We start from the raw sequence: 72,089 nt of genomic DNA on the forward strand, positions 1-72,089 counted from the left end.
TGTCAGGACCAAGGGGTTTTGTGAAAATATTTGTTGGTTGCTCTGAGGTAGGAACATAGAGTAATTGAATAGATCCATCTTCTATTAATTGTCAGATATAATGGCAATGAAGCTCGATTTGCTTGGTTCGTTCATGAAACACTAGGTTCTTGGCAAGTTTGAGTACTCCTTGATTGTCTGAAAACAAAGAAGTTGGACCTGCTTGAAGAATATGCATATCTACAAGCATCTGACAAAGCCAAACTGCTTCACAAGCTGCCTTGACAACTCCTCTATATTCTGCTTCTGTAGAAGAGAGTGCATATGTCTGTTGCTTATTACTAGTCCAAGTAATTGCTGCAGATCTGATACTAAACACATAGCCAGAAGTAGATTTCCTGTCATCAACTGAGCCGGCCCAATCGGAATCGGTTAATCCACTGAGCTGAGGAGTAGTACTCCTTGTGTAAAGAAGACCATAATCTGAAGCACCATGTACATAGCGTAACACACATTTCGCTACAATCCAATGATCAGTCTTGGGGTTCGTCATGAACTGTGAGATGTAGCTGACTGCAAAACTAAGATCAGGTCTTGTAGTAGTAAGGTAGATGAGACTACCTACTAGCTTCTTGAAGAGTGTTTCATCTATAGGAGGAGAATCAGATTGTGCAAACAATTTCAAACTTGTCTTCATAGGAGTGGAGGCAAGTTTGCAATTCTGCATTCGAAACCTGTCAAGCAAATTTCTGGCATACTTGGACTAAGACAAAAAAATGTTGTTGTTAGTCTGCCAAACCTCAATACCTAAACAATAATGAAGCAATCCAAGATCAGTCGTATCAAAAGTTCTGAATAGATCCTGTTTGATTGCTGAAATCAAATGTTTTGAACTCCTAGTAATGATCAAATCATCCACATACACAACAAGAAAAAAAATATCATTACCAGAGTGTTTAATATATAGATTACTGTCTGACGGGCTGCGCTGAAATCCCTGAGCAACCAAGTACTGATCAATCTTTATATACCAAGCCCGAGGGGCATGCTTAAGACCATAGATGGCCTTCTGGAGTCTACATACTTTTAGTTCTGAACCGGCAACCTTGAAACCTGGGGGCTACGTCATGTAAACTTCTTCGTGTAATTCACCATTGAGAAAAGCATTCTTTACATCCATCTGATGAACTTTCCAACCATACTGAGCTGCAATGGCAAGAAGAATGTGAATAGTGCTCATCTTGGCTATCGGGGCAAAGGTCTCCTCATAGTCAATGCCTTCGCACTGGGTGAATCCTCGAGCAACAAGTTTGGCTTTGTATTTGTCCAAGGTACCATCTACATGGTACTTGACCTTATAGACCCATTTACAACTAATGGGTTTCTTCCTAGGAAGGAGATTTGAAAGAACCCAGGTGTGATTCTTTTGAAGACTCTGAAGCTCAGTTGTCATTACCTGGTCTGATTCTGGAATTCCTTTGGCCTCTACATATGTCTGGGGCTCAGGGATATTGTGGATGTTGGCCATAAGAGCAACATTAACTATGTTGTGCTGAATGCTCTTATTTCTAGAGGTTCTACCCTCAATGAGTTCATCAGGACGAAGATCACTAATTGTTTGAGCCCACCATTTTGGCCAAAGAGTCGAGGAGCCAATATCAGATGTAGTTGAAATAGTTGGATGAGCAGGAGTACGAGCAGGAGCTGTATTATCTGGAAGTGGCTGAGGTGGTGTATCAGTAGCATCGAATGACTCATATAAAATAGAAGAACCCAAGTCAGAGATTGCTAAAGACTGAATCTCGAAATGCAGCAGAGAGGCAGAGAGCGAAAATGGTCTAATTTCCTCATCAAACACAACATCACGACTGAAGATTAAACGATCAATATTTACATCAATTAGTCTGTAGGCCTTATGTGTGTAATTGTATCCTGTAAACATGAGTTTTTGGCTTTTGGAATCCAACTTAGTGCGTTTGGCATCAGGTATCCATACATATGCTAGAGAGCCAAAAACTTTCAAATGGGTGATCCTAGGTTTGCGACAAGACCAGGCTTCCTCAAGAGTCTTATGGTTAACTACAAGGGTGGGTGACCGGTTAAGAAGGTAGACAGCCGTGGATACTGCTTCTGCCCAATATTTTTTGAGAATATTTCTATGTTCTAGCATAGCCCTAGCCATTTCTGTGATGGTACGGTTTCAACGCTCTACAACACCGTTTTGTTGAGGGGTCTGAGGTGTGGTGAACTGACGTCTAATGTCATGAGTAGTACATAAGGCAAAGAAAGCAGAAGAACAGAATTCCCCCCCCATTATTAGTCCTAAGAGTATAGATGGAGGAACTAGACTCTTTTTCTACTAGAGCTTTAAACTATTGAAATACAGGAAAAATATATGATTTTTGCTTAAGAAAATATACCCACATTTTGCGACTAAAATCATCCACAAAGAATAAGAAGTACCTGTTCCCAGTAACAAAAGGAGTATTCATAGGACCACATACATCAGCATGGACTAGCTGGAGTACTTTAGATGCCTGCCATGATTCACCATCCTTAAATGGTGTCTTATGTTGCTTCCCTACTTGGCAAGGTCCGCAAACGCAATGGTTCTGGGTCTGGATATTAAGTAGTCGATGGACTAAATTATCCCAAGCAAGTTGTGCTAAATATTGAATATTCAGGTGACCATATCGCTGATGCTAGAGGCTGCTAAGAGCAGATGATTTGGTGATGAAGGCACCCTCAAGGGAATCACCTGAATCTACAAGCCTATAAATACCATGATCCTCAAGACCAACAGCAAGTATAGTGCGAGAAGCACAATCAATAATCGAACACTTATTTCCACTAAAAATGACATCCAACTGAGGGGAGTTCTTTATAATTTGACTAACAGACAAAAGATTATGTTTCATGCCAGGAACATGAGTCTTTTTCCTTCGGACTGAATCTGAACATTGCCCTTGCCAACAATATTGTATTCTTTGCCACCTCCAAAGATTACTGAGTCAGAATAGGGAGTGAATTCAACAAACCAATCATGCCTATGAGTGAAATGTTGGGAGGCACCGAAACCTATGTACCAAGTAGAAGATTCCACATGATCTGTAGGTATACTGGCCATAAAGGCATGGTAGATAGATTATTTCTACTCTGAGTGTTGGGTAGCATTGACTTGTCTGTTAATTGATTCTGACTTCTGATGCTACTGATACAGATGGTCATAATATGTGAATATCTCAAATGGCACAAACTTCGAGGTGAGAAAATGAAAGACCCAAAAAAATCAAAAAAGTACATGGACGAGAGCTCAAAAAACCCAAAAATAATATGCTGTTGAAACCCAGATCCGCTGGCTCAAAAATTGAGGCACAAAAAACGAGGCACCCATAAAAATCTGATGAAGACCCATTTAAGATCTTGAAAAACCCACAAGGAATATGCAATTGGAAAAAAAATCGATCCCAAAAATTAGGGTTTCAAGCAAAAAATCAGCAGGCGGCCATGGAAGTCGAATCTGCAACAAAAATGGCGATTTTGCAGTGGCAGGTGGTCGATTTTTCTACTGAGAAGGTTATTCTTTCACTGACGTTGCTAGAGCTTGAAGATTCGTCACCAAAGAATGGAGATTTGAGACCCAAAAATGACGATTTAGTAGGCGCACGATAGCAAAAAATCGTCTGTGAAAAACGGCTTCAAAAAATGATGGCGTCAAAATCTAGGTCGTTTACTTCGAAGATGCTGCACACTGGTGGATCCTTCTTACAATCGCAATTTCAGTCAGATTTTTCACCAAAAAAAAAAAAAAAAACACATTTTTCTATAGTCGGATTTTTGCAAAAAAACGTGATTTCATGCATTCGGATTTCTCAAAACAAAAACCCTAAATGGGTTGTAGAGAAATGGATTTGTCAAAAAACGTAAATTGCTCTAATACCATGTTACAGACATAAATGGCAGAATACTTGATTAATTAAACAGAGATCATAACGATCTATATATACAAAAAGGAGAGTCGAATAGAATAGAAACATTCTATTCTAGACTACAAGAGCATTAAAAAGAAACATAAAGATTATTCTAATAGATTGTTAGAGACCCAATCTTTTGAATTGTCGACTATAATTTTGTGTTGTTTCGATTGCCGCGACCATAGATGGGAGTCTTTTAGACTCTCTACGATCTATTTTCTTGGATCATGGAGGGTTACATATTATATATTTATGTTTTTATTTGTGTTTACATTTTCAATTGTTTATGTCTATGTCTACGCGGAAGGAAGCTCAAGATAACGGTGAATATCTACATGTATTCACCGATGTGTTGAAATCACATAGATGATAAGTGACAGTGGTAAAGGTTGGTTCGAATCAGGGATTTGCAGATTTTGTTGGTGACAAAGAATTTTATGATCGAAGGTCTCTCTGTTATCGAGTCCTAAAACCATGCATGTAGGAAGGTGTTATATGTTAGGAAACGAATTAATATTATTTGATGGTCATTTTGTGATCGGTGTGGGTCCCCAATTTTAAATTCGAAGATGACTAAAACTATCTATGTATCTCAATTGCATTGAAGAAGAGTCCAGTCGATTTCCATAAGTTGGTGCAACAAAGCTATTGTTGCTACAGGAGGTTAAATGGGCTCCTGTGGCATGTCTACATATTAGTTGGTATTAAGAGGATCAAATAGTTTTCAATCTAGGTTAAGTAGAATTATCGATCCTGAAGGTGCACAAACCCTTTGATGTAGACTTAGTTGAGTGATATATTTCTTCCTAAGTTTTCCAAGGTGAGGCCCTGCATCAAGTTGCAGGTGCAAACAAAGTTCCAAAACGAGTTGTGAATGCTTCATATTCACCTTTATGGTCATTTTCCGGCTAGCTTCCACAGGGCTTTTGGAAGTATCACGCAACTATCCACTTTGGATGCGAAAACCAACCTAGTCTAATATGAATCAATATCCTAGAAGAAATCCTTAACGCATGGCTAAGGCTCAAAATCACCAAAGACAAGGGATTACCAATGGTTAGCTACCCAACAATGTAGATCCGGAAGAGGGTCAAAGACCTATAAATCTACCCACCAGCCCACATTATAGGTAGCAGTCAATATTCCCAACCACTTCAGCACCACAAACCACCACAAGTGATGTCTTTTGGCACAGGAAATGGGATGAAGTTTTGCTCTTGGAGGGTCAATAGAAACAGACTTAGAAGCATGAGCATAGCTCTTCTTACCAATGGCAATAGAGTTTGGGAGGAAAGGCAATAGAAACAGACTTAGAAGCATGAGCATAGCTCTTCTTACCAATGGCAGTAGAGTTTGGGAGGAAAGGCTCTCCTTTCACAACTTTAGGCCCAAGGCCACCAACACCAATCATCAAAGTACCCATCAAACGAATAGCAAGATCTCCTGTAGCAAGGGCCAAAGGGGTCGTCAAAAATTCAAATGGACCGGAGCAAGGTAAGGGCAGAGAGGTGGCTGAGCCCACCTTGCCTCCAAAAACTAGCACTGTGGACACCTCCGAAAGGCCAAGGCACCCATCTTCAGCTGAGACTAGGGCGTCGGCATTGCATAAACCCTAAATGACGCGGCAGCAAAAACACCCATCGTGTATTCTTGTGGATGTTATCAAAAACTTTCATTTATTCATTTAATTTTATTTAATGTTATATCTTCTTTGAATCTACTATACTAACTGATTAGCTTTGAAATTAAAAATTAGATAAGGAAATCTTTGAGTGTTAATACTTTGATGAATTTTTTTATTTTGAGACATCGTTTTAAAAAACTAAAGTACTTAGAGATGTACAATAAGGCCCAATATTTGTTCCGTGTAGACATGCTTATCTTAGATGTCTGTCCCATATGGACAGATGCATACCTTCATGGATACTGAACTTTGGGTAACACCTGAGGGTTGCTACAAGGAGATGAGGAAAATTTGCACATAGCCACACAACTAGCATCAGCAAGAAATTGGCATTACATGCACACTCCATATGCCTTGATAGTTGAGATCTCAGCATAGGTGCATTCTACAATATAAGGTGTTATATTTTGCTGGCTTCCACCTCTCAAGGAACTCATGTTTGTATATGATTAAAGCCCTGATTCATAAGCTAACTTCAGATGGTTAAATATCTCATTCTGAAAACTTTCACTCACATAAGTGCACATTCCTTTCTTCCATAGAGGTAATCATCTTCCCACCTTCAAGTAATGTCAATCAGTTTCAATTGGTGGCCACTGTAATGGCTCAGCAACGGAAAGCAGTCACAAATCGAGGTATGCCTGCATAGTCAGCCATAATCTGGACATCCCTAAAACAATTGTCTGATGCACTACATAAGATGTCTGCAATAACCTCAGCTTGTCTTCCACCATTTGTCTGCATAGAACAAGAAGCTATCAGAGTGTAGTTTGGCAGCACAATAAAATTATAAAAATGTAATAAGATAAACCACTTGAAAAGAAAATATACCTCAAACCCAACAAAACCACCTGGGCGTAATGCAGAGATGGCTCCTTTGCATAAAAGTACAAGATCGCTGACACCCTCTTTTCCTCCGTCAAGTGCTAACCTTGGTTCATGTTTGCCAACCTCTGACTGTAACCCTGAAATTTGATCGGATGGAATATATGGTGGATTACTCAGCAACCCTGCAAGTTGTCCACAAACATCTTGAATTGGGCAGAACCATGCACCCTGTCTCACATCCACTTGTGCCTGAAGTTCCAGCATATACAGAAAGATGTTCTTTAGGTAAGAAAATACATTAATATATGTTCACAAGCATCCCACCCAAGGTACAGAAATGCAAGCACAATAAGCACTATTTGTGTCCCGTGACAAAGTCTTTACTACATGACAATTTTTAAAGGTGATTCGAAAAAGCATGTGTTTCTGATAATCTTGGAAGCATGTGCAATGAACAGCAATCTACAATTGTTTACTTCAAATAGAGATGGACTTCACAATGAACTTCAATACACACACAAGCTACACGTTCAATGTATCAGCAACTTTCAGCAGTATAAAACTTGAGCTTTTCAAGCCAAGCATTATATTGAAGGGGCCTTTGATTTGAAAGTAATCATGCATTAAGAAGAATTTTAAAATGAAATTCAACTACAACTTCTATTCTTTTCTAGAACTCTTTTCACAACTTATTTCATTCTCAACTAATTTAAATAGGCACAAATACAAAATCCTAGAGAGATGTAGAGGTATTTGCTTAGAAAGTAATCAAAAAGGCAAAAACTCAATGTCCGCAGGGAGGTACTCCTATTGATCACAACTAGTATTGTGGAATGCAACTGTAAATCTAAAAGATCGAGAAGGCAATTTCAGAGATATATTTGTACTGAAAAGCAAACAATATTTCCTTGATTGACACTCAGATTAATGAGTATAAAGAGTGGGGAAAACCCCTTATTAAAAAAACAAAAAAAAAACTAATGATCTAGGACAACTTACATTAAATAAAATATAAGGAAATTGTTCATTTATGTTTTTTTGTATCAAATCGGGCATAAACCTGACCAAATATGCCATAGAATTATCAAAACAAGATTACAAACACCTAGGAACAAGTATGTTATCAGAATATGTTATACCAGAGATCATCACATCATAAATTATAATGCATAAATTAAGGAAACTTAACATAATGATCTAGGACAACTTACATTAAATAAAATATACGGAAATTGTTCATTTACGTTGGTATGGATCAAATCAGGCATAAACCTGACCAAATATGCCATAAAATTATCAAAGCAAGATTACAAACACCTCGGAAGACACATTATAAGAATATGTTATACCAGATGTCATCACAACATCATAAATTATAATGCATAAATAACATAACACAGTACATCAAAGTTAACTATGGTACAACGAAATCAAGTCATTCTCTAGATTTCAGGGAGCGGGGTTCAGGAAGGACAGAGATGTGGAGAACAATGCAGGAACAAGAAAGCAATTATGGATTTTGAAAAAGTATATGGGCCAGCTATTAGAATTATATATAAACATTTAATATATGAACTATATATCAAAGTTCCCAGACTTGGACCCGGCTCTGACTCGGCAAGGGCAATTCGACTCGTGACCCGCCTCAGACTCAGTCGTGACTTGGCAGGGACTCGGCAAGCTAGGGTATATATAGAAATACCTTATAAAATTATAAGATATTTGATGACTTGGAAGGTCGGGGTCACGGGTCATTTTGACCCGGCAGGACTGGCCCAACTTGCCGAACCGGGTGACTCGCAGGACTCACAGCAGGTCACGTTACTATGCTATATACATAAAGACGAGCCCAAACATAGCATTTTACTCTTGACAACTTCCCTACATTAGAAAGGGAAAGACCAGGTGAGTGTGTGAGCCAGTGGCAGTCTGAAATAAATTTAATACAATGTTTAAGCCAAAAATAAAATGAGCTTGACCAGTTCAATGTATTCCCTCCAGAATGGAGTATGTATATATCCTTGTGGGCTGTCTCCATCTAGGACAAGGCTCTTGACTGGCAATTGAATATTCCTTCAACAGATACCAATAAGATGATAACACAGTTTTCTTTCAATTCAGCAGGTTCCCATCTTTCGTTTGTGGCCACATGTTTTATCCTTACTTCTAACAAGAAATGACCTGTCTACGTTCTTGCAGTTTTATAACAAAATGGATGGCAAGGAGTTGATATTATCATTTTGTTTGTGTCGGCATGTTCAGTCAAGAGGAATATGTCTGAGGAATGAGTCTTCCCAGTTTTCCACATCAATGAACCAGAATCAATTACAACAACTACTCAAGGTTGACCAGATGAATGTAAAAACAACTTTCATTCATGGTGATTTGGGAACAAGCAATTTATGTCATGACGAAAGCACTCCATTGAAAGGGGAAAGAGTATTTGGTTTGTAAGTAGAAGAAATCTTTGTACATTTTAAACAACCTCATAGGATATGGTACCATAATTTTGATTCTTATGTGTTGAGGTTGTGCTTTCTAGGAACCAATTCAAATCTATGCATCTACTATAAGATGGAAAAAGACCACTTCCTCATAAATGCATTACTTGGTGATGATATGTTATTTTTTTGAAATAGGAAAAGTTTAATTAGTGAATTGAAATCTCAATTTTAGCACAGTTTGAAATGGACTCGAGAGAAAATAAAATCATCTTGTGGCTGGAAATCAACAAAGAGCTAACAAAAAGCTTTGGCTGAGCTAAAGCATGTGAACTTCGCATTGGAGAGATTCAACATGTCTACTTGTGAACAGCTTGTTAGAAAGTAAAGTCCAACAAGATAATTGAGAGGGAGGGAGGTGAATTAGTTATGTATTTAAAACAATTCTCAATATCTTTATTAATTCTGAAACATGTAATCAATAGATGCAACAACCATAGAGAGATAACCATGCACAATTACACCAGCTATGTTGACTAGGGAAACCCTTGATCAGAGGGAAAACCTTGATGGGAATAATGCCCACAAGATGATGTACTAATACAAAAGTTTCTTGTGAATGGATGGACTCTGTTAGGAGCCAATGAAATACATTTAGTAAATATGAGTCCCTGTTATGAGACTTTGAATAATTGTTAAAAGATTCCAACCCTATTAGGAGTTGTGCCAACCTTGTTCAGAGTTGATAGGAGGACAATTGAATCCACTGTTCAAATAGCCTTAGACTGTCTTCACCAAACAATCTTTAGGATTTTTGAATTGACTAAACAACTTTTTTGCCAATGCAGTTCCCTTGAAGCTCACAATACATTTTCAACATCAATCTCTGCTTTGCTCATACTCAAATTCGCATCCAAGTTCACATAACCAAAAATCACAATACATATGACTGCATGTGATGATTTACCACAAAGAAATGATATTTCCTTTATACCAAGTCCTAAAACAAGTATTAAGTCGGCCTTGAGGCTTTCTCAATTTACAGTGAATAATATAGGACATCATTAAGATATTACAATACACGTTACATTACAATTTACACTTCTCATAATGATTTTAGCAATAGTCGGCTCATAGGAAATGACATGCTAAACAGACTTCATAAGTCAGCTCAAACTCCATATTTGATTTCACTATCTAGAATGTAGCATCCTGAACATGTCTCTGACATTCCTCTAAAGCTCGCTTAACCAAATTCCATCTCAGCTAAAAGATATAGCTGATTTACTAGTACTCGCTTTCAACAAACTCTCTCTACCTCCAAAAAACATCGCATAACTCTATCAAATCTTCATATTTCCTTCTGCACAATTAACTATAGCACCTATACACATATCTGAATATATGTTCATGAGCGAACAACCCAATTCGTTGACTACTGACCACGCCAAACAATTCTTCCTTTGCAACTTTGGTAAACTTCACAAAATAGTGTATATGTTGACATCAATGAAAAATTCTGTCATGAATGCAACACATAACTACTCAATCATATCCATAGGAACACCATCAGCATTCATGCTAACTTTCTCCCCCTTTAGCACTAATGGCAACATAGATTTAAAACATCTAAGTACCATGAATACCAAATATATTTCTTCCTCATCTACCTTTACTCCCTCATTCATGCTGCCCATGAATGTAAACATATATCTTGGTCTCAGACGGTACATCCTTTACAACCTGTCTTACTCATCACTATGCATGAAAAAAATGTTTATCTCCCCCATACAAAACATCAATACTTTCTCCCCCATTGATAATATCAATCAATTGTTTGTCTCTCCTTCATAAATAATGTTTATCATGTATACTTCTCTCCCCCATTGACATTAATGACAAAAGTATCATTATGTCAATCTTCTAAGTTCAATCATTTCCAAAACAATCTATAAAAGCTCACAACAAAGTGTCCAAAAACACTATTAAATACCACTACCAAAAGTCCTTAATGACTTAGCTCAAATAGAGATAGTCCCTAATAGGAGAAGTATCAAGCATCTAGTCTAGACAAAGAAAATAGTACTTTGTTACATTCTAGATTGATGCAATCTATGCATCAACTACTCTGAAGTAGGTTGGGGCATGACCCCAAGCATACGTCTCAAATATTCAAATGTGTCCTTAGCCAAAGGTTTTGTAAATATGTCTATTATCTACTCCTTTGTGCTAACATATTCTAATCTGATCTCTTTTTCTGCTACCTTCTCTCTCAAAAAGTGATACTTAATTGGTATATGCTTTGTCTTTGAATGTAAAACTGGATTCTTTGACATACTCACTGTACTTGTGATATCACAATTATGATAATAGGCTCAGTAAACTCGATTCCAATGTCCTTCAACATCTGCTTCATCCAAATAATCTGATTACAATTATTTGTTGCTTCTACATATTCTGCTTCTGCTATACTTTGTGAAATGCAATCATGTTTCTTGCTCAACCAAGAAACCAATCTTCCTACTAAGAAGAATATTCCATCACTGGAACTTTTTCTGTCATCCACACTTCCTACCCAATGAGCATCAGTGTATGCACATAATGTGAATTAATGTTATCTGTCATACCATAAACCATAATCAGGAGTTCCTTTCAAGTATCTAAAAAAAATTTTTACTGCTGCAAGGTGTGTTTCTTTAGGATCTTATTTAAATTATCTCACCACAATTCCAAATGCATTAGCTACATCAAGTCTTGCATGTGTCAAATATTGTAATCCATCAATCATAGATCTATACTTTGTTTGTTCTGCACTAGGGAATTCATCTTTGCTAGATAACTTACATCCATTACCATAGGTGTTCCAAAAGGTTTACAATTCTCCAAACCAAATCTTTTCAACAAGTCTCTAAGATACTTAGCTTGTGATATGAAAATGCAAGCTTTGTTTTGTACAATCTACAATCCCAAGAAGTATTTCATCTCTTCAATCATACTAATCTCAAATTATTTCTTCATTTCTCCTGAAAATGTCTTACTAGCTTAATCATTACCTCCAAAAATAATGTCATCCACAAATACTAGAACAATCAATAAACCATCATCATTCTTTCTCAGGTACAAATTACTATCAGCATTACCTATCACAAATCCCAACTTTGTCAAGTGCTTGTCCAATCTTGCATACCATTATCTAGGTGTTTGTTTCAGTCCATACAATGCCTTCTTCAATCTGCAAACCATGTCCTTTTCATTTGTCAAGGGAAAACCATCAGGTTGTTCAATGTATACCTCTTCTTCAAGTTCTCCATTCAAGCTGGCTGACTTAACATCAATTTGATAAACTTTAAAGTTCTTGTTAGTTGCATATGCCAAAAGCATTCTCATTGCCTCTAATCTAGCAACATGTGCAAAGTTTTTCTCAAAATCAATTCCATCATGCTGTGAATATCCTTTACAAACTAGTTTTACTTTGTTTCTCACAATTCACTTTGTTCATTCATCTTGTTTCTAAATACCCATTTAGTTACAACAACATTCATATCTTTAGGTCTAGTAACCAATTCTCAAGTCTTGTTCTTTTCCTTATGCTCTAATTCCTCTTTCATAGCTTTTATCCAGAAGTCATCTTTACAAGCTTCATCAGCATTCTTAGGTTCAACTTGAGATATTAAACACAATGCTTCCATAAACTTTTTTCTTGTCATAACTCCTTTGTTCATACCTCCAATGATTTGTTCAATAGGGTGATTCTTTGTCACATTTTTGTTAGGTGTCACTCACTCAATTCTAATTTCTGATCTAGGTTTTGATCTCAGTTATTCTCTCTGTTCTTCTCTTTATAATTCATTTTGCAAGTCAGTGTCACTTTTGTTGGTTCCCAAAACCGCAGATTGGAAATACACGAGCCTGCCACTTTTCCAATAGGATTCTGTAATTAGTTCTGGCCAATGAACGAGAATCACATTGATTCCCCTGCACTGTAGGCTCCGCTACACCCAGGTGGGTAGACCTTCACTTCAAATGCTGACTGCCTAGTTCAAGGCTTTTCTATAGCAAATTTAAGTTTTGGAGTTCTTCGACTGGCAAGGTCTTTGAACTCGAGTAATATGGAGTTATGTGATAGTATGAAATGAATGTTTTTGATAAGGTTTTAACAATGGATTTGAGGTTTGTAAGAAGGTTATAGATTGCTTGACTTCAAATATAAATCCAATCCCTCAATGATAAAAAGACCAATGCTCTAGCTTATTCGGGCAATAGAGTCAACTACAATGAAGATTATAATGCACAACTCTATAATGTTCTATGCACATAAACTATAAACAGTTTCATAATCAAGACACAATGGATCAAATATATATACACAATTATAAACTAGCCCAGACTGCACTTTAACTCCTAAAGTCGGGGAGACAGACTGGACATAGATTCAAAAACAATTAAATATTTCACAATATCTGAGATGATCGAGTTTAAAATGCCATAAATGACCTCGTCCACTTATCTGAAATAAATTGTTTACAAATTTTATTTTTTAAATAATTATAAAGAACGAATCAACTGCAATTTAATTCTCCACACCATTTAAATAATAAAAAGCAATAGGCTTTTATAAATCATTGAAATATAATAAGTAACTTATATTACAAAATCATGTTATGCTCCTTATTCCTCCGTACAATGAATATTCCTCCAACAAATGTTTTTTTTCCGAATATATCTTGTTATATTTTTCTAATGTCCATAAATTCTTCTATTTATATTCTTATTTCCTAGTAGAACGTGACTATTCAAATAAGAGTTATGTATTTAAAAGGAGACTCCTTGATTTAAAATAATTTCTTTCATAAAATCTTAATCGCACCTCAATGTATCCATTAATAAAACCATGAATCTCCTTATTGGCATCTTGGAACTTCATTATTTGTTTTCGGATGACACTTTATATTTCTTAAAATTAACCTTGGACTAGGGTAGACCATGGTCCGATGAATATATTTTTTATTTTGCTGCGCTACAGTGCCCGACTCTAATAATTGTTTAATCCCAGATTTCCATCGAGTCTCAGACAAAGGTAAGCAATCGTTTGTTTCTATTGGAGCGGTGATTCCAAATTCCCTATAAAATGGCAAGATTATTATGAAGCCTAGCATGGGAGCGGAGATCTCATTTCAACTTTTGTCTCCACATCTGGAGTTTACTGCCATTGAATTCTTCTTATACGACACTTATTCTTGTATCGGGCCTAATGTATATGTCTTTTATAATATTGTTCCATGCATTTTATCTGGACTCGTATTATATATTCTTTCCATTGTTGTTTGTATCAAACGCACAACCTACACACCCCCAATGACGTGGGATACCCCATTTCTCGAGTCTGAAATCGTTTTGTCGTCTTCATTTATTTTAATGATCTTTATTGGCTCCAAGGTCTATAGTCTTTGAAAAATATCAAAGTATATATGTTTTCAAGGTGGTTGTAATATTTCACTGGCAATGCATACTTGAAAAACTTTAAATCTATGATTACATTTAGCGCATTCATAATAGTAACTCAATTTGAGTAGCAAGGCACTACCACCATGGCTCAGTTAAATAAAAGAAAACATTGACTCTTTGAAATATTGATGGCAATCCTCAGCAAATTCTTCAGCTTTATCTATATTTATGTTTGTAGGCCTGTCCAAATTCACCTCAATGATCCCCATGAATTGCAGTCTCAACTTCTAATAATACAATACAAGTTTGAACCTTCAAATCCTTATGTGCCATTTTACTTGCAGTGCACAATGAGTCAACCATAGATCATTTTCAACACTTCTACTATCCATGGTAGTAATAGTGATAGCATCCTCCAGCTGTGTGTGTGTGTATATATAGCAGAAAATCTCACTAAGTACGGTCAGCATAAACATAAACAACATCAGTTGTAAATGACATCCGCAGCAATATAAATCAGACATTCATTTATTTGAAAACTCTTCAATGTTTTCAAAGTACGCCCAACTAATACCCTTGGCTCAATTCTTACACTCCTTGCTTTATAACGGATTCTAAAAGCCCATAAAGCAATCAAAATGCTTCCATCATTGCTTACTACATATTGTATGTGTTGATTGAAATAAAGTTGAGTGGACAATTACACAATAATTGGATATATTTTTGTTGGTGTAATTAAGTATTTACTAATTACACTTACTTAAGTTTACTTAGGTTAATGCATTAGCATATTAGTTGTCATGTAGACACCTAGGAGTTTGCATATTCATATGAGTTGTCATGTAGACAACACAGTAGTTTGCACTCAAATTGAGCACATGTCTACTACATCTCTTTATGAGATACACCTTTGCATTCTTATCCTCTCATTGTTGCATGTGCATTCATGCACAATGGAGGATAATCCACTCTTGGTGGACATGTGCTTAGTTGTTATGCTTATCTCTTTGCTAACTCCTAGTCATATTAGTTGTCTTTATATACAAGGCACTTCTATAATGTATTTATTCAATTATCTGATATCCATTCTCATTTGATCATCATTTGTCTCTCTTGTGCTATCTATTGAGCTTCTTGATCTTGGCATTAAATTATTGCCTTAGGCAAATTCTTACATGGTATCAAAACTATACCAAATTCTTACATGGTATCAAAGCCATAGGAGTTTCATTACATAGCCATTGGAGAGATTTTTTTTTTGCAGGTTAAGATTGGAGCTTGTTGGTGCAAATCAGATATTGGTATCACATTCAGAAGGTCAAAAAATCCCCAAATCGACTTTTGCTTCATCAAAATCGGACATCTAAGGTGAAATCTAAAGTCATTTGATTTTTGAAAGTGCGACGACGGCAATTCAGGAAAATAATTACAAAGGTGATTTTCAAACAGCAATATCTCCCTCATACGGACTCCTTTTTTGGAGCAATTTTTTTTGTTTTAGAGTAGAATTTCGTGATCTACACATTGGTGCAGGTTGCTTGTGGTCTCGTTCCTGAATTTTTCTGAAAATTTCCAATCCCAATTTTAACAACTTCAGAGGCTTCGTTCGGGCTCATATAGAAACATATTCAGGTGCTATTTTTTTTGAAAGTGCATAATTTTTTGTCTACTTTCCAAATATGGTATCAGTTTGAAGTAATTTTGAGTAGACATAATACTTTCAGCATTTAGTCATTTTTTGGCCTATTTTGGCACTTGTAATTAAGTAGATCCTTGAGAGGTCTTGTGTCTTATCTTGTTGAGTCATATATAGCTTCATATTTGTTGTTGTAACCATCAAATCAGAAGTTCACTTTGGTTCATTTTGACAAGTGGCAATTGTACACACACACAGTATAAAGTGTCAAAAATCTATTTAGGGGGGGGTTGCATTGATTAGTACATCATGGATGAGGAAGATTTAATTACCTTGACAACACAAAACTATAAGCAATGTAGTGAATTAGTTCTCACTTATCCTAGTGAGCATAATGCATTGCCATATGTGAAAGGACTTTCACACAATGGTGACATTGTTACAATCATTTGTCATGCACTCTTTCTACATATGGATATGGAGGTTATGGATTCACTTGATGACATGAAGTCAACTGATTTTTATGATATTTTTATCTATCTTTGGGAGATGTATGGAGATCCACATGTTCCTCCATTCCAAAAAGATCTTTTACCTCCAATTACAGCTACTAATTCTACTATTGATATTGCATCTATTATTGCTCTTGATGATGCTTGTATTCACAGAATCATGGATTCACATGATTCAGCACAGCAAGATATTCATTGTCTTCCAGACTCAGTTCCTTGGGATGACTTCTTGACAGACATTGCAGGTTTGTTTGTGGAGTCCTACATTAAGGATATGGGAGACACTATTGATGCTATACATCTTCTCTTTATTGAGGATGATCCTTATTCAATTGTTGCGACGGAACACTCTAACCCAAATGATTCTCCACTTGATCTTTCTTTCAAGTTTGACATGATTGTGGATACTTTCTTATAACATTTGTAGGAGGTCCCTTTCACTTCAGAGAATACATTTGAGTCTTTGGACATTGCTTTACATGAATCTCAAACTTCACTTGAGATGTCAGATTGCATGGTCGATCATACACATGTGTTGCAAATTCCTATGCAGTTTCCTAAGACAAATTACATTCTAAGAGTTCTTCCTATTGATTGGGGAGGATTCTTTTGTACACCCATGCTACCATTTCTTCCTCAACGAAGAAATATCATTCAATTTTCAGGGTGTAGCTTCTACATTGATCCAAGAGCATATTTCATGGGTACATATTCTACATTGAAGGGGGGCTTCTTTGTTTCTCTTCCTACTTTTGTTGAGGAGGTATCTTGGTCTTTGGAGTTTGATCCACATTCCTATACAAAGCATTTACCATTGGTTCCTTGTCTGTCACCTTCTTCTATTGGACTTGATCTTGATCGGTTCGTGACATCTTCAATATTCAAGGACATGGTGAGACATCTTCAGACTTCAAAGACAACATACTTCATATGGATTCCCCTTCCATCTTCTATCCACAATGGGAAGCCTTCTTGCATTCATATTTGGTGTATCTTCTTCCTAAGGGGAGAAATGTTGTTTGTAGGCATTGGATTCTCTTTTGTCTTCAAGCACTCGTCATTTTTGTAGGACATCATTCACTATGAGGGGGATTTCATTTCTCCTTATTTCCTTCTTATGGAGGGATTCTCTATTGTATATACATGATGTATGTCATAATGGGGGAGGGGGGGTTCTTAATTACTCAATCCATTCATGCATCTTGATTTTTCATTTGTACTTGCATATTGTATATGGGTACCTAAAATGGCCTAGTAGCCGAGACCCATCTTGCATTATCATCTAGCTTTTGTGAGCTTAAGTGCATTCCCCTAAGTTGCACTTATGGGAGAGTGTTGGTGTAATGAAGTATTTACTGATTACAATTTACTTATGTTTACTTAGGTTAATGCATTAGCATATTAGTTGTCATGTAAACACCTAGGAGTTTACATATTCATATGAGTTGTCATGTAGACAACACAGTAGTTTGCTCTCAAATTGAGCACATGTTGTCTACTACATCTCTTTATGAGATACACCTTTGCATTCTTATCCTCTCATTTTTGCATGTACATTCATGCACAATGGAGGATAATCCACTTTTGGTGGGCATGTGCTTAGTTGTTATACTTATCTCTTTGCTGACACCTAGTCATATCAGTTGTCTTTATATATAAGGCACTTCTATAATGAATTTATCTAATCATCTGATATCCATTCTCATTTGTTCATCATTTGTCTCTCTTGTGCTATCTATTGAGCTTCTTGATCATGGTGTTGAATTATTGCTTTAGGAAAATTCTTACATGGTATCAAAGCTATACCAAATTCTTACAGTTTCTTTGCATAATCAAGAATGGAGACCCAATTTCTGGGCTCCAACCAATATCATAAAATAATTCTTGCTCAACATTTTGATTGTTAGTTCTTTGATTAGTCTCTCCATCGGAATCATAATCAAGTATCCTTCCTTGAATTCTAAAGTTTTCATCAATTCTCACATTAGCACTTTCAACATTAGTTTTCAATCTTTGATTAAAACATCTATATGTTTTGCTTTTCAATGAATATCCAAGAAACATTCCTTCATCACTTCTAGAATCAAACTTTCCAACATTATCATCTCTCTTAGTATAGCATTTACTTCCAAAGATTCTAAAGTACTTCACAGTAAGTGTATCTCCAAATCAGAGTTCATAAAGTGTCTTACCAGTGTATTGTCTAATCTGCACTCTATTTATAGTGTATATTGCAGTGTTCACTGCTTCTCTCCAAAGGATGTGATACATTGTTCTCAAACATCATTGCTCTAGTTGCCTCTGTTAGTGATCTGTTCCTTCTTTCTACTATCCCACTCTGTTGCGAAGTCTATTCATAAATATCTTGGATTTCTCAAAAGCTTTAATTTTCCCTCTAAGAAATGCAACCCACATCATTCTAGTGAAATCATCAATAAGAAGCTTGAAATACCTTTCACCATAAAAGGGTCTAGTTCTTGTAGGACCACTCAAATCTGTATGTACAATCTCCAACTTCGCTGAAGTAGTAAACATCTTGCTTGGAAATGAGTTCTTCTACTTTGCCAACACACATTCTTTGCAAATCATGTTAGTAGGTTTCACAATCTTAGGCAAGTCTCAAACTACAAATGTAATACTGGCCTTCACAATGTTACCAAAGTTGATATGACAAAATCTCTTATGCTATAGCCAACTGTCATCCACTTTTGCAGCTAAACATGTCATTTCAATAGGCTTCAACTAAAATACATTACCTCTAGTTCTCGTACCAATACCATTCAAAGTGTGATTCTTATCCTTGATAATGCAAGTCTTTTTTGTAAAATGTAACTCATATCCGTTGACAACAAGTTGTCCAACACTCAAAAGATTATGTATCAAGAGTAATAGATCCTTTTCCTTTTATGTGACAAGCTGCATTGTTTCCAACTCTAACTACACCACCATCATAACTATTAAATTCAACAAATTTGTTCATATCTCCAGAAATATGATGGGAACAACCATTATCTATAATCCAATCTGACTTTTTCTTCTCAATCTATGATACTAATGTTTTTTCTTCTCTTACTTGTTTTATTTCTTTTTCAGAGCTTTCTTCATTAATAGCAACAAATCTTATCTCATCATCCTCATCGTCACTATCTTCTAGGAAATTTACCATCTTAAAATCAATTTCAGCATCCTCATTTACAAAGAAACAATATTTGGGTCTTCTTGACTTGTAGGTCTTTCTACACTTAGACTTCGTTTATCTCTTAGGACATTTAAATGAATAATGAACAAGTTCTTTACATGTCCAAAAGACAAGAATTTTGATACCTTTAGGTTCTCTCTTCATAAATAGGGAAAGTCCTTCATCAATTTTCTTATCTTCTTCTTGTTTTGTTGCTCAGCTACTACTAGCATAATCTCCACTTGTACTTGCAAATATAGGTCTGTCCTTTTGTATGCTAAAAGCAGTTTCTACTCTAGGCATTCCATCATTTTGTTTCATTCATAACTCAATTGTCTGCAACCTCACAAGAAGAGTCTCTTTTGTAAAGTTAGGTTTACAAGGAATAACTTCTTCAATCATCTGTGCTTTCTAACTATAAACAAGTGTCAAGGTCTTTTGTAAAGTTAGGTGTACAAGGAATAACTTCTTCTATCATATATGCCTTCTGAATGTAAGCAAGTGTCAAGGGCTTCAAAAGTTTCCATATAATCTCATCTTCTATCTTAGATCCACCACAACTCTTAATTCCTACAACAATCTTAGATATTCTACTAAAGTAACCTCTTATAGTTTCGTCTTCCTGCATTTTAGCATCTTGAAACATACATATCCAACTCTGTAATCTAACCTTCTTAGTATGTGCATCACCTTCAAATATCTTATGTAAAGAAATCCAAATTTCATGTGCAAGCTTTAAAGATTTTACCTCTACAAATTCTGATTTAGGAAAAGATGATATCAGTGCTTCCTTAGCAAGTGTATTTTGTATGAATAGGTCTTTTTCACTTTTTTCAAAGGAGTCAAGCTTATCTTCTTCTATCATGGTCTTCTGATTTAATGTAACCAACCAAAATTCCAGACCCATGCATAGAAGGTGAATCTTCATCTTCTCCGTCCAGCTGTCATCATTAATTCCATCAAACTTCGGACTTTTTTTTCTAAAATACATCGCCATAGATTTTCTCAAGCTGTCAAGCTTTTCCTTCAAGGACCTGATGCTCTGATACCAATTAATAGTAAGTAAAGTCCACTAAGATAACTGAGGAGGGGCAGGGGGAGGCATCAGCTAGGCATTTAAAACAATTATCAATATCTTTATTAATTATAAAAGATGTCATCAATAGATGCAACAACCATGGAAAGATAACCATGCACAATAACATCATATATATTAACAAGGGAAAACCATAGTGGGAATGATGCCCACAAGATGATGTACTAATATAAAAGTTCCTTGTCAAAGGATGGACTCTATTAGGAGCCAATGAAATACATTCAGTACATACGAGTCCCTGTTAGGAGACTTTGAATCCTTGTTAGAAGATTCAACCCTGTTAGGAGATGTGTGAACCCTGTTAGGAGTAGAAAGGACAACTAAACCCATTGTTCAAATAGCCTCAAATTGTCTTCACCAAACAGTCTTCAAGATAATCTATCCAAGTTCTAAACTAACTAAACAACAACTTCTTTGCCAATACAATTCCTTTGAAGCTTACAATACATCTTCAACATCAATCTTTTCTCTACTTACAGTGAAATTCGCTTCAAAGTTCGGATAATCAAACATCACAATGCATATGACTGCATATGATGATTTACCACAAACAAGTATTGAGTCAGCCTTAAGGCTTTCTCAATTTACAATGAATAATATAGGACATCATTAAGATATTATAATACACATTACATTACAATTTACACTTCGCATAATGATTTTAGCAATAGTCGGCTCACAGGAAACATGTTAAACAAACTTCATAAGTTGGCTCAAACTGCATATCTGATTTCGCTATCTAGAACATAGCATCCTAAACATGTCTCTAACATTCCTCTAAGTTCACTTAACCAAATTCCATCTCAGCTAAAAGCTACAGCTGATTTACTAGTACCCACTTTCCAAAAACTCTCTCTGAAAGCTACCTCTAGAAAACATCGCATAACTCTATCATTTCTTCATATTTCCTTCTGCACAATTAACTGTAGCATCTATACACATTTGAATATATGTTCATGAGCACACAACCCAATTCATTGACGGTTGACTGCGCCAAATAATTCTTCCTTTGCAACTCTAGTAAACTTCATAGAATAGTGTATATGTTGACATCAATTTCAAACTTTGTCATGAATGCAACACATAACCACTCAATCATATCTCCAGCAATGCTAGCAAGCTCCCCCAAATGAATACCATCAGCATTCATGCTAACACAATTGCGTGTTCCTATTTCAATGGACACTAGGTTATTACTTGAGCAATGTTCAACTTCTTCTAATGAGATAAAGAGACATAAGCATTGTACCTTATACTAGTAGATATCTTTCACTATGTTTGACAGAACTATCAATTGGATGAATAAGAAGTAAGTTGTGGTTGTTTTGTCCACCACAAAGGCAACATGTATAGCAGCTACTCATTACTGTAAGGAAGACATCTGGTTTAAGAGAAATTGGTCAAGTGTTAAAATCAAGGTTGCATGGGTACCCGTACCCTCCCACATACCTAAGTACTGGATACACATATCCTAAGTACCAGGCATTCGGTAGAGAGCATCATAGCTAAGGACCTTGATTAAGATTTCTGATTTTTTTTTTGGTTTTTTGTTTGCATATCAGCTGCTTGTTTATCAAGCTTAATTCAATACCTAATCAGTTTGAAACTTTGATACAATATTGATTAACAATAAACTTTATCACGTTCAAGTCGGAAGTTTATCATTTGCAATATGTAATTGCCATATGATTATGATCTTCTTGTTCATGTTTAAAGTTTGCCTTCTCTGTTATGCATCTAATCATTTATCTTATACTATTATTACAAACATATAGCAAATCTGAAACTGAAAACAATACATTACATTATCAAACTTTATCACAGTTCTTGTTTTGAAAAACCATTGTCATGACTCATAATTTCAGATTTTCTATAAATATAAAAGTATAATTAATAATAAAGTTTCACATACCCAAGTACGCCTGTCTCCTATTATGAAAAATAGCCGTACCCGTACCCGTACCAATACCCTAAGTACCCCCATCCCCGTGCAACCTTGGTTAAAATAGATCAGGAAAATAATTAGTCATGTGTGACACTTACAACTCCATGTGTATGGCAAAGAACCCAACCTTTACTGCAACGATAAAACATATTGACGTTTAGTACATATAGTGTCATAAATTGTATCAATTTACAATTTCACACTTAGTTTGGACCCATTTTGGAAATTTTATACCTGATTATGCTCAGTTTCAGGACCGTTGCTGTAAACTTGGTGCATTCCCCTATTCATAAACTTTTCATGGCTCAATCTACCACAACTAGGGCATTGGGTACCCCTATTCAGGCAGTTTGGCCCTAAATTTATAACTATGAATGTTGGCTTTGCTAATTGCGAGAATTTGCCTCTAGTGTCAGCCTTCCCTAAAAAAACAAAGTTACAAAGGTGTAAGTTGCATATAAATACAACTCCCCATCTCATTTCAAAGTCCTATCCACTATTAGCTCCTACAAGCAAATCCAATTAAGCATATTCAAATCAATTGAGCACAGATTTACAATCAAGGAGCAATCAATTCAAGCATACAACTTTGTTGCAGCACTCATGACCAATCATAATGTGTTTCTCTGTCATGAAAGCATACAACATCAAGACTTGTCTGAGTCTTACTGCCTGGGGTTTCATACTTGAGGTAATATTCAATATCTCCACTATTGTTTAGCCTCTAACCCTCTTTGCAACAAGGTCTGTTTTACATCACGATTAGCTATTGTAGAGGTTGAAATACCAACACAGAGTTTGAATTAGGCAAGCCAACCCCTATAGAACACATGCCTTCTTCCCCTTTCTTCATGTGTGTGAGTTCAGATCTGAGAGTGAAAGAGCTAAAGGTGCATAGAGCAGACTATCGAATGTAACAGGGACTTCTAAAAAGGCAAAAGAAACCTGGACTAGGGCACCTAGCACACATGTCCGGGTATTTTGGCTATATTTTCAAGAGACAGGCCTGCAAGACCTCCTGACTGCAGTTGTTTCTCCTTTTGTCATTCACAGGCACCTCAGACTAGGACACCCAGCACATCGGTCAAACAATTTCAACTCCAATTTGCATATCCAGATTCCATTCTCTCTCATTTCCAAATCTGGCCTACCGTGTTCTCTTTTTGTTCTGTAATTTACTGTTACAGCCAAAGTTGTCATTTTTTAATTTAATCCCTAGATCACATATCAATCTCAACTCCAACCCTCAAAATCAAGAATGGATCCCAAGCACTCAGCTCTCCTATTAAGATTGCAGCTAAACCTATTTATGTTCTAAATGACAATGTTGGAAAATTGAGATCTCAGTTTGCATCCACAGGCTAGGACCATGTTTCCACACATTTTGGTACCCATTTTGTTTGTGACACAATAGAGGATAGGAGGCTGGTGCTAGAGAAGATTGATACTTTGACAAATGTTGCAAATTATTTGACTAAGCCTATGAGAACATAAAGTTCAAGTGGTACAATGAGTCTATGGGCCTTTCAAAGATCAAATAGTGCATTACATGTATGAGCCTTTCAACGCTTAACAGTTAGATTTCAAGGGTTGGTAAGTCTTCCTTTTGCTCTTTCAAGGTGTTTGACAAGTGACAATGTTTGGGAGAGGGGTCTCAACCTTGCATTCACAAAATTCAATGTTAATGCTCTTGTATACATTCATTATTTGAATTTCATATATCGATTATTTTATATTCATGTGGGAGAGTTGAAATTTCATTTGGAGGTGGCATTGAATCTCTCTTTAGCGTATAGGCATCCCACATTGAGGTGGCATTTTGTGGACACCTTGTGGTGTGTAAGGTCGTCATGTCACAGAATTATATATGACAAATTCTAATGAAGCCTGATAGAATGTTAAGTATTGGAATCTTGATCAGCTTTACGACAAGCTTGGACAATCATCATTAAGTATCTTTGAATGGGTTGAATAATGACAAATTGAGGCACCGAAGTTTGGGTGATCAAATATGACAATCTAAAAATGTGCAAGTTATATGTTGAAATAGTCTAAAGGATCTTTTACCAAAGAGGTAGTTGCAACTGGAATGCTTACTTTGGGCACCATACTTTCTTCGTTACTGCTGATCATTTTCAAAAAAAATTCATAGTTTCCAGTTTGAACCTTGCCTGATTATTTAAGTAGCTACGGAATGTAGTTTGCATGGCTTGGTTTGCCAAAATTGATATGCTGCTGAAATTGTTCTAGACATTTATGATAGTGACACCTCTCCAAAGGCAATCTTTGCAGATGTATTGTAACCATGTTAAGATTATTGAATAATTAATTTAACTCCTCTTTCTCTCAAAAGGGTTTACTCCATGCATGCCTATGTTGAGCTATGTTTTTTTTTTTATAAATACTTTTCCTTTCTAGAATTGTAAATAACTTGAACTATTGCATGCTCTCCTCGAAGGTATGTTTAAGAAGTATTTCCACATATCTTGCTTCATTTCAAGTGCTTGTGCACGTACATGTGTGTGCACTTGTGTGCATGTGTCTATGCATGCACAAGCTTGTGCGCAGATGCATGCATGTGGCTTTGCATGGGCCTGTACATGTAAGGTTGCAAGGGTATGTGTGAGATTAAAGTCTTTGAAAAACTAAATGTGCCGAACTAAGCTAGTAATCAGAAACAATGGTTGCAAGAAGTTCATAAGAATAGAATTTTATTTACTCAAGTGCAAAAATGTAATCAAAATTCATTTTCTTGATTTATATGCAGGAAAAATGTAAACTAAAGAACAGTGTAATATTCATAAAAAACCAAAGCTATAGGCCTAAAAGTGATTTTGCTATGTCATGTCAAATATAGTCTCGAGATAAAAATAAACACAATATATAAAAACAAAAAAATACCAGAACACTGTAGGGTTTAAAAGCAAATAGTCTACATGTACATCTCTATTAGCGATTTGTCCATGGAAACCCCACAGCTCCAGATCCTAGGACAGATCTCCTGTGAAGGCATCTAGGGCTCTGCCAAACAGACCTGAATTAAAAAATCCTTATCCTGTGATGACATCTAGGGTTCTGCCAGACAGACCTGAATTAAAAAATCCTTATAACTTCTACACAACTAAAACTTCACTCTTCGTATGGTCAGTACTTATCTGCCTCAACTGTAAAAATGAACCTTAAAAAAAGATATAATGAAAAATTGAAATAAATTCAATACACTCGTTGCAAAACTCAGAAAACAGTGATGGGATATGATTACTCACAGTTTTTTATAGTACTAGGAAAACAGAGCCCAAAAAACAAAACCATTATTAATTCCATGATTATTACAAAGCAGAAATGTCTAGAAACAAGCAGAACCCAATTGAGCTGTGCAGCTTTGCACAATGAAAGGAGCTTCACAGGATGGTAATGGAGATTCGCAGGAGATTTGGGACAGCTATGGAGTTACTACCGATAAGTATGACATATGGTCTGATTTTAGTAATCATTATAGAAGCGGTTCACTTTCTTGACATAATCAATTTGTATCTATTGATAACCCATTGTTTAATATGGGAGTTGAGAAGACATATGACAATCCATTAAACATGGGTCAATGAGTTTGAGTCAAAAACTACACAGTTAAATCCTTATAGCAATATCACAATTTGATTTTCTGTGGAAAATATCTCCTACTTATCAATTGATGAGCTTAAGGGGCTTTCTAATGAATGGTTCATAAGGTACAACACTTGGTGAAGGTTTTGCAAATGGGTTGCAAGCAGGGTGAGTTTAACCATGGAGGAAGCTCTATAATTAAGCGAGCTCAAGCTGGAGTAGTACTGGGATGGGTGACCTCTCGAGAAGTCCCAGTGCTTCACCTCTGTGAGCATCACATAGATCCAATGAGTGCTAAGTGTTCCATTTATTATCATGAGAGATGGATTCTTGTGAATCTCTACTCATGAAACATGATGAGTTCGATTCAAAAAATACACAGCTAAATCCTGATAGCAATATCACAATTTGATTTGTTGTGGAAAATATGTCTTAATTATCAATTGATGAGCTTAAGGGGCTTTCTAATGAATGATTCATAAGGTACAACATTTGGTGAAGGTTTTGCAAATGGGGTTGCAAGCAGAGTGGATTTAACCATGGAGGAAACTCCATAGTTAAGCATGCTCAAGCTGGAGTAGTGCTGGGATGGGTGACCTCCCGGGAAGTCCCGATGCTTCACCTCTATGAGCATCACCTAGATCCAATGAGTGCTAAGTGTTCAATTTATTATCATGAGGGATGGATTCTTGTGAATCTCTACTCATGAAATGTGGGTCAATGAGTTTGACTCAAAAACTACATAGTTAAATATCCTGATAGCAATATCACAACAGGGAGAAGATTCAGGACTTGTGTCAGATTATGTTTTCAACTTGCTTTTAATCGATGTTCACGTTATGGGGTGATTGCTTACCCTCCTGTGAGACCAACGAATCTGAAATATGTAGAAGAGGAGAAAGATGACTGCATTTGGAGTGATATGACACTAGGAGGCTTCATCTTTCCGTACTACATGAGGAACTACAAGGTAACTTGGGCATTCGTATAGTTTCAACTATCTATCTTCTTGTCAATGAGCATCACTGGTAATACTTGTCTCAAAAATCATATGTAGCCTGATAAGTGAATGGCTGCATATATATGTATATTGAACAACCTCTTAGTCTGCCTGGTAGCTCAACAATAGGAAAAGACACTGTCGTCGATAGCAAAAGATAACAAATATTTCATTAAACGTATTAAGAAGCTGATAGAATTTAGAGCCCATACGGATAGAAATTTAGGATTGTTTTATTTTTTAATAACAAACATATTTCGTCAAAGATTTCAGAATACTTTTCCATTCGATCATCAGATTCTCTTCAAAATATGGAAAGGCCTCTTCATTCAACACTAGAGCATATTATTGAGTTATTCTAAAGACAAAACTTAAGGAACTCGACACAAGCCAATACAGTAATGTCACACAAGCCAATATAGTAATGTCACCATTTTTATAACTGGTTCGATAGTCATTTTACATAACAACAGTATGTAAAGAAAGTTCCATATCATTGTTCGACAATAAAAGAAAATATTTTGAATTTTGATTTTAATCTCTGTTATGTTCCATATCAATCATCAATACTTGACTATCGTTATCATGTGAGAATCACAAAGGCATTTGTTTTATTGTAAGGTTGTCCTGAGTATTTCTTCTCTGAATTTGAAATATACCCATTTTTTCTCATTTGCAGCCTGGTTCTAATACCATGTTGAAGAAGTAGGATATATTGCAAATGTCTATGAAATGACAATTCAATGTTGATAAATAATGAATATTGATTTGTAATTATGAATCTGATAATTGTAGTCACGGAACTCCAAAGGGCAGAACATCTATTGATTTCAATGTCTTTCCTTGGGATTGGATCTGCATTATAAAGGATATGATAGACATATCCATAAGGTGGAGACATGCCCATTCATGGGCATGTTTAATGAAGAGGTGCCTCTTCATGCTCGATCTCTAATCGGGTTTCAATGCTTAACAACTACAAATGATTTCCTCAATAATAGTATTATAGAGAGAGAGAGAGAGAGAGAGAGAGAGAGAATTAGAATTTATCCAACTGAAGCTACAAAACATCAACATCCTACTCTAGAGTCAAACTTCATTTCTTGGGTGCTGGGGGGTAAAGGTATTTAATTGTGTGAGGGGCATGATAAGAAAGGCTTGCCAACTAGGCAAATAGCAGCATTTTTAAAAGAACAAGAAAATGCTGATAAAATAGTTTCAAAAGGGAAACAAAGTTATTCTACTGGGAAAAAATCAATTACACCACCCACTCACCAAGCCTCTAGACATCCTTTCTTGCTTGAGCCTTCTATGGAGGATGATGATAATGTACAAGAACCACAACACAACACCCACAAGAGAGGCCCATTATATAAGGCTTTTCAAAGTGAGCTGAGAGATCTAGCAGATGAAAAAATTGGACGGTGCCTATTTGCAAATGGTTTTCTATTCAACTTAGTTAGATTACCTAATTGGAGGAAGATGGTGGAAGGAATAAATAGTGCACCTATTGGTTACCATGGCCCTGGATATGAAAAGTTGAGCACCACCTTATTGCACAATGAGAGAAAAATATGTAGAGACCCAACTAAACCTATGTTACCCCAAGTTTTCCAAACGGGCGGACGGGGGGACGGGGAAACGGGTTTCCGAGACGGTTTTCTTTTGGCCGGAACAGAGGACGACAAGGGACCACTATATATATATATATATGAATTTTCAAATATATTCATCAATTCTACATTCATCATAGCAACATAGCTTAAAATTATCAATTCCATTCATCAAATAATGATTCATCAATGATCATAGAGCATAGTAATCAGCATCTACTCGAATCATCATAGAAAATTCTAAATAGCAACATTTTCAGTCATCATCTAAGTACTTAAAATACCATTAGTACATAATGAAATGAATCAAATAAGAGAATAAAAAACATCAACTCTCAATAAAATGGAAACATTGAAAAGATAAAGACTCAAACTTTAAAGTTTTAAACTTTTAAAGTATCAACTATAGCCTATCAATGATCATATTGAATATAATCATTCCATCAATGTATCAACTATCAATGATCATATAATGTCAAGACAAAACACTCCAAAGTCTGAAACATCAGAGTCAAAATGAATACAAAGATACTATGGCAGCTACCCCTAATCATCCATATCAAAGTCACTATCACTATCATCCCGAGCCTCAAAATGAAAACAAAGATACTATGACAGCTGCCCCTAATCATCCATTTTATAATATTAAAAATTGACTACCACAAGTCCAAGCCCGTAGATGACTGAAAAATCATTCTTTTAATGGTTTTGTTGAGTTTAATAAAATTTTAATACGAAACTTTTTGTGCAGTCCCCGAGACGTTAGGAAACGGAAAATCAATCCCCAAAACGGTCAACGTGGTTCGGAAACTTGTTGACCCTTTCCAAAGTTTCGGGGACGCGTTTCCTATTTTCTTCTCCAAGTGGGGACGTTTGGGAAACGTCCCCTGCCATCCCCCCGTCCCTGAAACCGTCCCCATTTTCGAAACTTTGGGTTTAGGGGTGGAAACGCGTCCCCGAATAACATAGACTTAGACCCATACGAGATTCTTGGTCCATACAAGTGTGTCTATTGTCTCAAATGGATGGAAAGATTGCATGAACTGTCCTTTGATAAATGTTATTGTTGTGTCCCCCATAGAGGCAATATTTTTGAAGGCAATCAATTGTGAAGGGCAAGTAAAAGATGCTAAATTTATCACTCGCATTCTCATTGATTCCATAAAGGCAATGAGTGGTGATAATGTTGTCCAAGTTGTTATGGACAATGCATAGGTTTGCAAGGCTGTGGGTGCATTGGTAGAGGCCAAATATGATCACATCTTTTGGACACAATGCACTGTTCATTCTCTCAATTTGGTGATGCAAGCCATTGGCACCCAAATAGATTGGGTGAAGCAAACATATGTGGAGGGTGAGGAGATTCAATAGTTTGTGACACACCCCCACATGTCACAAGCAATTTTCAGAACTTTCTCCAAATTGGAGTTATGAAAAGTAAATTTTAAATTTTGATTTATTATTTTAAAATTTAATTTGTTTAGTTATATTTATGAGATATCAATTTATGTCATGTTTTACAAAGCTAAATGTGTAGCTAACTTACTATTAACATGTTTTTAGGTGGTTGAAACCCGCTTTGCATCACACAATTATCCTTAGACAACTTGTGAGGGTAAAAGACGCATTGTGACAAATGATGATTAGCAACCAATGGGGCATTTGGAAACAATCCAATACAACAAGAGCCCAAAAGGTCAAGGCAATAATATTGAATGATGATTGGTGGACTCGGGCGGAATACATATTAGAATTCACCAATCCTATCATGTCTATGCTTAGGTTTGCCGACATGGATCAGCCATGCTTGGGGGGCATCAATGATGCCATGGACACCATGTTGGAGAAAGTGAAAGTGGTAAACAATAATAAAATCCCCTATCCAAGTTAATTAATATTAAGATAAAGCTAGATTTAAAAAGTTGTAATTTGCATAACTTACATCAAGACAACTTTCATGGACATCATTTGTTATTCAAAGGAGAGAGAATGACCCTATAGGCCACCTTATGCAAAAAGGGGGAAGCAAATGTCTTCATCATTGGAACAAGATGACTACTCCTTTGCATCTCCTGCCTATGCTCTGTCCCCTGAGTATTATAGCCCAAAGGTACTTGCTATATTGGGTAGAGTGGCATCTTATAGGAGATGTTGAGATTGCTAGTGAATATAAGAGGGATTCAGTAGGATCTTCAACAATCTAGAGGTAGGCGTAAATGTTAGGAGAGAGTTTGGATTATTCATCTCAGGGAAAAATCCAAATCCTATTGTTGTAATGACCAAGGAAGAATTGATGGTATTACATGGTGGTACCTCCATGGGCAAGATTATTTGTACCTCCTATCTCTTGCAAAGATCCTGTCACAAGTAAGTTTTTAATTTTAAGTTTTTAAGTATTTTTTATTTGTTTTGGCCACTTGTAATGTATATTTTAACACTCAATTTTGTTTGTTTTCTCTCTAGGTTGTTAGCTCTTCTATTGCTGCGTGGAATTGGAGTACATTTTCTTTTATCCACTCAGTGAAGCATAATCGACTGGGCTCCAAAAAAGCAGGAGACTTGGTGTTTGTGCACAACTTGCGCCTTCTAGCACGTAAGGACCCAAAATACAAGAAGGGGGCAGAGAAGCTTTCGGATGTGGCACCCAAGTTACTCACTTGGAGATGGTGATTGAGGATCTTACTAGAGGCACATTACTTGATGTAAATGATGCAGAGGATGAATTACTTGCAGCCAGTGAAGACCACAATGATCCACATTTTTTAGACAATTTGTTTGACGATTGAGAACACTTTCATTATTATTGAATCATGTTTCAAACATTATTGGACTATAATGTCTAAGTTTTGTGAATTCAATATGATGATTTTCTTGATGAATCATAACATTTATCTTTGACACTAGGCATTAATGTATCGTCAAGCATAATAGATTCAAAATATGAAATGATTTAGTTTTAGAATTATGTATATTTCTCTTATTTGTGAATATATAATGCATATACATATGTGTGTGTGTGTGTGTGTGTGTGTGTATTCTCACTAATCCTTAGGAAACATAATGTGAAAAAAAATCACGAATCCATGAACTGGATTCTCAAACCCGAATCCGTTCCCAAACTCAAATCGGCAACTAAGGTGCTAATGCATCTAGCATAGGGACTAAATCAACTTTGCAATGTTCTCATGTCATTTTATTGCTTGACTAAATGTCAGGTCTGGTACAAAAATGCAGGGGTCTGATTCCATATAACAGCACGTGAAAATTTTCGATTTAGTCCCAATTTCATATCAGAAATTTAACTAAGTGTTGGTTTTGTGGGGCCAGGTATGGAAAAGGGAGCTGAAAACATCTCTAGGCAACATCAAATCTAGGAGACAAAGGACATGCCAGCCCAAGGTGGAATGGGAGATGATCAAACACCTGAAGGAAAGGAAGCCAGGTCCACCAGCAAAAGCAAGAAGCACAAAACCAAAAGTTCAAGAAGGATAGAAGATGAGATGCCAATGAAGAAAGAAAGAGGGAGATTTATCAACAAAGAAGTGGAGAAGATCAGCACAATTAAGAAGGTGATTTAGAAGATAAAGTGTTGGTGGTATGCAAAACTTCCATCATTACACCAACAGAGATACAGCATTGGAAGGAAGGCAGAGCTGAAAACCATTCATTGGAGCAACTTAGAAGAATAGGGTGAGAGAAAAACTCAAGAAAATCGAAAAGGCAAAGAAGACAAAGTAATTGAGAACATAAGCCATCACAATTGAAGGCTTAACAATGAGTTCTCATCAGCAAAGGGTATTTATCATGTTTAACAGATAAGTTCACTGAGGGGGGAGCCATATCCTCAACAGATAAAAATGCGCCGAGTGTCCCTATGGAAATTATTAATGAGAGATTGTGTCCAAGCTCATTGAATGTGAAAAAGAGAATAAAATGGAGCAGCATAATTCCTAAGATGATCAAGTGGCTTCTTCTACATGCTCTCTTCTCATTGGTCCAGTTGTCATTGCACCCTATCCAGTTGTTATGGATTTGAATTTTCTTATTTGGCCCTTAAAATCAATGTAATTTTTCTATGGGCCCACAAGGTGGTGCTCAATTGTAATTGGGTGGGTGTTTAATATTTGTAGCAGGTAGTTATGTAAACCCTATTTAGGGCTTATGTGGATCAATCTTAGCCCTTGATTTCAAATCAATCTTGGCCACTCATTGTAATTGAGCTTCCTATATAAAGGCTTGCTCACATCATTTGTAAGGGAGCTATGTTTGAAGATTATTGCCAAAGTACTACCAAAATTGTTCTCTATTCATTGCTAGTCTTCATGGTGAATATATATGATGGTTTTGGAGTATTGCATGGTTCTTTGCATCTCCCATTTATATTAGGATTTCATTTCATGTTAAGTAGAAGTAGTTTAGTTGGATGGAAATAATTGTGGGTGTTTACTTGACTCAAAATTCCAGCCATTGGCCTCTTGCCTTGTGTGGTAAATCGACGATTGAAAGCACTTAACTTCAATTGATATTCAATCTTTAGTTTGCATCCATTTGATGGGATTGAAGAGGGGATATTGATGTGAACACAATTTTTGTCTTCCTTTGAAGCTTGCACTAGGTGGGTCGAGTCGCTAATCAAGCTAAATCTAGTAGAGTCCAAGATCATCTATGTTTCCTTAGATTCGTAGTTAAGAGTAGAAGTAGTTGAAGTTAGGAAGTTTAAATTTAAGTAAAAGTAGAAGTTGAAAAAATCAAAATTATATTTTCTTTGCACATTGTAAAGCCAAATCTTTAGGAGTGCAAGCATCTGATATCCATTGAATGAATAACATAAGTCCACAAGTGATTACCATCAAATCACATTATTTTACTAAGCGAGTGTAAATGATTAAAGAAACCTCAAGTCATTCCATGATCTTAAATTGCAATCTTAGCATGAAAGATGACCTTATATTAAGAGAGGATTGAATGTTTAATGTTTCACCTTGAAACATTGAGTAATTAAGCAAGGAGTAGGCCAAAACCTACAGCTTAAAAATAGAGAGGAAGGGTGAGAGTGTACCCTTGTCTAATGGACCAAAAAATCCCGAAGGAAGGACAATCCTTATTGGACTGATCGAAGAAGCCTCGAGCGAAAACCAAGCACCTAAAGCATGACCAAATTAAAGGCCATCAAATTCAATCATAGGCCTGAGAAAAGTCAATTTTAATGAAAATCTATGATTGTTGAGAATATGTTGTGCCCATTCCATGTCTTCCAAAACTATTGTAATAATATCCTAGATAAAACTAGAATTGATAAATCCGATATATTCAGGAGTGACAATAAGCAGTAACATTAATTGCAATATAAGAGTCAAACCTTTGATCATGATCTTCTAAAAGACATTCAGCAAAGTGCTACAGCACCAATTATACCTCCAAATCACTACTTTTAGGTTGAATTTGATGTTACCTTTATTGATTAGATTGCTTACTGACTCAAATTTCATGACTTCCAGGTACGCATTATGAAGATCACTCGTAAAAGTATCCCCAAAAGGATTTGTAAAATTCGCAAGGGAAGCCATCAAGACTAAGAGCCTTGTTGTTACCCATACAAAAAGTTGCCTCTTTAAGATCACCTTGGGTGAGAAGTTCGTCACAAAAACTGTCTTGAGCATTTAATAGCCAAGAACATGCAACTTCAAGACAATGTTAAAAAACAAGGCATCTAACAGCCATATACTCTTGGGCAACAAGCACTTTCTCATAATGATAGACAAATGCCTAGATATCATGATAGAGTTGCTAGCCTTCACAAATTTTTTGAGTGTGTATAGAAGTATGGTAAGTCTACAAAGTTTGACAAATTCCTTCGAGACATTAAGAACCAATGTGGTATAGCCTTATGCTAAGCATTGTGAACAACATTGGCATCAGCAATTTGCTTCTACTATCACAGTTAGGCTAGCGGAAGTTGGCCAATGGACTCATATAGCTAAACTTCCAGAGCAGTGATGGCCAAGAAAAACTCCCTGATAGTTGCCTCATACGAGTGGCGACACGAGGAGGCCAGTTAGCACCCAAAGATGTGAATAAATAGGGTTGAATACATGAAGGCATCATTCAACCACTTGATCCATCCATCGCCATGAAGGGTATGTAGCTCAATATTATGAACACATTGGATATGAGCGAGTGTGGCGATTGGATAGAGACATGTTAAGAAAGAATTAACTCTTCATAACTTTAGGAGCCACATCTTGTCATTCAATTTAAAACAATATGGGAAAGTGGTCAATTAAGACAACTTCTACCAATAACTCAACTGTAATGTCCCCATTTTAGCATTCATAGATGATGTTGTCGTTGGCCTATTTCCCCACTGTCCCGTAGGCTAACCAGGACATTAAAGGGACTTAGAGGCCATTTGGCCTAGATAGTTTCAGTTGCAGATCTTTCTGATGGGTTCTGAGGCAACTTTGGGCACACTTACTATTTATAGTAAGTCATCTTGGACATGGTCAGACATCCAGTGGCAGCGGTATGTCGATGGTAATTGTTTAAAATCGACAAGAAGACTTGTTTACCATTGATAAGATTTGTTATGCATTGATAAAGCTATTTTATAAAGTTAAATTTAAATATTTAACTCTATTAATGCATAGACTATAGTTTGTGAAAAATATTTAAATTAAAAGAGTCCCCTTTATTTTATAACACATTGGAGGCATAAGTTACATAAAGGGAGTGATGTTTTATCCCACATTGAGAAAACGAAGGATTGAGCTCTTGTGAGAACACTATAAAAGAAATGGAAGAGCTTCTTTTAAGTATGCTTGGAAATATCCTAGAAATTGGAAAATTTTCTGAAGATTATCTCTCAATAGTTTGAAGGACGAAATCCCTTCAAGCTGGAAATCTTGACGCCATTGAAAGATATAGTCTTGAAATTTAACATGGTAGCAGTCTGAAAAAGCAGATACGAAAAAGCAGTCCGAAAAAGCGGAACCGAAAAAGCAGGTTGAAAAAGCAGTCCAAAAAAGCGGAACCGAAAAAGCAAGCTGAAAAAGCAGTCCGTAAAAGCAGTTCAAAAAGCAGATTCGAAAAAGCAGTTCGAAAAAGCAAATCGGAAAAGCAAAGTAAAAAGGGGCAGCATTGAAGGAAATTATTACAGCCATCTACAACTAGGTTCCCTTGTTAGTATTGTTTTTAGGGCATTATAAGTTTCAACTGTAAGTGTGCATTATATTGGCATTATCATTTTTGTACTCCATGTAAATGCCAGAAGTTTTGGCCATATTTCATGAGCATTGTATTAGAAATTTCATTGCAAATTAAGAAGATAATAGTTGATGGTGTCATTTGAGCAATTCAATATCATTAATTATCAGCTAGTTAGTTTGCATACCAACTGTTTGTAAAAATGTCAGTTGGTTGTTGTTCATTTCTCATGCTTAGGTCATATATATGCACTGAATATTGTCAAAATTAGTAGCACACTCACGTTAGGTCATTGTGTAGTCCATTTGGAGTCTTCTAGCACAAAATTCTCATTGAAAAAAGAGTCATTTAAAGCTAGCTGAAATACTATATCAGTCATATGTCCCTTGCATGTGAATTGTTTGATGAAATTCCTTGAGCTTTCATCAGCATTTTTTGAGAGCAGATTTGAGGAGGGTCATTACAGTGGTATTAGAGCTATAAGTCCTGCCATCCTGTGGAGGTCTTATAGAGAATTTGGAACAGCCAGATAGACGGGAAAGTGTTTGACGAAATGTCAAAACACTAAAATCAGAGCACTTATGTTTGAGCATGCGACAAGGGCCTTATAATTTCCGCAATACCAGAGCAAGACAAAATAGGATTTCAGACCTGCAGAGCAAACAGTCTAGTTCATCCGTGCAGGTGGACATAGAATCCAGTCATATAGACACAGAGGAGGTATTTTTTGATCAAGACATCAATATAGGTGACCGAGATGACAGGAATACAGGATTAGGCAGAGGCGGGAATGCCAGTCCAGATCAGGGAGAGGAAAGATTCTTATAGTTATTAGACACCTTAGCACAGGGACAGCGATTAGCAAAGCAAAGAGCACAGGAACAGAGTCAGAGATTGGAGCTTGTGATGCAGATGATGGCTCATCAAATGGGGTTGAATGCTAATGTGGGTGGAGGAAATAATCAGAATGGTAATAATTAGGATGGGACACATAATGGAGGTGAACAAGTTGGGAACAATTTCGGTCATGCACCCCAGCAAACTAGGACAGTGAGTTTGCGGCCCATGATTCCCATATTTCCTCATAGAGCTCTAGAGCAGCCCGTACCAGAGCCCCAGATCACTAATATACAAGACCAGTTGAGGAGAGATTGGGAAGCCGGAGGTCCAGATTTTATTGCTGCAATCACCTTTAGGGAGTATATAGATGTGCGGATGAAGCATATGCCACGTGGACATGACAGGAACCAGAGCTATGAGCTACGGAAGAAAGTAGGGAAACTTCAGTTACCATATTATGATGGCTCGGGGAAGTCTACAGCAAGAGCTTGGGTTCAAAAGCTTGACACATACTTTCAAATGAACCCTATGCCTGAGGAAGAAGCTATTAAGTATGCAACAATTCACCTGGATGGGTTAGCACATGAGTGGAGGAATCATGGTATGGTCACTATGGGTCATGCACACATTACCTCATATGTGGAGTTTACGGAGAGACTGATTGAACGCTTTGATAGGCCTAAGGATCATACCTTCCCTATGACAGGCAGAAACTTGTATGAGGAGTTTAACAGACATGTTGATTCGATACAAAGAGACATTAGCACATCTTCAGGTAAAGGTTTATCTGCATCATCTTCACAGGCAGAAGGGGTTACAGATGTTGTGCAGGTTGAGCCAGTAGCATCAGAAGGTGATATCACAGGCACACCGAATTGTGTGATTGACACAAATAGTGATTCCAGTACAGGTGGGCTGGATGAATGTACAGCAGTTGGGGATACTGTCATGTTTGAGGATAGTACAGTTGATCAGAAAGTGAGCATTCAGGACTTTGCAGAAAATGAGTATCAAGCACAGTTGGATGCTTCTTCACATGAGATACAGGCTAGTAGCTCTTTACTTGGTTTGGCAAGCCAGCTGAAGACAAGAGGCAAGAATATTGTCACGGCTTTATCTCATCATGACAGGATACATGGATTGATTGAGAATTACATTTGGATGATTCAACTGCAGGAGAGACAGAAAGGAGTCACAACAAGTTCTTCTTGTGACAACTTACAACAGATCAAGGAAGGTATAGAGGCAATGAAGATAAGTTACATACACCTACTTTCAGATCACGATCATCTCCTTAATCTTGCAGGGATCTATTTAGATGCATTGAAGAAGGAGGAGGAGGTTGACCGACTTTCTCATGAGCTAGAGGATACTCGAAATTCCTTGGTGTGTATTCAGTTGGCTCTCCAGGATTCTGAGAGACATGTGGACGAGCTTTGTCTTGAGGTGAGCTCAATTCGGGAGTTAGCGTGTATAGCAGGGACTCAGTTTTCTTTTACAGTCAGGTCACATGTTGATGATTTCTCAGAGATGATAGAGTTTACAGGAGAGTCCCAAGATCTGAGTATTACAGATGATAGCTATTCTGAGGTTACTCCTTTGGACAGTGTACTAGGGATAGAGTATAGGAGTTCGACCAGTCAGCACAATCATGTGTTTAGCCAGGTGAGAGTTGGCAAGCAAGACATTTCTATCGCTTGCGAGCATTTCGATGCTGTTCGTCAGTTGTTAGCAGTTTATGGATGGGGTTCTCCTACTAGTGATGAGCAGGGAGGCAATTATCTTTCCTTGACAGAGATCCACTCTTTATGGGAGGCTATCCAGATTCTGAGACAGAATTATATGCAGTTGGTAGCCGACAGAGATTATCTTATGGAGTGGGGGAGTACAGCATATGGTGCATTAATGGTCAAGGAAGATGATGTGAGTGAGCTTACTCAGTGGCTTGAGGTGACTTCTGAGTTTCTTGAGAGTACATAGTTGGCTTTCAAGGAGTCACAGTTTCATTTAGCTAAGGTGACCATGGAGTTAGAACGACTTCAGTCTTTACCAGATTCTGTAAAATCACGAACCGTGGTGTCTGGTGATCCGTGGATGTCCATGGTCGAGGTTGATAGAGGTAGTGGAGATGAGGATATATCTATCCGCGACACTAGTATTGGCATATTTGGTCTATTTCCACTAGAGGCAGGTTCAACTGAGTTGGGCGTTGCAACTGAGCATTATGGTATGTTTGACTTGGAGGGCACAGAGACTAGTGATGTTGTTGTTGATTCTGCACTCTTGGCTATATCATCCTCTGACTTAGCTGATGATCAGTCACAGTTGGTTGTATCACGTCTGCAAGATGAGTCTTTGACTAGGATTGGTTCTTTTTATCGGCATTATACTGTAGGATATGTTCATCGGTTTGCTTTTAATCCATGTGTTGAGGAGTTGATGGCAGACAAGTTTGGTCTGGGCTCTCGTTTTTGCTATCTACCATGTAATGACTATTCACCATCAACAGTGCATGGGTGTTATCGTTCTGAGACAGTGACCGGTGATCTGCAAAGTTGTGTTAATTGCAGTAGGTGTACAGTGTGTGGATTCTCTATATTTGGTGCAGTTTCATGTGGGAGTATTCATCGTTGTTGCAGAATTGTATTGTACATTCCACATAGGCTAGTGGGATGTGTTGATGGTATTTACTATGTTGGCAGTTTGGGTTATCTACTCTACTTGGGTTCTGATATTTCGAGAGCTTGTTTCCCATGGGTGCCTGACTTTGGAGTTTGGGTGAGTTGTATTCGCCAATTTGATTATGGATTCCTCTTGGTTAATTTTCTGAGGTTGTTGCAGGAGCCTATGTTGACTGACAGCAGTATAGTTCATGACTACATTTGGGATCCAGGTGGATTGATTGGGTTGTTGTTCGACCATTGCTTGGGGACAAGCAATTTTGGGAAGGGCGGACTATAATGTCCCCATTTTAGCATTCATAGCATGATGTTGTTGTTGGCCTATTTCCCCACTGTCTCGTAGGCTAACCAGGACATTAAAGGGACTTAGAGGCCATTTGGCCTAGATAGTTTCAGTTGCAGGTCTTTCTGATGGGTTCTAAGGCAACTTTGGGCACACTTACTATTTATAGTAAGTCATCTTGGACATGGTCGGACATCTAGTGGCAGCGATATGTCGATGGTAATTGTTTAAAATCGACAAGAAGACTTGTTTATCATTGATAAGATTTGTTATGCATTGATAAAGCTATTTTATAAAGTTAAATATAAATATTTAACTCTATTAATGCATAGACTATAGTTTGTGAGAAATATTTAAATTAAAAGAGTCCCTTTTATTTTATAACACATTGGAGGCATAAGTTACATAAAGGGAGTGATGTTTTATCCCACATTGAGAAAATGAAGGATTGAGCTCTTGTGAGAACACTATAAAAGAAATGGAAGAGCTTCTTTTAAGTAGGCTTGGAAATATCAAAGAAATTGGAAAATTTTCTGGAGATTATGTCTCAATAGTTTGAAGAACGAAATCCCTTCAAGCTAGAAATCTTGATGCCATTGAAAGATATGGTCTTGAGATTCAAAAAGGTAGCAATCTGAAAAAGCAAATACGAAAAAGCAGTCCGAAAAAGCGGAACCGAAAAAGCAGGCCGAAAAAGTAGTCCAAAAAAACGGAACCGAAAAAGCAGGCCGAAAAATTAGTCCGAAAAAGCAAATCGGGAAAGCAAAGCAGAAGGGGCAGCATTGAAGAAAATTATTACAACCATCTAAAACCAGGTTCCTTTATTAGTATTGTTTTTTTAGGGTGTTATAAGTTTCAGCTGTAAGTGTGCATTATACCAGCATTATCATTTTGTAATCCATGTAAATGCCAAAAGTCTTGGCCATATTTCATGAGCATTGTATTAGAAATTTCATTGCAAATTAAGAAGATAATAGTTGCTGGTGTCATTTAAACAATTCAATATCATTATTTATCAGCTAGTTAGTTTGCACACCAACTGTTTGTAAAAATGTCAGTTGGCTGTAGGTGTTCATTTCTCATGCTTAGATCATATATATGCACTGAATATTGTCAAAATTAGTAGCACACTCATGTTAGGCCATTGTGTAGTCCATTTGGAGTCTTCTAGCACAAGATTCTCATTGATGCAAATTGAAAAAGAGTCATTTAAAGCCAGCTGAAATACTATATCAGTCATACGTCCCTTGCATGTGAATTGTTTGATGAAATTCCTTGAGCTTTCATCAGCATTTTTTTGAGAGCAGATTTGAGGAGGGTTATTATGAAGGGTATGTAGCTCAATATTATGAACACGTTGGATATGAGCGGGTGTGGCGATTGGATAGAGACATGTTAAGAAAGAATTAACTCTTCATAACTTTAGGAGCCACAACTTGTCATTCAATTCAAAACAATATGGGAAAGTGGTCAATTAAGACAACTTCCACCAATAACTCAACAGATAAGGAATACCACTAGAAAGGTAAAGAATGATTGTATCAAAACCATGGCACAATCAAGCCACTTTAAATCTCTTTCAAACCCAAACCAGAAGTTGGTCCATGTGTACGTAGTGATTGACCAAGACAATGATTGGGATTGAGATCAAAAATACCCACAATATTGTCCATATAAACCAAGTCTCTCGTTTCCCATGTGTCCAATACATGGTCAAAGTTTCCCATTTACCATGGGTGAGCTCAATCATATTGAGATCCCTACACAAACCAAGTGGTAACGGATATTGAATTGGCTATCTATTGCCAAAAGGGAAAATGTTTCAACATCATCATTTGAAGCAAAAACATTAGGCACCCCAAATAAATGATTATTCAAACACAAAAGAGCTCAAACCACTCGGTTAGTGGGGTCACATCCGTGAACAACCAAAAGTCGGTGCTACGTAGGCAAAAGAGAAAATGACAACTAGCCTTGTGTTTGGAACATAGAGAAAAACTGGAAAGCCGCATGATATAACATGCAACAAAAAGAAAAAGGTGAAACCCTTTGACTCCCTAAACGCAAAGGATGTCTAGTTCAGGGAATCAACACAAACATCACAAACAAAATATTTTTAGGCAGGTTTGGGAGTCCCTGCACATTCTGGGAGATATGATTCATTTAACAGTCGAGAGGCATTTTCTCATTATCCAATGCAACAATGGTAGAATAACTATTTTGATCCCCAGTGCAAGGAGCAACATACCTGCCAATTTGAAAATTAAGTTGGCTCCGATGCCTGCATCATGACAAAAACTTGTCCTACTCCAAGTGTCTCGATGGGCTAAAAGGTTTCTTTTAGGCCACCACTAATGGATAAGTATGTTGAATTGGACCAGCCTAAAGTAGCCTATAGAGATTGTTGTCATGGCTGATGCAAATGTGTTGGCAGGCTCTGAAACTTGCAGAACTGAAACTCCTTGACCAAAATATTGGGTTTGAGTTTGTAAGTGTCAGCATTCTTGGCTTTGTGATTAGCCTTAGTAGACTCGCCAGCCTCTTCTTTTGAGGGAAGTGGCATTCTTGGAGAGGATGAATGGATTTGGGGCACTGTTAGAGAAGTAAATAGTCCCATATCTCATGATCGGAGACTTGGTACCAATAAAAAGTGTTTAAAAGGTTGATATACTGAATTCTCTAGGAGCAATGGGACTCACCAACTTGAATATCCACATTTTTTTGGCCCTTTGAAAGGTTAATGCAAACTTGGTTATTACTGCGAGCCAAATAAAACTTCTCAGATTCTACACAGAGATAGAAACCACTAAGGAAGCAATCTGGGTAAGAAAATTCAAAAAAGGAAGAGATAAACTGATGCAGGAGCATCAAGTCACCTACATATTATTTGCTTTGGTAGTTATTTTTTAATCTATTTATCCTGCTCACCACATGGACAAGTTGAGGGAAGGCTGGCAGCTATGGAATTTGGTGAGGGAGTTGGTAGTTGGAGAGAAGTGGTTTTAGAAGGGGCAAAACCCATTGAAAGGGCGGAATCGACTTGCAGACAAGAGAGAGGCCCGTGAGAAAAAGACAGATGAGTCTAGGTGAGTAAGGAAGTGGCTCAAGAGGGAAGAAAACAGTGTTACACCAGTGCGGAGGTGCAGGGGGATGGCAGGGGGATGGAGGGATGGGGTGGAGAGGGGAGGCTGCATAGTATACATATATGACTTGAAATGCTAATTGTGAAATGATACTTCAATATAACATACCAAATATAGTTGAACAATGAATATAGAAATTTGAAATGCAATTCACGAACCATAAGTTCAAACTTCAAACTTCAAACTTCATAACCAATGACCATTGAACTTAGTTACATAATTAGTAAGTTGTAACATTAATAACATTAAAGTTTCAAACATAATGAAAATGATAAATATAAAATATAAATCATTCATAGTACCATGCAAGTCAACTATTGACTATCAAGTATCAAATGACAAAGATGCAAGATCCAAAATTCATTGTTCAAATTATAAATATGATATATCATAAAGATCAAGATGCTCATGATTACAATGACTAGAGTAGCATGAACCAGTGAAATGAAATAGTGTATCATGGCCATATCAAAGTGAGTACAATCTACAAAATGTCAATAATGAGAATGTAAGGGTGGAAACTCTCTAATCATCCCTAAACTGAAGTCCTCACTACTAGACTCCTCATGGGTAAGATAAAATAAAAAAACTTAATTATTTGACTTTTCAACATGGGTGTTGGTTGCACCCCACAGATCCCCTCAAAGCACCCAGGGCGCACCCTGCGTGCACCCCTGCACTCGAAACACACATGTGCACCGCCAGGTGTGCCGAACAGTGTGGGCGCAATGTGCGGGTGTGCAACGTACCCGCATCTGGGACATATGCGCACCTAGTGCGCCAAGATTTTACCCTAGGTGCACGCATCCAGGTAACACTGGAAGAAAATGGAACTCAGCAAGATACCCAATTGCATCACTGCTTATGAGATGGAGGAATTTCTGAGGTCTAGTTGGGGAAGGAGGAAGGACATGTAAATCTATTTGGGACTGCAAAGATGCTGCAGAAAGCTATGTGGATTTCAAAAAGTCCTCAAACTCCCACCAAGAGAGGGAAGGAATAAGAAAGGAAGACTATGGAAAGCGGAACACAAAGGATTCCCAAATCCATTATTGTTATGATCACAGTTGAGCAATGGGTAGAATAAGGAAATAACAGAAACAAAGCCAAGAGCAGAGAAAGCTGGTGAACTAAAAAGCTAAGCGATTGTGTGCATTGCAGTTATGTAAGAGCAGATAGTGGCCAATGTATGGCCATGTTTGCAATTATCAAAATTTGTCGTTTGATGAGAACACAAGTTAGATTATTATTGCAGCTTGAATTTGAAGAAGAAAGTCTCTGCAAGGCTGCATTTGTTTTGTGTTCTTCTTATGTTGAATGTAATCAGAGAATTTAAACCCTGTCACTTTCTGAGTTGTTGATTGCATTATGTTCCTGTTGCCTTTGTTCAAAATAGTTTTACTTTTGTCTGGGTTAAGTCTCCCATCATATTGGTATCAGTGCATAGATGTCTGAGGCTGTTGCCATTATAAATCTAGCAATTCGAACTCATCAGTAGCCAGAACACAAACAGACTATTCATCTACAACTAAAAAGTTATGAGCCTGAGGTTTTAAAATGAGCAAAGAGGAACAGACAAGCCATGGACCCGAGTGAGAATAGCCTAAGCATGATTGGCTTTAGAAAAAGAAAAAGAAAAGCCATAGGCTTTGTACAACAGCAAGCCAGATCACATATGAAGTCCAAGGTTTGGCAACCCAATCATGGAGGACACTTTCAAGGGGGGGCCTTCCAATACATTATCCCACAAGAGTGAAGTTCTCATGCCATTTGTAGATTTCATCAGAGATTGGAATTGGAAGAACAATATTAGGATGTGGATCAAGAAAATTAATACATGAAACACCTTTAAGACAATTTTTGACATTTGAGTGGGAGAAACATGGGGTATTGCCATGAAGCATTCAATTCCAATAGCACCAGCTATGGGGTAATGAGAAGCAGAGGCCGTTTAAAGAGGCAAAAAAGAACCTCAAGGCTAGCAGATGCAATAGGACCACAATAATGAAAACAAGTACTAAAATGATCTTGCAGAAGCCTACAGTATGACATACACATAATAAAGCCAAGAAACTCTAGCAAAGTCAACATCGAAGATATATTTTCAATATTGTCAACTCAAAAAACAAAAAAGATATTGCTAAAATAAGGACAAATGCACAAAATTTCCACAGAAAGATTTTCTCACATACCCACAAAATGCATGCACCATTTCAGATATTCATTTTGGTATCATTTCTTCAAGCAAAGAGGCTCACAATGGGAGAAGTAACTTCACCAAACCGACTAAATGTCTTCATGACCTAAAACACCGAAAGCCAAAACAATGTGGGCACCTTCATTTCCACCACTTCGAGATATAGAATAGATGCAATAGAAAACATATAGCTTTGTGTTCAACACATGTGATATGAACTTCTCTCATTATTTTTTTTATTTTAGACATTTCAAGCTCTGAAGAAAAGTCACATAATCAATGGAGAATGAGAATGACTGTTACATCAACGATAATCTCAGGTATGACAATTCTTAAATGGACATTCTTAATGAATTAAGATTCTAAACAGCGTGGAAGACAAGAAAGAAGCAATAACTACAAACATAGCAATTCCGATGGCCTGTGCAGTAGAATTAATGACATATACAACAACAAAACATAGCTTATTGTATATTTGATTGATACATCTTGACAGATCCTACAAACCAATTTGATCTAAAGGATGTTAAAACACAATCAAAATCAAACGCTGAATTTTAAATGAAAGGCAAAACCTCCCTCTTTGGCATAGAAGCCACATTGATGCACAGTGCCAAGACTGTGATTCTCTGCTAGACAGGCACAGAAAGAGGTGATGATTGTTTCAACCTTGACTCGGCTGAACAATCAAGTCTCAAAAGTAGTTTGAGTCTCTGCTAAACAGGCAGAGTAAGAGGTGATGATTGTTTCAACCTTAACTCGGATGAATAATCAAGTCTCACAAGTCTTGAGGGAATTGTGAGTCATGGCCTGCAGAGATCTCAAGTTTAATGTCAGAGAAGCATTTTAACACATACTGAAAATCCCAAAAATATTCTTCCCTCCTTTGAGCCATCATTTGCCAAACCTCAAGTTCTCTAAATGATCACTGCTTGCTTGAGTAGAGAATGTCTGTATGTGACCCTGTGACAACGTGGCAAATGACTTGTTTAAATATAGCAGTCAATACTATAGCATTCTCAAAGAATATGATCCAGAGGTTTTGAAGGCAGCGTTTCTCCCTTCCATTCTTCTTTCTAAGAGCTTCTTGCTTTTTTCCTTTCATAATTTATTACTTATTCTTCCTTGGGAGGATATTTGCATCTTGTTTATCAATGGAATTAGAAATCTCTCAAACACAGGTGTTACACATAAAGTTGAAGTTGTTATTTTAACTTGTTGACTCCGTCAAAAAACTTGACAGAAAACATATAAACATTGGTTTCAACTTTAAGCGAAAACAATTTCTCAAAATGTCTATTAAAAATGTCCCAATAAGTTTAAATGCGAAATGTTTGCTAAAATGTTTCTCCATTTACATTACGTCAGGACAGACTCAAACTTCAGAATTTATTTTTGTGAAACAGGCCAAAATTTAAGTTTGTGTAATTCTCCTAAGGTTTTCCTATGGCGACCCCAAAATAGACCGGCCGAGTCAAATCCAAAAATAAGCCTGCAGAGTTCGAGCCAAATACGGATTGCAAGACCAAGTCTCAAAACCATCCTCCTCCTGGATTCTACTCTGTAAAAGTAATTTAAAAAAGAAAACGGAAAGACGAATGGGAAGCCAAAACATACCTGCAAGCCATATCTCTCCACATTGTACCTGGCAACTGATACAGCAACATCACTAAGATCAACTGCTACAGCTCTTCCTTGTGCTTCCAATAATCGACTGAGCCCAATGGCAAGCGCCCCACTCCCAGTCCCCAAATCAGCCCATACCCCCTGAGCCAATCTCCCATCCCCCAAAATCGCATTCTGAGCAATATCTATCAGCTGCTCTGTCTCGGGCCTCGGAATCAACACACCCTCTTGCACAGCCAACACCAAGTCTCTCCAGTGTGCACATCCCACAATGTACTGGAATGGTCGCCTCTTCTCAACTCTTTCCCTCCATAATACATACAAGTCCTCAATGCTTGTTCTCAGAGTCAAATCTGCAGGCAATTCAAGCATTGCTGAATTTGTAGAGTACCCATTTACAGCATCTTCCAAGAGCCATTCAATCTCCCTCAATAAGTCTTTCGACTCAGGGCCCCCATCTGTATCTAGAAATGTTGACCCAACTGAGTTTGCCAATTCTTGAGCCCATTTCCTCCACTCTTTGAGGTCCTGTGAGCACGAAGAGAATTTCGATTTTCTTTCAAACAAGGGAACTTGCAGTTTAATTGAGTTTTCCTGATCAGGGCCCAGAGTTACGCCGGCGTGGGCTTTTGAGGAAGGGGGGAGTGTTTTAGCTGATGGACTTGAAAATCTCTTATCTGAGCAGTGAATGCGCCTCCTATTGTGGATTCTCATAGGTAAATATAAATTTAAGCATAACCCAAATTCCGAAATGGTCCTGTGCTTGAAGAATGATGCCATGCAAACAAACAATCCTATCGCTTCCTCTCTTGTGAAATTGTATCCAAGGACATTGAATCATTTGTTTGCAAAAATGTGCTTCTATTAACCGATTGCTTATTAATACAAAGTGGGAAATATGAACCATCATCCACGGCCTAAACGTGGTTGGGGAGGAGCTAGAGCTTAGGAAAAAAAGCTGGAGGAAACAAACCAGCAAGTCGTTGAACAAACGGAACATTGCATTGGAGGAATGCCCAAACACCAATATAGAGATAAAGAAATGGGTGTGAGAGAAATTCCGATCTATGTGTGGACTAATATGTTAGGTAAAAAATGCTAATAGTGGCATGTTGTGATGGTTAAGTTGTTGAGTTGTTATCTTGCCATCAAGGTTCAAATCTAATGGGGATGAGGTCTTCCATTTGTGGCTTCATTGGTTCATAACTCCAGGTCAAAGCATTTACCCCTTTTAAAATATATATATAAGTTAGGTAGGAAAAAAGCATATTATATCAAAGAACGAGCTCTCATCATTAACGATGTGAAACTAGTAGATGGAAGGTGCCTAAGGAGGGATGGGAAGAAAGAATATGTACCTTTTGTAGCAAGGGGGTGGTGGAAACAGAATGGCACTTTGTGATGGAGTGTATGGCTTACGAAGATATTCATAATAAGTACAAGGACAACTTACAATTGAACAATGTGAAGGAACTTTTCGAGGAGGCAAGATTGCACAAGACAACAAATCTACTAATACAGCTCAAAAACAAAAGGAACAACCTAGAGAAAATTTGAGAAGTTGCTTAGTTGTTCTTTTGGTCCCTTAGACCAATGGTCTCGTGGATGTCATTAAAATCCTTTCATTTCATTTCAAAGCTATATAAAATGTTACAAATTATTTGGCTAGTTTTGGTTTTTCGTATTGATGATTATTTGTCCGGTTAAGATGGTTACAATGTTCACAAGACTTACAAGTAAGCACGATAATGGTTGTTTTTTCACTTTTGAATCTTATATGATAGCCTATTTCATCTTAAAATTTATTATGGATACTTTGGTATTTTATTTAATAATTCAAATATATGTAATTTTATAATATTATGATAAATATATGTTATTTTGAATATACATATTTTATTTTAATTTTATTATTATTATTTTACAATATTAATATGTGATATATATATTTATATTATTTATTATACATCTGTATTAATTTAAAATTATTTTAAAATAAAATAAATTTAGAAATTCGTTTAAGACAGAGAATTTGTCAAAGCAAATCAAAGTTGTCAATTAACTAAAATTAAGTCATTTCAATCAATTAAATACAAAAATTGGATAACTATATAATTGATTTAATCAATTAATTTTATAGTTCATTTAAATAATTCAATCTAACCCATTAAATCACATAAATGGCTAACTTAATTAATTGTTTGATATGGGATTTCTTAGCGACGTAGTTGTGAGTAATTTGCTTCTAATGGCAGAGATTAGCAAGTCGAAGTTGCAAGTATAAATCAAATGGATTCATGGCCAAGGCCTCGGAAGCCACACATAGAGTTTTGATAGTTGTGTCGTAGGAACACCTATGGTACATGGCAAGTTGTCTACCATAGATGCAGAGAAATCTCATCGTACAAGAGATGGCATCAATCCACCATTGAATCCACCCAAAGTGATTGTGGGATCAAGGTTCCAAATTCCAAACATACAAAATATGAGCCATAGTGGGTTCATGACTAAGAAGTGACATGTTGAGAAACAATTGTGTTTTAGAAAGACATCGTTGATCTATTTTCCAAATAATAGTAAATAATATGGTATAGCAGTCTGACAAAGTCACATCAAGAAAGGAATGACAAATAATTATCTTTCCTCAGAAAAAGAAAAGAAGGATTGAGCAAATATCATACCATGATCAAGCCGCTTGAGAATCTTGTCAAAATTGGCTCTAAAATTAGACCAAGTATGCCAAACCCCACCATTCTAGTGGTGGTAAGCATTGAGATCAAAAAGGCTCAATTTATTGTGCATGTGGTACCAAGCCTCTTGTTCCCCATTTGTCCATCGATAGGGTGAAATCCCATCTTTGTTAGAAGCAAACTCTACCATATTAAAATCCTCACGTACGACCCAAGTGGCTAGTGGCACATGATCTATCATCCAACGCCATAGTTGTCATCTTTCAACAACATCATTAGGAGCATAAACATTAACTATACCAAAAGAATGGTTATTAAAGGAAAACAAAATCCACACAATTCTTTGCATGGGGTCAAAACCATGAGAAATAATTAAAGAAGTCAAACAAGGGGGAAAAAAAAGTAACAACACCACCTCGACCAACTTCATGTTGTGAAGCAAAATTGTGTTGTCTAGCCAAATAAAAATGAAAGCAACTTTGAGCAAATATCTAGAAATTTTAACCTCCTAGAGACACAAAATTGTTTAGAGTAATAAGATATTGCCTTATTAATTAAATCATTTTGATTTAATTATTAAATGATTTAATTATTAAGTCACTTATTATCTCTAGTTTACTTAAGCTAAACTTTAGACATATAATAATTAATTCTTTTATTAACTATTATCATACAACCTAGGTTTTACCCTCTTGGGGTTTTGATCTCCTTTTATAAGGATGGATCTCTTTGTAATTTATTCATACACTTTTGATAATAGCAATTTATCTTTTTGCTCATCAAGAATGTCTCATAGATGGATCTAAGAATTCCAACCTCCATAGCTTTTGCTTCTCTCTTCTGTGATAGGTTTTTGCATGCAGGTGATTCTTGGGAGTTGTGGGGTTGATCTTTCATCAACTTTAACATGATATCAGAGCTCCAGATCTTCATGCCCTTGTTATGTTTATGAGAAGTTTGTCTTGGCTTTCAGATCTATGCCTTTTGTTTAGAGGGTTTCATTTTTTAGAGTTTTTTGTATTGAATCCGGGAGGGTTGCCATTTTTTGGTGCATTTTGAGCCCAAACAGACATCACTGTTGAGCTCGAAGCACTCAAAAACCCCTATTTTTATATAAAATTTGTCCAATTTGGACACAGTTGGAATTTGAGGCTAAAAATTTTGCTCCTAGATTTTTTTGGCACATTTTTTCAAGTGGCTATTTTGTGATTTTTAGCACAGAAATTGAGATGTTTTGCATGAAAATCAAGATTATGGGGCAAGCAAATCGAGATTTTTTTGAAATTGAGATTTTGCACATTTTCTGAGGCGGTGATTTTGTGATTTTTGGGCAAAATTTGAGATTTTTCATGAAAATCAAGATTTTGAGGCACACAAATCAAGACAGTTTTGGTATAAAACTAGCACACTTCCCAAGGCAATTTCTGGTATTAGTGGGCACACTTTTTAAGACATTTTGGCATAGATGTTGAGGCCATCTTTTTTTTGTTTTCCAGTGTTTTTTTGACCTACATGTGATTTTTTGGCCATAACTTGCTCATCCAGACTCTATTTTTCGATACTAAAGAAGCACCGGAAAGTTGATTCTGAGCCTGTCGTGATGATGCAATTTATTTAAATTTTTGATGATATTTGTTGGCCTTTTTTTGTTGTCAAAGTCTGAAGTTTTTTTTTGCACTCTAAGAGACATATTTTGAGACATTCTCTTTTTCAGATTCTATTTTAGGTACATCCCATTTAGTTTTTTGTTTTTTTGCATTATGATGGATATCTTGGTTGTATCAGATTCAGGGATTGATTTTTTTGTTTCAAATGATTTTTCATGGGTTGTACTATCTACTATATCAGCCTTATGTCTCTTGTGATCTTTGTTGACATCGTTTTGTAGTATTTTTGCAAATGCACTGAGATAAAGTGCCACTCTATTGCATTTTGAGATCTTGAATATCTTTTTGTTTTGTTGCACATGCACTACATTATAAAGTGCCCTAGGGGGTTTTATGCTGGCCATATTCATCATCTTCCTTTGTCAAATGAGTGTCTCTTCCACAACATTAGCCTCATGATGTGTCAATGACATGTGCTAGTATAGGTGTTTGTACTTCTTTTGCACTCTCGATGTTCCTGGTTCTTCTTTCTACAAGAGATATTGCATTCAATTTCAATGTTCATGTCTTACCTCTCAGCATTAGAGGGGGGTTATGTTGGTTATTTTGCTTTCTTGGTTTGATCGAGTGAGCTATGTATTCAGTATTTGATCCTATGTACTAGGTGATTGTAGTGGTTGCATACCTATGCATTTCGGTGAGATGGATCATTTACCATATAGACATTCTTTCAATCTTATTTTTGGTGGCCATGAAGATACCTTCCATCTTTGATTGATCAACTCTTCAGACTTAGTATTCTCTACCTAGTCATGTTTTATATAGTGGAGGCTCTTCAGATCAACAATTTGGCAGTGTTTGCAACTTCATGGTTTACTAGTGTTCTTCATGATCATTATTTTGTTCCCATCTTCCGGAACATTCTTTCCATCTCTTTTTTGAGTAGGGTTTTTCCCATGTGGTTTTCTTTATTTCTCCTATTTACAAAGATTTGGTTGTGCTTGGGCACCTCATCAGGCCTTGTTGTTGGGACCCAATTTGCTTTCAACAATAGTTTCTAGGTTTTTAGCTACTCCCTAAGTTTATCTTAAGGGAGGGTGTTAGAGTAATAAGATATTGCCTTATTAATGAAATCATTTTTTATTTAATTATTAAGTCACTTATTATCTTTTGTTTACTTAAGCTAAACTTTAGGCATATAATAATTAGTTTTTTTATTAATTATTATCATGCAACCTAGGTTTTACCCTCTTAGGGTTTTGATCTCCTTTTATAAGGATTGATCTCTTTGTAATTTATTCATTCACTTTTGATAATAGCAATTTATCTTTTTCCTCATCAAGAATGTCTCATCTATGGATTTGAGAATTTTAGCCTCCATAGCTTTTGCTTGTTTCTTCTGCGATAGGTGTTTGCATGTAGGTGATTCTTGGGAGTTGTGGGGTTGATCTTTCATCAACTTCAACGCTTCAAGATTCTCATGCTTTCTCCTTTGAGCATCAACTAGGACTTCCAGCTGCACCTTACATACACAAGTTTTATCATCCTTGTCCACTACCTTTGTTTCCTTAAGATTGGAGCCACAATGGTATGTTCAGCAACATAGGAGTTCTGCCATTCTAGGGGGTTATGGAGTCTTAAGCTTCTACCATGGGAGCTTTCAATGAACTTATGGTCTTGAGAGATTTTCTTGAGATGTTTCATTTGTGCATCCATTTTTATCTCTTTTTGGAGTAGAGTTTTTCCCACTGGGTTTCTCTATTTCTCTATTTCATAGAGATTTGGTTGTGATTAGGTACGTCATTAGGCCTTGTTGTCGAGACCCAAGTTTTCTTTCAGCATTCTAGTTTTCTTGAATTGTTTGTAGTTGCATTGTTGCCCATCTTAAGGGGGGGTGTTAGAGAAAAAGGTTAATTTCATTTCATTTATTAAATTACCTTTTCTCCCTTCTTAAGATTTCTCCTTTATGCTTTTTTGCATTAATATTTAATAATTAATTAGTAATTATTAAATGTTTTTTACCTCTTAGGGGTTCCCTTTTAGGGTTTTGATTTCGTTCATAAGGATTGATCGATTTTAATTTCATTCATTCACTTTTGATAATAACAATTTATCTTTTTGCTCATCAAGAATGTCTCATCTATGGATTTGGGAATTTCAGCCTCCATAGCTTTTGCTTCTCTCTTCTGTGACAGGTGTTTGCATGCAGGTGATTCTTGGGAGCTTTGTGGTTGATCTTTCATCAACTTCAACAAAAATATCTAGTAAACCAAGCATGCATCTAGTAGCACAAATATAATACTTGTGAGAGAGGTCAAGGTAAGACCTAGCACATTCCAAGAGAGAAAATTCATAATAAAAACTCTTGCATGTCATCCTCCTCCCTAAGAGAGGAGAAACTATTGTGCAAGAAAGAATTGGTTCTGAAACTAGGAGAAAAATCTCTGCTAGAGATGGTTCTCCACTTCTCAAAGTTGTCATTTGTGTCTTCTCTATATCTATCTGGGTTATGGGACCCACACAAAGGCTAAGAAATAATCATGGAGGCCATATGTGACATGCAAATGCAAGCGGGTTGATATGTAATCGCAATTGTTGGTGTCCCCTCTCCAATAGGGTTTGAAATAGGTGGTAACAGGAGAGGTACCACCAGTGTGACTAGAGGAGCAATAGGAGCCACAAGAACATGCTCCATCGAGGCCTAGGTTGAGGTGAACGCTAGTTGATTAGGTGTTGAGGAGGGTTTTCCCTTGTAGGCCACAATTGTCCATTCATCTTTTTTTCTAGGCTTGGTGGGCTTAGCCTCCATCTCTTTAGAAGGATCCTTATTGCAAGGCACAACCATCAGACATTTTTTTATTTTATGCTCAGCAAATTGACACTTATAACAAGTGTTTGGTTGGTTCAAATAAAGCACTTTCTAAGTGAAGATTTGAGCCCCAACCTAAATTCCAACAATTTCTTTTAGGTCACGAGAAAGGTAGACCTCAACGCATACCCTCCTTTAACGATGAGTGTTAAAAAACTTATCCAACTCCATGATACATCAACTCCTGGGAGTCATAACTTTTGACTCAGATATGGGTTTTGGTTGAAATTTTATAGACAGTTACATGAGGAGGAATTATTTGGATTGTCAATCCAACTTAGCTCGATAGGTGGTTGTTTTGGCATTTTTTCAGGAGCCTGAAATGTCATCTTGACCTCCGAAATTGGATTTTTGTGTTTTTTCTAGTTTTTTTATAAAGTTGTCTTTGTAATGGATTCGAAATTATATTCTGGATTTCATAGATTAGTTGGCAATTCGTCTTGCCTTTGTTGGGGTCTTTTCTTGGGAAAAATTGGGATTCGTAGGAAGGGTTTTGAAATTACCAAAAATGGAAAAATCTATTTTTCCCAAAAATCTACCAAATGTGGTAATTTTTGAAATTGTAATAAGTAGATGTTTTCTTTCATTGTAAGGTAGAGGAGAGTTGGAGAAGTTTAATGAAGAATCTAGTATTCTAAAAATCTGTGTTGTGTTAATATATTCTGAATTATTATTTTGAAGAGTTTGGGCTACATCACTCCATGCACACCACCTTGCCAAGGGTTTGTACAATGGCTTGAATAAATGACTAGCAAGGCAAAGGGAGCCCTGGGAACTCAACCCACATGTGGACTTTCAATTTTTTATCATCTAAGATAGTAAAGTCTTGAGACCACTACTGAAAAAAAAAAGCAACGAAGACCTAACTATCTAGGGCTCGTATTTAAAAATTGTGTCATCCTAGGAGGGGTTTGCAAACCAAAATAAAATAAAGCTTTTATTTAGGCTTTGATTTCCTTTGAGTTGAACCCCATGAGGGGTCTAGGCCTTAGCAACCCATTCTTTAAGCATGCTTTAGGTGGAGTTCTACCCACAAAATATCCTATCAGAGTAGGCTTTTCCAACCATTTATAGGTGTTATCAAAGTCCTGAATATTAAGAACAATATTGGGGGGAGGGGGGCTTACCTTGTGAAACACTTTCAAAACAATCTTGCACTAGAATTTGTTCACAAGAGGTGTCATGAGCATTTGTTGTAGCAACTCCAATGCCAACATCAACTGTTGTGCTAAAGTTGGCCAAAGCCATATTAAAACCCCTTATGCTTCCACAATAAATGTGGAATGACAAGTGCAAAACACAAAGATGGTCTCATAATCAAAGTTGTACCACATGTAAAACCCTACTAGAGCGATTTTGCATGCCCCCCTCAAGCCTTTACAAATTCCTAAAGTGAGCATTTTGTATTGATTGTTTTCTCACTTTTGAATCTTATATGACAACCTATTTTAGCTTAAAATTTATTATGGATAATTTGGTATTTTATTTAATAATATAAATATATGTATTTTTATAATATTATGATAAATATATGTTATTTTTTTTATGAATAGACCTTTTCCATTAATTAAAATATATGTATTTTTATTTTTGTTATTTTTGTTATTTTTTAATTTTTAATGTTTTACAATATTAGTATGTGATACATATTTTTATATAATTTATGATAATTTTTTATTAATTAATTTTTTTAAAAATTAAATAAATTTAGAAATTTGTTTACTTTATTTGAGATTATTTATATATTACAAGTTGTATAGACATAGAAATTCTCAAAGGAAATCAAAGTTGTCAATTAACTAAAATTAAGTCATTTCAATCAATTAAATACAAATATCAGATAACTATGTAATTGATTTAATCAACTTTATAGTTCATTCAAATAATTAAATCTAACCCATTAAATCACACACATGGCTAACTTCATTAATTGTTTGAATTTCTAAATTTTATTTTCCTCACTAGTTACAACAAGAGAAAAATCAATTCTACCAATGAGGAAAGGGAATTGGAGCACATGGATTTAGAATAGACTTTTTATCTTGGTCATTCAATTTAAATAATTCAATATTGTCCCTTCGTTTGATAGACATCAACAAACACAACTCAACGTTGTTTCTAATCATGGTTATCTTACCTTAACTCAAATTTTATCCCCTATCCTTAGGAAATCTTATAAATAGGATGCACTCCTAGTGTTATTCATATCTAGTTCATTTGCATCCATACTATAATAGTGTTGCATTTAATATAATTGAGTTCATTTTTAGTCTCATATATTTGAATTTTCTCATAAAAATGGAAAATTGTAGTCAAATTGAACATTTAGAATAGGCTATTTGGCTTAATTTGCACTATAATTGTAGCTTAGCATTCATATCATCTTTGCACTCTCATTCTTGAGGTTGTCACTTTTGGTTAGTTCTTGCAGGTGAAAGCATGATTTTAGTCCTAGCTAGAGAACCATCAAATGAATGGTTGGTCATGGTTTCCTTATTGGAGGTTCCTTGCAAAGTGACTTTTGTTGTTTTCCTTGTAGTAACCACATTGGTGGGCTCTTTGTGTTTCTTTTCTTTTCTCGCAAGGGTGTTATGGTGTTCTTCAAACCAAATAGAGAATTTATGATGTTGTCATATGTGTGTGTGTGTGTGTGTGTGTGTGCAAAGTTCACTTTTCCATTACCCTTCTTGTTATTTTGATTAGAGTTTGAAGATTGACCTTTCTCATGATTTAAGAATGGAGTTTTAAAGGGCGTTGATCTTCATTACTTTTAGGCCCTTCAACTTCAATTGCTCATCATCAATAAGGCCTTGATTGACACATTTTAATCTCATACAATTAGTAGTTGTATGTCCCTTTTTTCAACAATAGCAAAAATTATGAGAATCCTTCCACCAAGTTAGCTTGACTTGAGGATCATAGGGTCCAACCTTTGATAAAGTTTTGATTTTATTTGCAAGTAGTCTTAACGAATCCTCAAGGGGTTCACCTAATGGAACTAATTTCCTTCTTGGTGTATTGAATTGAGGTATATTAAAATGTGGCTTTGATTTTTTTTTTGATTTTTTTTTATCATTGGTGTTGCTAGTGTAAAGGCTAGAAAAATGTTAGAAAGCATATAGATTCAACCACAAAACCTTAAACAATATGAAAAAATATATAATCTAACATTAAAGTCATTTGAAATAAAGGTTTAAAAACCTATACAAATAAATATAGAAATCCCCTCCCCCTTCAAATGTAACTTCCTCATTTCTTCTCAATTGACATGAATTAATATAGGTCTACAATCTTAATAAAATGCACCAAATGTGAAGGCAAAATGACTATGATGGGAATATTTGAAATGTAGTTATAAAATTAAGGCAAATTGAGCCCAATTTATAGATTTTGAAAGCCAAAATGTAGATTTAGAAATTAGATGTGCAATTCAAAGAACTCACATAATTATGGCAAATTGAAAGCACAAAAGGAATACATAAATCAAGGCACAATTAGTATTAATATGGAAGAGGCAAGGTGGAAGGAATTTGGAGGCAAATTAATAGTGAATCATGTAGCACAAATTTAGGGAGGTAGAAGAAAATTAGTAGGAGAGGATTTTCAATTTTCAATTTCATTTTAAATCCCATCCAAAATAGAAATTAAAAATTTCATAATTAGAAAATTCCTTAATTTAAAAAATGATGACAATTAATTAATTGGGAGAGTTAATAAAAGGGGAAATTAATATAATTAAATGATTAAGACCTAGGGATAGAGTATGGGTTATCTACCCTTACAAGATAAATTAATTAAGGATAGACCAAATTAATGATGTTGATCTAGAGTTGACCTAATTTTGATGAAGATTTGAATCGATTTCATGGGTTTGAAACAATTTAGGAAATGATGAGGCATTGGTGAACTTTGACAATGCACTCAATTGATGATGAAAATGATAATGATAATGATTGAACAACATTGATGATCTTTGAGAGTGTCATTAAATTGACTAGTTTGACAATGATAAGGAATTAACAAACTTTGACAATGTAATCAAATTGATTTGAAAATGATGAAATTTAATTAATTTGAAAATGAATGATGATGAGACATCAATGAACTTTATCAATGCCTTGGATTTATTTTGACAATGATTTGATAAGAATTGAAATGGTTTGACTAGGCATTGATGAATTTTGACAATGCCTTAGATTGATTTCAATAAAGGTTTGATAGGTTTGAAATGATTTTATTGATTTCAAAAGTTAATAATTTAGTCAAAGTAATCAAGATTATGATGTAAGAGGAGAGATATATGGCTAGTAATTAATCAAATGAGGAATGACACAGGATAGAAGGCATGTTAAAGAAGTGGTCACATAAGTATGAACTATCTATAGGTCTGTACATTTGGCCCCTCTTTAAGTGTTGAAGGGTGCTCCCCTTAATACCAAAAATACATAACAAAAACAAAGAAACAAGAGCAATTGGCAAGAACAAAATATGGGCTTCTTATTATTACTACAAATGCAAAACTATAGAATTCAAAATTACAATATGCTAACCCACATGGGCACCTTCATAACAGTAATTTGCAAGACAAATCTATGAACTATCACCCAGAGTTGTCCTAGACAATGCATAGGCATTTCTTAAATAGGCAATTTTATTCCACTCGGAAAGGTTTTAGATACTCAAACTTAATACATAGGGCCGACAGACCCTAACAATACATAGAGTCAGCCAAATACACCTTAGACATTTATTTTGGAAGTTTTGGTCAGCCCAACTTTGGAAGGCCATCACTTTCAAACTATTGCTTTGATTGGCTAGTATAACCACTTTTCAAAATCCTTGACTTTTGATCTACAAGCTTAGATCAATGAAAGCACCCATCATCGAGTTTTTGGGCTTCATCGAGGCATGTTTGGGCCTTTAAAATTGAGCTCAAATTTTTGTACCAAAAATCCACAATAACTCCATTGATACTTATGATATGGCATTGAGTCTCAACTGACATGTTGACATGGTTGAGATGAACCTCCACCTCTAAAATTAGGACATTCTAAAATTGTGTGATTGACTTACTAAGTAGAAATCCTCCACATACAACAACTCTGCATTAAGACAACCCTTATTCAAACAACTGAAAGGAAATGTTTTGTTGGGTGATGCAAGATTGCTCTTACACCCAGGATGCTCCTACATCAGACACCTGGGGTAATTGGAGAAGTGACCCTGTCACATCTTAGGTGTTCAGAGGAAAACTAAGATGATTAACCTCCTCCCTTGCTAGTCATGATGAATCTTCTACTAGCTTCCTTTTCCATTTGACCAAGTATTCTTCGTAAGTCATGTTCCTTGTACTTTTTACAACATGACTATCCAGTATCTCCTCAATCTCCTTTGTAGCCAAACTAGCAGTTCGAATACTCCACTGTGCTTCTACAACTTTATCTCCATCACCTCCTTCATAATACTCCATCAAATATGAAATGTTAAATACTGAAGAAACATTCAATTTAGTAGGAAACTCCACATCATAGGCATTTCCAGAATCATGCCTCTTCATGATCTTGCACATCCAAACTTCTTCATTTTTAGCTTATTATATGCACCCACTGGAAAATGCTCCTTTCTCCAATGAACCATGACTTCATCTCTAATATGAAATTCCTTATACCTCTTGTTCACATCTTCCTTAGCTTTATACCATGTATTCATCTTTGTAATGTGCTTCCTCATGTCCTCATGGATGTTCTTCAAATAGTCAGCAAAATCTTCTACTTCAACACTACTTATTTCTCCTTTATCCAACTGCCTCAATTTAGAAGCATTTCTTGGACTACTCCCATATACAATATTGAGTGGTGATTTACTAGTACTTCTATTGACAAAATTATTGTATGCAAATTATGTCTATGGTAAAATCAGGTTCCAACCCTTTGGTTTATCTCCAACCAGGAATCTCAGTAAATTCCCAAAACTTCGATTTACAACTTTAGTTTTCCCATTAGTCTATGGATGATGTGTTGATTTGAACTTCAAATCTGTCATCAATTTTCTTCCATAATGTATGCTTGAAATACTCAACAAACTTGGTATCTCTATTTGAAACTATACTCTTTGGAAGACCATGTAGTCTCACCACTTCTCTGAAAAACAACTCTGCTACATGAACAACATCACTAGTCTTCTTGTAGGGAATGAAATATACCATCTTTGAAAACCTATCAACCACCACAAAAATAGAATCATGCTCTCACTGAGTCCTTGGTAATCCAAGAATAAAATCCATGCTAACATTCTCCCACAGCTTCTCTGGTACATGCAATGGCTAAAACAACCCCATATTCTACTTCACTCCTTTCACCATCTGACATACTTTGCAACTCTTATAAAGTTATGGACATCTTGTTGCAACTATAGCCAATAATAGTTCTCAACAACCAAAGCATTATCTCTACCAAAGTGTCTAGCCAATCCTCTACTATGCTTCTCCTTGATGAGATTCTTTCTCATTGAACTTCTTGGAATACACAATTGACTTCCTTTGAAAAACATATTATTGGTAAATAGATTTGTTCTTTTTTAATTATGACTCTTGAATGCCTGAATTATGAACAATATCTGATTACAAGCAGTTGAAATGACACTTCTGGATAGATTGGCCTTTCTTTGAATTAATAGGTATAGTTCCCTATAGTAGATTTGTAATGAATTATGTTTTATTCCTAAACTAGCATGGGGATATGTTCTTGACTTGAGAATAGAAGAGGTAAAACCGAGCTAGACCTAAATAGGATCTAACTCAGGCAGAAAAAAATTTATGAGGAAATGATTAAGTTTATAAACTCACACATCTTATGAGCTCACAAAGCTTAATAGCATAACAACTAATATTGAACTGAATTAATTAGGATCTGAACTATGGAGAAGAATAAGTTAACTAAAGGGAAAAATGTTTAAGGGATTCCTCTTTGAATGTACGATGATATTGCTTATCACATCCATTTGCTACCTTGAAAAAGGGGAATGAAACTTCATTCTTTCCTTACTTCAATCTAGACAAAAGAGAAACCATATAACTACAACTAACATAAATGGAACAAAAAATAGTTGATACAAAATACCATTCAATTGACTCTGCAACATCAAGTACTTCGCACCAAAAATTTGTTGACCCTTTATTAATCTTTCAATTTCATACATATACGATTCTGAGATGATCATTACAATAGAAGTTCAATCAGTTCATCTCCTCAAAGAATGACAAATGGCAAGAAACCAATTTTTCATATTGTAATAATTACATAAGAAAGTGAAAAGGGGGCAAAATGTGAATCACGTTGTCTTCTTCCTCTTTTCTACTTTTGGTCTATAGGCATTAGTGGCAACTATGATTGGAATTAGCTCTTCATGCCTAGGCATGTGTATGTTGGTGTATCTCAAGAGCCACTTAGAATGTTCCCTCGCCAACTCGTTCATAGCATTCAATTGACTTGGCAATTCCTCTGTGGCCACGTGTATGCATCCACTAAGTTTTTGGAGTTTCACAGCTCTATTTTGATTACTAGAATACACATCAGTCAAACTATCTAAGAATTTGGAGAAATTCTCCTTCGTGACGATTATCCTAATGAGTGCTTTCCCTTGGCCACTAGTCTATGAATCTATATGTAGCCCCCTCACGAGTTCAAATCCTCTGTCTTGGATCTTCTTCACTTTATCCTCTATTTCCTTTAAGTCCTTTTTTTGCTAATAGGATCATTTATGACTTGAATTGCATGCTTTGAATCCATTCAAATAGAAGTTTGTCTCCCTTCAGCAAGATTTTTGCTTCAATGGCTTCCTTTGTCTTCATTTGAATGATCATCTTTAGAAGAGAGATATAATTGTCGCACTTTGCTCTTTCTCTGGCCAAAGTACTACTATTTACTAAGATGTTATCCTTCTCTATTTCTAATCTTAAGATAACATTGCCAATTTGTTCTATAATAGTGACTCCCTCTAATTTAAGTTTCCCAATCTAGTCTTTACCAATTTGGCCAAAGTGCCTATCTTCCTAAAGTTGAGAGATAAGGGCTTAAACTTTGGCAGCAATAGGATTTCTTGTTACTGATACTCCAGAGATAGTTTCTAATGGAGTGACCAATTGTCTAATGAATTTGTTCAATTCTTTTATCTTAGCCTTCATCCTAGCTTTTGACAACTTCAAGTTTTCTAATTGTCCCTCAATTACTTAATTGGTTTACTTCCACAAGCCAAACTTGGTGTCATGTCTAGCTTCTCTAAAGTCCACCGAGTGCAAAGTAAAATCATCAGTAGTCATATCTTCATTTTTTCCTTCTTTATTGGGTTCGGCTATATCCATTGTTAGGTGCCCTATTTCTGGATCTTGCCCAAGTATGGACAAAGTTTTCTGCTTCTTTACCTTGGTTAATGCAGATCCTGAATGAACTACAAGGGATATGGTATCCTTGGTGGGGGTACTTTCATCTTTCCTTTTTCTCTTTCTCTCTAGAGTATCCTCTAACCAGGAATCAATGCCTATCACTTTGGAGGCCGTCCCAAGTGATTCTATGCTAAACATCTTCTTCTTAACTAGAGTGATTGTCATCACAGTTGAAGAGAAGGTATTCTTCAGGGCCTAAGAAATGAGCTTGGAAGAGCTCTAGCCTTTCTCTACTTCTAAGGTTTTCCTAGTTGCCTCATCAAATTTAGTAGATTCACTATAGCTGCTCTTTCCATCTCCCAAATCTACTATGTGTATTGGGGAGAAACTTGGTTGCAAAATTGTAACACTTATTGGTGAAACTAGGCTATGATGAGGAGAGGGAATTGGTGTAACATGAGGCGAGGGCACTAGTGTAACAACACTACTCTTTGGCTCCTCCATCTTCTTCTCCTCAACATTTTTTTGGGTTCCAATAACTAGGAGGGAGCCAACATGACACGTCTTAGCTATGGGAATACTCTTGTCTAAAGGTTGGTCACCTCCTCTTGAAGGTTGAGCTGGTCCTTGAGTGGTAGCTATTGTTACACCTGGTGTAGCACTCTATGAGGAAGAGGGCATTGTAGTTGCTAGAGAAGCTTGAGTGGTTGTGCCCTTACTCTAGCTTCTTTTGATTGTCCATTCGACCCACTTCCCAGTTCTTTTGATGATTTAGGCCATCATAGTGTCTAAATCTTCCTCAACATCCACATAAGGCTCCGAATTGATAGGAGTGTTCCTTAACTTAGTTATATATGTATTACTATACATATATTGCCCATCATCCTCCAATCCTTCAACATTAAGATTGATATTATATGTTTTTATTTTCTCCACTGTGAGCTTGGCAAAAGCATTCTCTCAGCTTTCAAATTCATCTTTACAATCCACCCAATAGTCTTCAATAGTGGTAATGTGTTTGATCACACTCCCAATCTGCAACACATCGCTAGCATATCCATTTGGATCAAATGTAGGTCTCAAGACCTCATACATCTCCAATTTGTATTTCATCTCGAACACTTTGAGCATATTCTTTGCATTAGAGTGGGACTCGCAACTGTAAGCTCCTACTTTCATAGGGAACTCATATCCCTTCTTCTTCAAGCTTTCGCTTAGCACATTAACCTAGACCGCCTACCTCATGATCTCTATTAGCACAATCATGTCACTTAGATACCTGGGCAGCTTCAAGGGGAATCCATCGAAAGTTGCAAGATGCAAATATGAGAAAGATGAGAACTAGATAAAATAGCTTCCAAACTAACTAATAACTGCCATTGCCTCTGGACTAAATCTCCTTTCTAGGCATCCTTGGAGTTCCTTGCAAATTCTCAATTTGAATGTGTCATTAACTTTGACATACTTTGCATAACTATTTTGCAATTGCAAACATGGATAAAACTCATAACACTTCACATCATTAGGAAAGTTTTCTATTCTTGCAAGGCCCAGTCATAACTGTAGAGATGCTACCGTGTAAATTAGAAAGGAAGACATATAGAAAGTGTTATAGAACTTGGTGGTGCTGAGACCCTTGGAAATATTTTCACTCACCTCATGAGCCCAATCAATATATTGCGTATCTGAAAAAATAACTTCTACCAGAAAGAAATACGGCTCACCAAAATTTAGAGCCTCTACCTCACCTTTCAGTCTATGCAAGAGAACCTGAATGTCTACAATCTCATGTTTAAGATTAGTGCCAAATAGAGTTTTGGGGACCTTACTCTTGGTGCTCTGTGGCTTTTGAAACTAGGATTCCATAATTTCCTTCCTCCACACCATCTTCTTTGCATAGAACTCAGAGATTGCTCCTCTTATCATCAAGTTTGAAAACTCCTCCTATTCTGGAGCTTAGAGGCAATTCACCACAATTTTCCTATCAATGGATATTAATACTATATGATCAAGTAACACAATTTGTTTAGTGTCCAAATTGTAGTGATTTATGCATTCATAAATCAATTCTGGAGCTTGGACTGCTACTAGGAAACCAGCTGCCTCTACTAGTCCACTTCCTTGAAGCTTCTCAATTATGGGATGAATCAGCTCTGACTTCAACCTCCTTTGGAAATCTTGCATTTCATAAAAATGGAGTGAAGTATCCATGAAATTTTGCAATGTGGACTTGATTCCATTTAGCCCATCAAACCCCACAAATCTGGTTGCCATTCTGTCTGAGAATGAAGTAAATTGAAATTTCGAATCTAGATGAAGAACATGATATTGAATTTGCAAATACAGACTATTTGAAAGCATTGTACAATTTAAGAGAATAACAGTTCAAGAAAAAGTGGTAGTTTGAATAACTATTATGTTTCCATCTATATAGGAGTCTCAATTCATCCGTTGATCTTTAGGATTCATGCCACACAAATGAATTAAAGGATAAATCCATTGAAGCAGTAAATGTGGGAGCTCTAACAGATATTTTGGTGTCTTTTCACTATTTCTATTGGCCCAATGGTAACTTTCCTTTCTTTCATACTTACTTTTCTATTTACCATTAAATTATGAATAGAGTACCTTGTAAGGAAATATTCGCCCAATTGAATTCTGCTCAAAATACCTTTCTTGCAATGGTTAGATTGTTTCCATTATCATCTTAAGATGTTTTGTCTATAATTCATGGGTCCAATCCACTTACAAAGTTGATTTTCTCTTGAATGTGGAAAATCCTCCTCATGGGTTGAAAACCCGTTGAGGAGAAGACGATTCCCATTTTTCCACCCAAACTTTCCTCTAAAATTTATCATTTGAGTTAATATTTCCTTTGGGCTCAAAAAATCTTGAAAGGACTGTGAAACTTGAAAAGGGGCCCACTTCCTTGTTTCTTTCCTTTACAATTGCCTTTGGCAGAAAATGGACTTCTTAGGTCAAAAGCCCACCAAGGAGAAGTCATTTTTGAGTTTTTCACTTAACATGATTTTGAACATTGTGACAAATTTGGAATGTTTCTCAAGGTAGAATATTTTAATGAAAATAAGGAATAAGGATTTTCCATAAAATAGCTCATTACCTTCTTATATAGGCATGTAAACATCATCTATTGCTCTTCACAAAAAATTTCCTTCATGGGTTGAAAACCCACAGAGGAGAAGGTGATGCTTGATTTTTCGAAAGCTCCTTCTTTCATTGAAAACATGATAAGTCATGAACAAGCCCAACTTTGTGAATAAACTTCACATGTTGCAAGAATCACCATCAAATTAGGTACTAAGCTACCCATAAGCTCACAACATCAAGGAAAACCACCCAAACATGAAATATGGGAGAAGGGAAAGATGGAAAATCTGATGGAGACTCTTTTCACCTAAGGGGAAATAAAACTAGACCTAGACATACCTAGGCTTAACTAAGACATAAAATTTTCCACTTTTGCAAAATGGTTACAAGATGAAGAGTGGGGCAACAACTGGCTTTGACTAGGGACTTGGGTAGACTATACCCAAGTAAGGAACTCAAAATCTCTGGTTTTGCAAAAATAAAAGGTGGCAACACAACAAAACTAAAACAAGAAAAAAAAAAAAAAAGGGGAAACAAAGGCATGGAAAGAAAACTAACTAGAAAAACACGAAAAGGAACTAAATCTAACTATAATACAATACAGGGGTTACCTATTCTTAGTTTGAAATTTGATAAAGCTTCAGATCTTGACCATTATAGGTCAGAGGTAGCACTTCACCATCTTGATAAGCCAATTTGAAAGAATTATTCTTGAATGCCTGATGAATTATGAATGAACCTTTCCACAAGGTGTTAAACTTTTTATGCATACCCTTTCAAGCACTTCGCTTATCCTAGAGTAACACACTGTCTCCTACCATGAATTTCCATGGTCTTGCCTTCTTATCGAATAGATTCTTTACTCACATATGGTGTTGTGTGATGTGATCCATGATTTCTTCTCTTTCCTCTTCAAGCTTGCTCAAGTACAAATTCCTCTTTTCTAAACCATCTTTATAGATATCATCTTCAATCACTATTCTAAGTTTATTCATAGCCAATTCCAAAGGTAATGGGAGATTAGCCTCAGTTCCATAGGCTAATTCAAAAGGAGATATGCTAATCACCCTCTTAGGTGTTCCTCTACCTCATGAATTTTCTTGTGCCAAGTCTTTTGATTATCTGACACTAATCTCTTAATAATAGTTATCAAATTCTTGTTATTGGACTCGGCTTGACCATTTCCTTGTGGGAAGTAATCAGATGAGGGATTGACTGTGATTCCATGCTCAAAGCAAAAATTGGTAATCTCAATTGAAGAAAAATAGGCTACGTTGTCCATCACTAATTTGATGGGAACACCAAACCTAACTAGTATGTTTTCCTTAATGAATTTGCATACTACTTCAAAAGTAGTTCTCTTAGTTGTTTTGGCTTCCACCCACTTAGTAAAATAATCAATTGCAGTTATCACATATTGGTGACCAGCACTAGATGTTGGATTAATTAGACCAATGAAATCAAGACCCCATTGTTGAAAAGGTCCCTCGATGATGATAGGTCTTAATGGTAGAGTGGCTAATTGAGGACACATAGTGAACATCTTACATTTTTTGCATTTTACCACCTAGGAATAGGCATCCTTGAACATTTCAGGCCAGTAATAACACTATCTTAATATTTTGAAAGCCATGACTGAGGATGAAAAATGCCCTCCACAGGCTTAATCATGAAATGTTTTCAATAGCTTTTCTTGCTGTTGTTTGTCTACACATCTGAGAAAAGTGCCATCTATGGCTTTTTAAAACAATTTTCCATCCCAAATTACATAATTTCTTTTTAATTTAAGATCCCTCCTTTGTCTTGCAGTTAGGCCCTCTAGACATTCTCCATATATTAGTAGATAAGTAATATTTTCAAACTATGGATCATGAAGACCTACAGCCAAAACTAGTTGTTTTTCTCCCAATTCTTCTAATTATTTAGCAATCTTGTTTTTCACAATTGCCTTGCACAAGGCATTACCCCTTACTAGCTTGGTAGGTTTAATTTCTATATCATACTCTTGTGTCTTTGCTATCCATGTTCCTCTGACATTACACCCTACATCCTATTGTCTTAACACACTTTTTACTACTACATCTAAGACATAAACAATAGAATGTGCATGCAAGATGTAAAATCAAAAAAATTAAAGTTCTTTGACTACTACAAAAGCATGTTTCTCAATTTTTGAGTATTTCAATTCATGATTTTTTAGGGGTATGCTCATGAAATCTATTGGGGCTTGTATCCCTTCATTATTATCGTGCATAAATATTGCCGATAAAGTGTGTTTAGAAGCGTAACAATAGATGATGAAATCTCACTTATAATTCAAGTGACATAATACTGGAGCATTAGCAATAGCAATTTTTATATTCTGAAAGGCCTATTTTCCCACCTCATTCCATTTGAAATTTGAATTTCCCTTCATCATGTCCACAATACGCTTTGTGGTTTCTGCAAAATTTGGTACAAACCTTCTAAGGAAGTTCACTTTCGCGAAGAATGATTTAACTCCTGTTTTATTTGATGGCAAACTCAATCTTTGAATGGCTTCAACTCATTCAAGATCAATTCTAATACCTTCTTGAGAAACTATATGGCCAAGGAGTTTTCCTTCTATCACACAAAAAACAATTTTTTTTGGATCAAGTGAGATTCCATGTTCTCGACACCTTTGCAATACTTTCCTCAAATCCTCTATATGATCTTTTCTCTTTTTCAAAAACATGGTGAGATCATCCAGGTATATAACTATAATCCAGTTCTTTAGATCAGCAAATGTTTTACTCATACATCTTTGAAATGTAGTGCCTACATTAATGAGTCGAAAGGGCATTCTATGATATGCAAACGTACCCCATGGGGTGGTGAATGTTGTTTTATGTTGATCCTTTTCTTCCACTTCAACTTGATTGTAACCTGAGAATCCATCGAGCATGGACATCATTTCAGCACCAACCACTATTTGTAGTAAGTAATCCATATTGGGAAGAGAAAAATTATCCTTCAGTGATGCCTAGTTCAAATTTTGGAAATCAGCACAAATCCTTATTTCTCCATTTTTCTTTCTAACTAGTACTATATTAGCTACCCAGGTGGAGTGATGGATGGGATAAATTATTCTTGCTTTCAACATTTTATCTACTTCCTGAAATATGGCATCTGCTACCTTAGGATTGTAATTCCTCTATTTCTGCCAGAAAAGGATTGCATCAGGTTTGAGGGGAATCTAATGTTTTATCTTCCCACATTGATAGCTTTTCAAATCTTCGTAACTGCAGGCAAAAAAATCTTGATATTCTATGAAGAGTTGTTTTGCAGCTTCTTTCTCTTTAGGTGAACAACATTTCCCAATATTAATCATTTTGGGATCATGAGTATCTCCAATGGTCACCCCTTTCTATTCACCAATGGTAGGTCCCTTTTCCACCCTCTTTCACTTTATGTAGGCATCATGTCTATTAAACAATTTTTCCAAAGACACAAAGTATGTGGGAATGATATTACCTCATAATTGGGTTTCCCTCGTCTAATTTTCTTTTAGCTCATGATTAGAGTCTTCATTATTACCTTCATTAGACTAATGTTTGGAAGTATCCTTGTCATTTTCTAAGAACAATTGCAAGCTCTTGTCATCCTCAAAAACTTGCAAAGAATCTATATTATCTAGAATAGAGGCTTGATATACAATCTCGATCTAGTACTTCTTATCTTTGAATTTCGGATGGGGTAGCAACAGAGAAGCAAAAATTTCTAGGGAATCAGCTTTGGTGTTCATCTCCCTTGGCACTACTTCAATAGAAAAAGCATCTAGGCCTTCTATTTCATCCCAAACTCCGTTTCTATAATTCTCTAGCTTGTGATTCTTCACAGAGTATTGCCCTTTAATTTGTTTTAAAATGAACTTTGCATCATCTTGAGCTTTTAGGATTTTCATTCCCTTTTCTTTTGCTATCATTATCCCTAGTAATAAGGCCTTATACTTTTCAGTGTTATTCATATTCCCAAACTCCAATTTGAAGGTCATGGATTCAGGTTCTCCCTCAGGGGGTATCAACACTACACCTATGCTAGATCTTGAAGATGAACAACTTCCATCAAATTCTAGTTTCCATATGCTTGTTAAATCTTTTTCCTAATTGGAAATTCCTTCACTTAGATTTTCATTTTTTTGTTCATCTAGAGCCTCATCAGTAAATAACTTGTAATTGCTGAACTCTAGCTCTTGATAGAGGATATGAGCTTTATGATCATCTTATTTTAAGATAGTAAATTTTTCCTTTTCTTCAGGTTCTTATTTGACTTTCTTATTCCCTATAGGTATGACTACTTGGGACCGGTCTAGTTTTATTTCTCCTCCTAAGTCTTGGCAAAAACTCCTGCTTAAGAGAAGTCCATAGCTTGCCGGAATATTTGCCACTAGAATGGTCAATAAGAGTTTCCTTTCTAGATGTGAAGCTAAGGCTACTTGAGCATCTTTAATTTGTTCAAGCAAAGGAACCTGTTTTCCATCCATAGAATAACATCTTCCATGCACCTTAGTGAAATTGAGATCTAGGGCCTTAGCTACAGAATAAGGCATAACACTGAATCTATTATGCAATTGCTTAGTTTGCATCCATTGATATACAATGAAATATAGAATGGGTTAGGTAATTGCCTAGGAGTGGTTGCTAAAATAGTAGAATCCTCTTGATTAAACATGTTAGATGTCAAGGTTTGATCCCCTTCTTCAACAGTCACGTTGTGATTTAAATCTGAAGAATTCTCTTTACATCAATCTACCAGTCTTTTCAAATCAGAGGGGTGAGACTTCAAATAATCTATAGGGGAAATTTGGATTTTTGATTCTTCACATAATTAAATGAAATCAAAAGCCATTTTGTCCTTACCCATTTGAGAAGTTGATGCTCCTTGATCAACATGAATATTATTCACTGAGGGACTGGGATCGTTCCTATGAGGATGACTGAGGATTGATTCTTTAGCCTTTGACCTCGAGTAAGCACTGTATATGAAGTTGCATCAATGGTCACATAACATTTGCCTTTTGGTTCAAAATCTCACTCATATTCCAAAAATAAATTTTTAGAGTTTCCATTTGAGTACAAATTCAACTCATTGGTGGATAATAATTGCATCATACGAGCAGTTTTTGGATAGCTCTCACCATCATGATCCGTTGTCAAATGAAAGACACACATATTTCCTTTCTTTGGTGCCGCTTCAATTGGAAACTTGGATTGTGAGCCTGCAAGCTGCATAAATCTTCCATCATTGTTCCTTCCTGGAAAATTTGATAATTCTACTAGTAGGAATTATTGAATCCAGGTAATTTCCTTTTTACTGCTACTAACTCATTTGACAATTTCTGAATCATTTCATCGGATGATGTGGTGTTATTGGAACTTCCTTTAGTTTGAAGTTCTCACTTCCATTTTCCTATGAAAATCAAGTCATCTTCAAATTCAATTACCTTCTTTTGTGTGTCTGCTAAATATGTGGGATGTGCCCTTCTCAGGTCATAATTGATATCTGGGGGCTTTGCACTTATGAATAAGGTTTTTAGATTACTAGCTATGGGCCTGCCAACATTTGGAATTCTACTAATAATCTTATTGAAATTAGTAATGAAATCCCTCATACTCATGGTAGGTTGCTTTTTAATAGATGTCAACTGTGTTAACAAGACATGTTCATCTTCCGTAGTCTTAAATCTTGTCTAAGAGGCCATTCTCATTGTATCCCAATCAGTGATCAAGCCATCATCTAGATGATAGAACCCATCTACTGCATTTTCTGTCAAGGTTTCCATAAATAATCTTATAGCAACATTCTCATGTCCAACTCCTAAGATGTGAGTAGCTACAAAGAAGGCCTTGATGTGTTCATCTGTAGTAACCTTCCCATCACCTAAAAATTTAGGAAAATTCTTCCTTGAACAAGCTGGGAGTGGATGATAAGCTGTTAGTGCTATTGGTCCTATTACTATAGCCCATGGAGTAGCCATTATTTTTTTGGCAAAGTATGGAGGGAAATTGACAACTAGGAGAGCAGTGATTCTGTGCAGAGCCAACACTTGGCATGTAGTATGTGAAGCACTTTGATTCCTAATAGGGAAAGGTGGTCTACTTCAACTTTTCTTTTCACCTTTAAATTTCAGAAAGTCTAGGATGGGAAAACCAAGCTCTATAAGTTTATCAAAAATAGGGTCTTGCCCACCCTATTCCTTGGTCTAAGGAACCTTGTTTGTTCCAGGGTGCTAGGTTAATTTTGTTTTTGAGCTTCACGTCTCAATTTTCTTTCTGCTCTTTGGATGTCCCTCCTTTGAACAACTCTTTCTAAAGCTTTGATTCTTCTTTCTTCCTCTTCCAATACTTGGCTAGTGTTCCTGTAATGTTCAACATTCCTCCTATGTCTCCAAACAAATGTATTAAGGGATGAAATTATGTCTTCTTGGTCATCTTGAAAACCAAGGTTAGGATGGAGCACTAGAAAAATGTTCTCATGAGGTAGTACCATTTTTCCTCATGATATAGG

At 36.2% G+C, this 72,089-nt stretch overlaps 1 protein-coding gene across 1 annotated transcript; it reads right to left on the reverse strand.

The window, feature by feature from the left end:
• Positions 1-5,720: 5,720 nt before the first annotated feature.
• Positions 5,721-47,876, reverse strand: LOC149528096 (RNA methyltransferase family protein). The gene is made up of 3 exons (XM_089810456.1): positions 46,899-47,876; positions 6,469-6,714; positions 5,721-6,375 (listed from the first exon to the last, which is right to left on the reverse strand). The coding sequence occupies exons 1-3, from the start codon at positions 47,685-47,687 to the stop codon at positions 6,244-6,246; spliced, it is 1,167 nt and encodes a 388-aa protein (XP_089666582.1). The 5' UTR covers positions 47,688-47,876; the 3' UTR covers positions 5,721-6,243.
• Positions 47,877-72,089: the final 24,213 nt, after the last annotated feature.

The sequence above is a fragment of the Cupressus sempervirens genome, chromosome 11 (genome assembly GCF_028749045.1).
Source record: "Cupressus sempervirens isolate cs-2001-9-10 chromosome 11, ASM2874904v1, whole genome shotgun sequence".
Taxonomy (NCBI): domain Eukaryota; kingdom Viridiplantae; phylum Streptophyta; class Pinopsida; order Cupressales; family Cupressaceae; genus Cupressus; species Cupressus sempervirens.

Excerpts from the sequence above, each read along its gene's own strand:
- LOC149528096 (XM_089810456.1), bottom strand. The coding sequence starts at position 47,687 with ATGGCATCATTCTTCAAGCACAGGACCATTTCGGAATTTGGGTTATGC. Across the intron at positions 6,715-46,898 it reads TGGAGAGATATGGCTTGCAG|GCACAAGTGGATGTGAGACA; the intron begins GTATGTTTTGGC and ends CTGGAACTTCAG. Across the intron at positions 6,376-6,468 it reads GTGGTTTTGTTGGGTTTGAG|ACAAATGGTGGAAGACAAGC; the intron begins GTATATTTTCTT and ends TGTTCTATGCAG.